Source organism: Oryctolagus cuniculus, chromosome 3 (genome assembly GCF_964237555.1).
Source record: "Oryctolagus cuniculus chromosome 3, mOryCun1.1, whole genome shotgun sequence".
NCBI classification, from domain to species: domain Eukaryota; kingdom Metazoa; phylum Chordata; class Mammalia; order Lagomorpha; family Leporidae; genus Oryctolagus; species Oryctolagus cuniculus.
In genome coordinates, this window is record NC_091434.1 from 19883315 (window position 1) to 19947813 (window position 64499).

A 64499-nucleotide genomic window follows, 5' to 3' on the forward strand; every position below is an offset into this window, starting at 1 on the left:
TTCTGAACATTCAGGTTTTTGCATTCAAGGCCAGGTCAGCTCTCGAGGACTTCCATCTTCCTTCTCTCACGTCTGCCCCGTCCTCCTGGGACGCACGCAACCCGGGGATGGGAAATGGGGGCATCTGTCTTCTGTAACCATACGGATAAAATGCAGTCATTACCATGGCCGGCATTGTTGTGCTTCGGAAGCTAATTAAGTCAATTAGCTATTAAATACCAAAAACAATTAAGCTAATTGAAATAAGCCATATGCAGTTTGCACCCTCGCGTAGACAAAAAATTACCATGAGGCTAGATGGTGGCACTTCAGACATTCGGGTGCCAAAATAAATCAGAGAATATGGGAGCCAAAGACAGAGGTTGGGTGATTGGGTGCCTGAGCACCCAATCAGTTTACCACCACACATGTTTCTCAAAAACATTTGATTTTTGGAGCTTTCATCTTTATTGGGAGGGAAAAAAAACACAGTATATTCTTGTCCAAATGTTTCTTTCAGGCTATAAAACAGCAGAATGTACTGTTGCCCTGCCTCTGACTCAACTCTGGCTAGATGTAGCACCCAAAGACACCCAGAGGAGAGCAGCAGTCTTCCGGGACCGTCTGAAGCTCTTCGTTAAGTGAACGGGATCTCCAGGTGGAAAAACCGTGGACCGTGATTTTGGGCTGTGGCTGACAGTTTTAGATCAGCTCTGTAATTTCCAAATGGAGAGGAGCCCAAGGAGAGGGAAGAGGCCCTGGAGATCAGGGGAGGAGCTATAAGGAGCAGGTGTTTACCTGGAACTTTTTCAGCTGCATGAGAAAAGAAAAAAAAAAACTCGGCTAGAATTTGCATAAGCCAAAAATAGAAGTTAGCCACGCATGGCCAGGAACTCAGGGACTCAGCCCCTAAAATGTCTCTGTCTGTCTCTATCTCATCATGGCCTAACTCTGGTCCCTCTGTGTGACAAGGACATGCACAGGACCAGTGCCCATTTGGCAGCTCTCTTAGCTGAGGAGGCACCCTCCACGTATCCTCCTTTCCATACACACCCGTATCCTCCTTTCCGTACACACCCGTCTTTGTGGTTGATCTGAATCGCGTCCACGGGCCCACCTCTTCCTGCTCCCATCTCACCTATGGCCAGATGGAGAAGCACAGGAAACAGAAGACACGCAAAGCTGACAGCACGCGAGGGCCGCGGATGAAGGAGACAATGAGAGGATCGGAATTGGATGGAGAGTAGAAAGAACGTTGCCCAGAAAAACTGAAAAGAGATCTGATTCTCAGACTCCGCTTTTCCTTGTAGTTTCACCATCCTGCCAGTTGTGTGCTGAATATTCAAGACAGGAGATCATAAACAGCCAGGATCCCGTTCCCCTCTCCTACAGAATGCGCATGGCGGTGAGGCAGCCCACGAAGAGCCCAGCGTCTTCCTACTCTCCCAACTGTTCTGAAACATTACCATGCTTTTTGGTGGATCCTTGTTATTTGGAGGGAGACAGGGGGATGGTCCAGTACCTAGACCCACCTGCTGTGTTTGGGAGATTATAAGCAGTGGCGTCCTGGCAGAGGTGTGGGAGCGGGGAGCTAACCTGCAGTGTCTGCTCATTGCCATGGTATAACTTCCGCCCTGACAGCTGATTTCAAGCTGTCAATGTGATGTCACTGAATGCAGAATCAGGAAGAGATACACAGTAGCACGTCGCTATGGGATAGCTCAAGGCAAGATACAACAAGGACAAATAATGTAGAGAGTATAGATAATAGCAAAAATAATAAGACAATTAGGAAGTGAAGAATTTTGAGTATTTAGTATCTTTGGGTTTTTTTTATAATGTATGTATCTGGGGTCCTGAGGTGGGGGCTTAGGTTAATGGTTTGCGACTTTTCCAGATTTCTAATGAGTGCAGTTAATGCTATAAATTTCCCTCTCAGCATTGCTTTGACTGTGTCCCATGTATTTCAATGTGCTATGTTTTCATTTTTCATTCAGTTCAATCCTGCGTTTTATTTCCCTTTAATTTCTTTCTTGCCTCATGGTATGTTGTTCAGTGTCCAAGTGCTTGGGGACTGTGGTCACAGAATAAACTCTGTATTGTTTTAATTCTTTTAAATATGTTGCAGTGGGGCCAGTGCTGTGGCATAGTGGGTAAAGCTGCCACTTGCAGTGCCGGCACCCCACATGGGCGCTGGTTCAAGTCACAGCTGCTCCTCTTCTGATCCAGCTCTCTGCTATGGCCTAGGAAAGCAGCAGCAGATGGGCCAAGTCCTTGGGCCCCTGCACCCAAGTGAGAGACCCAGAAGAAGCACCTGGCTCCTGGCTTCAGATCAGCACAGCTCTTGCTATTGCAGCCATCTAGGGAGTGAACCAGTGGATGGAAAACCTCTCTCTCTCTCTCTCTCTCTCTCTCTCTCTGCCTTCCTCCTCTCTCTGTGTAATTTTGACTTTCAAATAAATAAATATTTTTAAAAAACGTGTTGCAATTTGGTTTTCAGCCCAACATATGGTCCACCTTGGTTTATAAGATCTGGAAAAGGCACACTCTGCAAAAACCATGCATGAATTTCCAGTTCTTTTTCCACCGCAACAAACATCTTCATTCCATGTTCCACAGACTTTTTTTTTTTCATACGTTCCATGATCGCTCAAAAAAGAATGTTGGAACAGGCATTTAGCCTAGAAGTTAGGGTGTCCATATTCCCTAGCATAGTGCCTGGATTCAATGTCTGGCTCTGGTTCCTGACTCCAGCTTCCTGCTAATTAACGCAGACCCTGGGAGTCAGTGACGATGACTGAAGTAATGGGATTTCTACCACCCACGTGGGAGGCCTGGGTAGAATTCTTGGATCCTGGCTTCAGCCTTAGCCCAGCCCAGCAGAACTTGGAGAGTTAACCAGCGGATGAAAGTATTCTCTCTTGCTCTTTGACTCTCAAATTTAAAAAAAAAAAAAAAAAAAAAAAAAAAAAAAGGTATTCAATCTTGTTGGTTAATGATGATGTTGAGTTCTTCTATATCCTTCAAGATTTTTTTTTGCAATTTTTTTTAAACTTTCATTTTTGGAAGACAGGGAGAGACCTCTCATCTACTGGTTCATTCTCCAAATGCCTGCAACAGCAGGGCAGGCTGAAGCCAGGAAACTGAAACTGAATCCTGGAATTCCACATGGGTGGCAGGGATTCAAGCACTTGAGTCATCACCTGCTATCTCCCAGAGTGCTCTTTATCAGGAAGCTGGGCTCCACTCGGGCCCTCCGATATGGGATGCAGACATTCCAAGCAGCAGCCTAAGCCATGCACCAAGTGCCAGCCCCCATCCTTGGAGAGTTCATCTACCAATCGTTGAGAGAAGGATGTCAAAGTCACCAGCTAGAACTGTGATTTTCCTGTTTCTCTTTGCAGTTCAATCAGTGTTTGCAACACATATTTTGCAGCCCTGTAGTTTGGTTTGCACACATTTGTTCGGGTCGCTATGTCTTCTTGGTGGATGGATTCTTTGGTCACTGCAGGGTGTCCCCCTCTGTCTCTTTCTGCTGAGCGATGGTGAAAGTTGTGGCTCTTCCCCAAGCCTCCTCTGACCCAGTCCCCAGTGGGGAGAGGGAAGGGACATCATTACTGCCAGATGGGGCTGCAGTCCGGTTCCCTGCTTGGTCTTCCGTGACCCCACCAACCACGAGCATGGAGAAGCCTCTTCCATGTGTCAAGGTTGGCTCCCAATTCAGCCCTTGTTGGTCTGGCTGGGGATGAGGCTAGAGTTTCTGTGTGTGTTTGGCAATTATTGCCTTGAGAGGAGAGACTTGGAGGCTTTTGGTCGGTATTTACAGACATTTCTGGGTTGCCAGCTCTTTCATTTCCAAGTCTGGGAAAACTCAGGAAATTCAGCAATGTGTTGCTCCTGGAGACCCCTGGCTGCCCCACCTTCTTCTCTCCTCCTTCTAGGGTCTTATGCTGCTTTTATGCATAATGACCAGAGGTCTTAGTTGTATTTTGCAAGGGGAATAGGGACATCTATAATGCGCTTTTTAATACTGGCTATGGGGTTTTGTTTTGTTGTGGTTTTTTTTTTTTTGCATTTTTACTTATTTATTTTAATTTTATTTAAAATGCAGAGAGACCGAGAGACCTTCCTTCAGCTGCCTTCACTCCCCCATTCTCAGCAACAGCCAGGGAGTCAGGAGCCCAGAACTCTGTCCAAGGCTCCCACAGGGGTGGCAGGGACCCAAGTACTTGAGCCATCACCGGTTTGCATTAGCAAAAAGCTGGTTCGGAAGCAGAGGAGCCAGGACTTGACCCGTGCACTTCGATTTGAGATGCAGGTGTCCCAAGCAGCACTTGAACCACTGCTGCAAAACCAGTCGAATCTGACAATGAGCTCACACATCTGAAATGCTAATAAGTGCTTCTTGTGAGCTGGCACCAGTCCACCACTGCTGCGTCTCCCAGGGATCCGTGCCCTTGTCAAAGGGTTTGCCGGAGCCTGTTGGCCCCTTTCTGGCCCTTCCGTCACGTGAGGACAGAGCAACAAGGCACATCTTGCGAGTAGACAGCAGCCTCACCAGACACCGCATCTGCGCCTTGACCTTGTACTTCCCAGCTTCCAGAACGATGAGAAAGAGATTCCCAGTGCTCACTCCGGCAGCACGTACACTACAAAACTGGAAGGAAAGAGATTTCGGCTGTTTAGCCACTCCCTACTCCAAGGCATTTGTTAGAGCAACAAGGACGGATGAAGACAGAGCCCAACCCCCAGGTGACTTCACCTGCTTTCTTAGCCGCCAAGTGACTGCCAAGTGACTCGCTCAGCGATTCCAACCCCCCCCCCCCCCACACACACACTGAGTGTGCATGTCAGTCATTCCATTGCAGTCCCCCCTCTCCCCCGCCGGCCCCGGTCCCCGCCCTCAGGGGAGTGCTGCAGCACTGGGTGCATGACCTTGGGAGCCAGGCAATCCTGCAGCACCTGAATCTTCTTCCCCTCCTCCACGCCCTTCCTGCCCGCTGCAGAATTGCAGAATTGCAGGTTAGAGGAGAGCGCTTTACGTCCCTGAGGACAGCGCTCGTCACAGAAAAGACCGCTCTGAGGTTTACCTGGGCTTTGAAAATGAGGATTTGATTTATTAAATTTACAGGTTTACAAATTTATAGCTCCACCTTGAGCTTATAAATCAGCTTAGGAAACATTATCCTACTTATAAGTCTAGCAAATATTAACATTCACTGTGAGAGAGGTTTTGATTAATGCTTAGTCCCATTTATATACTTAGTTAATTAAACCTCTTTAACATTTTAAATAGCATTTATAAATTGAATATATTCCATTCATTGTTAAGTACTTTATCTGACTGACAAACCTGCCCAAGTATGAAAGTGTTTCGTAAAGATGTAATACATTCAGCTTTCAAAGAACAATGAATCTTGGGCTGGCGCTGTGGCACAACAGGTTAAAGCTGTGATCTGCAGCTCCGGCATGGCCACTGGTTCGAGTCCTGGCTGCTCCATTTCCCATCCAGCTCCCTGCTAATGCGCCTGGGAAAGCAGCAGAAGACAGCTCAAGTGCTTGGGCCCCTGCACCCACATGGGAGGCCTGGAAGAAGCTCCTGGCAGCTGGCTTTGGCCTGGCACAGTCCTGGCTGTTATGGCCATTTGAGGAGTGGACCAGCAGATGGAAGAGCTCAGTCTCTCTCTCTTTCTCTCTCTCTCTCTTGCTGTCTACCTTCTCTCTCTCTGTAACTCTACCTTTCAAATAAAATAAATAAATCTTAAAAAAAAATTTCCAGTAGACCGGTTCTCAAACTTTAAAAAAAAATGAACCTTAAATACTATTATACAAACTTAGAAAGATCGCCACTTAGATCACAAATCCCAATGAATGATTCAAGTACAAACATTAAAATAGTCTAACAGGCCACAGTGTCTTTTTTTAAGATTTATTTTATTTATTTGAAAGACAGAGTTACATAGCGAGGTAGACACACACACACACACACACACACAAAGTCTTCCATCTGCTGGTTCACTCCCCAAATGACTGCAATGACCAGAGCTGAGCTAATCCGAAGCCAGGAGTCAGGAGCTTCTTCCGGGTCTCCCACACGGGTGCAGGGGCCCAAGGACTTGGGCCATCTTCTACTGCTTTCCCAGGCCACAGTAGAGATCTGGATCAGAAGTGGAGCAGATGGGACTCAAAACGGTGCCCATATGGGATGCCGGCACTGCCGGCCAGGGCTTTTTAACCCGCTATGCCACAGTGCCAGCCCCCACAGTGCCTTTAAAATTGTGTACTTGTAAACTGTTACCTGTGCACAAACTCTTTCATTGGAAAATATTAAAACCATAGTCATGATTCCTTTAAACAATTGTAATTGTGTGCTTAATGCTTACTTTCCCCAGGAGTACTAAAATGCCTACCCACTAGAGAATGAGAGCTTTCATCTCAGCTAAGCTAGCTTGCTAATCAAGCAGAGATTCTGTGGGTTCTGGCTAAATCCTGGCTGGTGACTCTGAATTCACAGAATCCAATCCAACCCGACTTCCTGGCTGCCACTTGCTGACGTGAAGCTAGTAGGCCCAGTCCCGCAGGTTCCTAAGTAACGGCTAATATGCAAGCCAGAGTCCAGTTCGTAGCCCCAGGCTGCTCCTACACCTGCTTTCGTGTTTGACCCCTAAGATGAAGAACTACGCATGTGTCCATCTACTTCTAGAGACGCCTGGTCTCTCCATGTGCTGCTTCTCCTGTAGGACCCACGACTCTTGCAGACATCCAAGCTTTTCATTGACCTCTGGTTCTCTCTCACAGCTTTGTCTGAAATCCCAATACTGTAACCCAAGGTCATGGCTCAACCCCACCCCCACCCCCAATCCCACCCTCTTGTGGTCCAAGTTCCTCATTCCCCAGGGAACAGAAAAGTGGACTCCCCCAGGGACGTGTGCGCTGTGCAACCTAACAAGCTAAAGGAAAGGGTTCCTAAACCTATTATTTCATCAAGACGCTGTCTGGGGGTTCCCAGGGCCCCGCAGCCACTGCTCCCCACACCTTGCAGGCAAGCATTGCAGTGGTCAAGGTCAGTGTGAAGAACAAGCCCACGCAGGAGGCGCTGGAGCCAAATTCTTGTGTTTTGATTATTGTATTTATCTGAGAGACAGACAGAAGGGGACAGAGACAGACAGGGAGCTCCCATCTGCTGGTTCACTCCTCCAAATGCCCACAACAGCTGGGCCTGGGCCAGTTCAAAGCCAGGAGTTGGAAATTTAACCCAGATGTGACACACGCATGGCAGGGACTCAACCATGTGAGCCACTACTGCTGCCTCCCCAGGTCTGTATCAGCAGAAAGCTGGAATTGGGAGCAGAGCTGGGAGTCGAACCCAGGCATTTTGATGCGGGATGTTAAAATACCCAAACACCTGCCCCTGGAGTCAAAATCTGTATCTCCCAGGAGGATGAGGCAACCTAACCAGTCAGCAGCTAACGCCTGAGCCAAGACTAGAACCCAGGACTCCCAACTTCCAGTCCCCAGTCACAGCGCCCTCAACAACTGCACAATCAGCAGAGTGAAGAGGCACTCACAGGTCCTGGGTCAAACACTAGAATGTTCTATGCACAGCCCTTTGTGTTGCGAGGTAAACAGAACAGAAATAAGCACGGTTCCCGCCCTGGAGCTTGCTTTGCAGAATAAATATGCGCACCATGTATTTGCATTTCCAGACTACGGATCACAATAATAAAAAAAAAATAACTTCCAGCTACAGTGGGAATAGCGTGGAAATCATCCATGAAAAAGAACATTGGTTGGGACGGTGATGCTCAACTCCGACTTCTTATTCGAATCTCAGGCTTTTGACGGAGGGAGAGGACATTTTTTAAAATACCAGCCTGTGGGGCTGCGACCCAGATGTGATTGTTTTTCAAAACCCTCCAGGGGATTCCAGAATTAAGCAGCTCTGGCTGAGAACAGTGAGTTGTGAAACTTCACCCCTTTCCCTACCATTGGCAAAACTGTGCCTTCTGCACCAGCTAACTGGACGGTTATAAACTTGCTCCTTTTTCTTGAAATCAACTTACTTATTTTTAATTGATTTATCTTATTTATTTGAAAGGCAGAGAGACTCAGAGAGAGAGAGAGAAGAGAGAGAGGGCTCCCAAACACTGGTTCACCCCCCAAATGCCCAGAACAGCTGGGGCGGGGCCAGAGCAAAGCCAGGAGCCTGGAACTCAATCCAGGTCTCCCACCTCAAGGATCTGAGCCAGCACCTGCTGCCTCCCACGGTGCACGCTGACAGGAAGCTGGGATTGGCAGCAGCGCTGGGACTCGAACCCAGGCACTCCAGCATGAGATGTGGTGTCTCAACTGCTGGGCCCAATGCCCACCCCTCAGTTCCTATATGTATAAGTTACAGATCTACCTCTACCACATCCTACACAATGCCAAGCGCAGAATCACAGGGCTAACACAATCTTCCCATTGTTCTCTAACACGTGAGCGTGCCTAACCGTGGACAGGTAAGCTTCCCCCAACAACATCTAAAATCACCTCCAGTGCCACCACTGCCGTCCTCGTCCACGTGGAGGAACAGTCTGGGGACTCCCTTACCTCAGAGAAACAACCCCACCCCCACCCCATCCAGTTCTAGATTCCTCCCAGCCATTTTGGGGAGTTTCTTTGTAGTTATCAACACAACTTGCTTGTTAAAAAATGTTTGCTGCTTGAGCCACACTCATGGGACAATTCCTTCAAAAATCTGAAGCCCAGGGACCAACACTGTGGGGCAGAAGGTTAAGTCTGTGGTGCCGGCAGCCCACATGGGCATAGATTCGTGTCCCTGCTGCTCCACTTCTGATCCAGCTCCCTGCTAATGCACCTGGGAAAGCAGCGGAAGACGGCCCAAGTATATGGGCCCCTGCACCTAATGTGGGAGACCTGATGAAGCTCCTAGCTCTTGGCTTCAGCATGGCTCAGCCCTGGCCATTGTGGCCATCTGGGGAATGAACCAGCAGCTGGAAGACCTCTCTCTCTCTCTCTCTCTCTCTCTCTCTCTCTCTCTCTAACTCTGCCTTTCAAATAAATAAAACTTTAAGAAGAAGAAAGTCTGACCAGCTGCTCCAGACCTTACAATCCAAACTGGATGTCCCTGGGGAGGAACCATTTCCTGAGGGGGTGTCCTTGCCACCCCCTCCCACCGCATCCTCTGCTCCCAGGCCTCGCAAAACTACACAAGGGCTGCCGTGGGCCCTGTCATGAGCACCCTCCACAGCTCACCGATCCCAGGTCGGGAGAAAGGGGCTCCACAACTGGCCCTCTCCCTGTGCTCCCTGTGCCACTGCAGACGGGGTGGGGCTTCTAATGAGGATATAACTGAAAGGCTTCAGGAAAGCAGGGTTCCCAAAACTCCTACCAAATAACAAGCTAAGATCCATCGTGAGAGCCGGAAGCACAAAGTTCCCAAGTGGCGCGTCAAGAGTGCTCCCAGGGCCGGCGCCGCGGCTCACTAGGCTAATCCTCCGCCTTGTGGCGCCGGCACCCCGGGTTCTAGTCCCGGTCGGGGTGCCAGATTCTATCCCGGTTGCCCCTCTTCCAGGCCAGCTCTCTGCTGTGGCCTGGGAGTGCAGTGGAGGATGGCCCAAGTCCTTGGGCCCTGCACCCCATGGGAGACCAGGAAAAGCACCTGGCTCCTGCCATCAGATCAGCGCGGTGCGCTGGCCACAGCGCGCCGGCCACGGCAGCCATTGGAGGGTGAACCAATGGCAAAGGAAGACCTTTCTTTCTCTCTGTCTCTCTCTCTCACTGTCCACTCTGCCTGTCAAAAAAAAAAAAAAAAAAAAAAAAAGAGTGCTCCCAGGATGGCCAGTGTTCGGCTTATCAGGGGATATATATGGTTTTAGTAGGTTGAAATGCAGATTCCTGGGCCCTGGCCCCCAGATCTCAGGACGGAGTCCAGGGCCAGCAATTTCATCAAGTTCCTCAGGTGGCTCCAAGGTAGAAGGGCCCCAGGCCGAGCTCGGAAACTCTCCACACAGGCAGCAGCTGAGCTGGCCTCCTGCAGGCTGGAGGAGAGAAGACAGGGCAGAGGGCAGCCTCCCGGACCCCTGCCCCAGGGAGAGTCCCTGCAAGCGCCCTGCACGTGGTGGGCTCCCCAAAGAGCGGGAGGGAGGAGATGCACCGGTCCCCCCTCCCTCATCAGCGTTCTGGGGACCCGTGGGTAGAGAAGGAACCCACAGCTGAGACAGGACGTGGGGCCTTCCTGTCGGGCTGGGCCAGCCTCCAGGCCTCCCCATCATAGCTCCTGCAGCTCCCGGGGCCCAGAGTGGCACTTGGTCTCCCCCACTGCCCCTGTCCCCTACTCATCAGCCTGGCACGCAGGACGTGGGATCAGCACCATGTCTGCCTCCAGCTGTCTCCAGTTTCAGAGGATATCATTACTAATAGGCACAGAGAGGATGACAGCTGGGATGGAAACTAACACATGAGAACCAAAACGTTCTCAGAATTCTCTCGCAGGTCTACAGTGTCGGCTGGCACTGGATCCCATGCAGGGAGGATCTGTGATCTCTCAGTCTTTCCTACGCCTTCCTGCTCATGTTCATCCCCCGCCTTCCACACACCCGTGACCAGGCACCATGCAGGCTATTAGGGGCACCAAAAGGCTCCGACCAGGTCTCCTCCCATCTCATGTCCCAGAGGAGGGTGCGCTGTGGGAAGGGGGTGTGGCAGGGCCGGGTGTTGCTTCCTCCTCAGCTCTCTCTGCCCCCATCAGTCTTTCCACCAGCTCTGCCCCGCCTCCTCTCTGTCCCTGATCCCCCCACGGTCCCCTGCCCTCTCCCAGAGACCGCTGGTATTAAGGTGCTCCCTGCAATGCCTCTCTGCAAACCCAAATCCAACCGTGACTCAGCCGCCACCCAGAGACCATCCCGTCATCTGTCTGCTTAGCTAGCACCCGATCAAGTGTTGTTCAATAAAAAGAAACAGTTCTAACGAAATTAGAAATGATCCCAGCAGCAGTCTCCAGTATTAAATCTTCCTCCCAGAACATAAATCCTGCAAATAGCAGCGCCTTCCCCGCGCACGGCGGTGAGTCACGCAGCTGCCCGAATCCTCTCTCAGACAGTCGTTAGTCTACGTATCTGGAACCGAAATTCCTCACTTAGCAGTTCCCAATCTGCCTCATTGGATCCAATCCACCGCTCGGGGCTGGCCAGCACCTGTTTTATGGCTGCTTTCCTCAGTGGCTTCATCCTGGCAAATGCCCTTGAGCTCTCTCTCCCCCGTCCTGCCTCGGCCGCTCCCTGCTCCCTCCGAGAGCGCCAAGTGTCAACAGGCATGATCATTACTGGAGTCACCTGATGCGATACAAGGAGCGATGTCACAGCAGCTGCCAAAGGGGACACATTATTGCCAGCGTCCGTGCCCTGAGGGAGGGGCCCCGGGCAATCCGGGCAGATGGTCTGGGAGCTCTGACGGCCACCAGCTGTCACGAGGGCCTCAGATGTCTTGAGTGAGCAGAGGCCTCCGGAGGGAGGGAAATGACAGGCGCCCTTTGTGCCCAGAGTAGAAGAGGCAGCCAGCCCTCCCTCCTCCGGGCCTCGAGCGGATCAGGAGAGCCTGGCGCAGCTGCCCAGGTGGTAGCCATAGCCCTCTGCCCAGGCTGCTACAGGGGAGAGTAAAATGGCAATGGGCCCCAAGTCCTTATTGGGGGGCCCCTGCCACCTGCCCAGTCCCCCACCACCACCCAAGCCACTTCCAGTGTAAAGCAGTTGGTGCAAAAACACCATGGCGTCTATGCCCTTTTTGGCACCCATCCTGGTGTGTCCCACCAAGCTGTGCTCTCCAGGCCAGCCGGGGCTCCGCTCTCCTGAATGCCCCCTAAAGCTTGAACTAGGCCCAGGTCCAAGGACACCCACAACCCAGAAAAGGGAGGGTCAGAGGCCCGGGGATGTGAAAGTCGCAGGGGCTGCTTGTATGCCTGTGTCCCCTGTGGGCGCCGGTTCGAGTCCCAGCTGCTCCACTTCCCATCCAGCTCCCTGCCAGTGCCCCTGGGAAGGCAGCAGGAGATGGCTCAAGTGCTTGGGGCCCTGCCACCCACATGGGAGACCCAGGTGGAGTTCCAGGCTCCTGGCTTCAGCCTGGCCCAGCCCCCGCTGTTGGGGGGTGTTTTGGAGACTCAATCAGCAGATGAAAGATCTGTGTTTCTCTCTGTGTGTTACTCTGCCTTTTACATAAATAAAGGCTCAGGACAAAGTCTGGATCTCCCCAAAGACAGGCTCTCTTGCCGCCTGCACCCATCAGCTGCCTTTCTCTGGGTGCACACATGTCTTGTCATCCCTCGTGGCTTCCATGGCCACCCTGTTCCCCATGTCACTCCTACCCAGCAGGGGACGCAACCCTTGCCTCCCCAGGCCCAGCACAGAGGGCATGGGTGGGAATGAGGGCGGCGGCCCACACTCGGCCCTCTGATGGACGCGCTCGCTCTGGCTCGGCCCTTCCTGGGAGGTTTGTCACCTTTTGCTCTAACTTACTTTGGGGTCTGGCTTTTCCGAGGCCCACCCTGACCCACAGCCGGCCTAGCACCCATCTCCGGCTCGGTTGAGTTCTCAGCTGTTGGCCAAGCACAGATGATGATTGACATGACCTGTATCCGATGAAGAGTCGAGGCTTCCTGGCTCAGGTGGGAAGAGAGCAGGTGCCGTCCTCACAAGAGACCCTGCCCAGCTGCCTACGAGGGGCCTCACTCCCTCCGCGCCTGCAATCCGCCCTGCACACATCGCCGGGCGCGGGTGACCTTCACTTTGCTCCCTGGCAGAGTTGTTTTGAAATTCCACCTAGCCCTGGCCAAGCTAAGGGAAAGGGCTCTTGTGGGAGCGGGTCGGAGGCCAAATGCGGCGAGAGGCCGCCGCGGTGCCAGCGACCACGGCAGCTGGCGGCTCGTCGCCTTGGGGACACGGCAAACAGCCCCGCGTGTTGGCCTGAGCACTTGGAGGGGAAAATGGGCCCGCTCCGAAGGGACTGAGAGATCCCGGGTCCGAGTTGGCCGACCCTGCGCGTCTCTGGGGCAGAGGAACTGAGCGCGCGTGCCCAGGACCCCTGACCGCAGCGGATCCAGCAGGTGGCAGTGCGGCCCCTGCTCAAGGAGAATGGGGCCTGCCGTACACGGCAGCAGCCACCAGAGGGCAGCACGGGGACGGCCGGCTCGCTCACGCAGCTGGTTGCCCGGCAACTGTGACGCAACGGGCTCCCGTTTCCACCCCCGGCGAGGCCTCCCAGGTTATTTCTGGCAGAGCAAGGGAGTGTTGCACAAGGAGCGGCCTCAGGAATCCCAGAACCGCCGCTTCTAAGCCAAGAGGCTCTAAAACGGTCGCGGGGACCCCAAATCTGGCGCCACCTCGGCGTCGGAGGGATTGGGCCGCGGTTCCTTGCTCGGGTGCAGAAGACGCCGCACGTAGTCCGTTGGCCTCGGCGGCCCCACGAGCCTCACAGCCTCTGCTGTCCCTCGTGGCTGCAGCGCAGCGGCCTCCGGCCCCTCCCCCACCCTCCGGTGACCTAGGCCGCTCTGACCTTCTGTGCGCCTGCCCGCCCCTCCCCCCAAGGCCTCGGTCCCCGGCCTGGAGCCTCCCTCCGGGGCGAGATGGCCTTGAACACAGAATTCCTCCCCCAGCACCCGTTCCCAGTGGATGAGCCAGGCCGGAGAGGCCGGAGGCGGCGAAGAACGTGAGGCGGACACGAGACTAGGAGTGGAGTTATAATGAGCGTGAAGCCTTGTGCCTGTCTGGTCTGTGAGGGGCTGGCCGGGGTCGCCCCAGGGAGGAGTCAGGAAGGCCGCTCGGGCCTGGCGTGTGCAGGGCTCCAGGTCCCTCCGTGGGCGCCGAGGCGCATCCCCCGCCCCAGGCCCTGCGGCTGGGCTCTGCCCGGGGCGCCAGCGTCCATCACTACGGGGCTGGGGTCTCCAGGGCCCATCTGCATGGCTCACACGGGCATGTGCAGCTCGTTGTACTCATCCTGGCCGTCCTCGTCGAAGTTGGGCTCTGCGTCTTCCGAGTCCAGCTGCGGAGGCAGGCGAGGGAGGGGTTAGGAGAGGCTCGGAGGCAGGCCGCTCCCAGGACCAAAGCTGACCAAAATCATCACCCCACCCCCACCCCCACCCCCACCCGACACTTGGCTCCTCCTCCTCCTAACATTAACCACGGCCCACTTTCGTTCCCGAGATCCCCTGGCGCACCAGGTGTGAACACGGGCAAACTGCACGGAACGCGGCGCCACACCAGCCCTCCGCATCCCCAGGTGCCTCTGCAAGACACAGCCTGCACAGCTGTCCGGGGCTGTGCCTTCTCTTGAACCAAACCATCCTGCTAAGTACTTTACCTGGATGAGTACTTAACCCTCCCAACAGCCCTAGGAGACTGACTCCACTATTCACCCCACAGGTAATAAGAACATTCCGGGACCTTGCCTAAGGGCACACGGCCAGCAGGGGGCCCAGCAGAGCCCAGCAGGGGGTGTCTGGCTCCAGGGCCTCCTAGCCCCCATCCCTTACCGCCTGCAGTTCCCTGTCCTGGAAGAGCCGGGGCAGAAGGCATCGCCTCAGAGGCACGGTGAGCAGCAGCAGGAAGGGAAAGGCGAGTGAGGCCGCTGTGGACTTGACCACCCAGAGCAGCGCGATGCAGGCCAGCTGGATGCAGGTGAACAGGTGCATCCGCCACGTCTTCACCTGCAGAGCGGGCACCGGGCCTCACCACGCGGAAGCCCAGCCTGGCCTTCGTGTGCATCACGTCCAGCTCCGGCCCGGGCCCCCCGCCCCCCCCCCCCAGACTGCCCTCCAGGCCCGACCTTGGTCACGTAGGGCTGCTCAGGGTGGTGTTTGGCTGGCATGAGGATGAGCAACAGGCGCTGGGAGAGCTGGATGCCAGACAGCGAGGTGACGCCCATGTACAGGAAAATCCCAAAGAGCACGGCCAGCGGGATCCGGCGCAGCACAGCCCCCATGACGATGGACAGGCCTGCAGGAGTGACGCACGCGCCGCTGACCTCATGGGCAGCGCAAGATGGCGGCCGGGCCTCGTGTGCGGGCCCCGCGAGGACGGCTCGGGCCCATGGCCAGGCCAGCCGGGCCTCAGCCCGCGCCCAGGACGAAGAGAGGCGGGAAGCAGGCCCAGGGTGGAGGGAGCGCCGGTCCTGACCGCATGCGCAGGGAGGCCCGGACAGCGCAGGCGCTCTCACCCACGAGGCTGGCGATGAGCACCCCGGTGACCCGCTGCTCCCGCACTTCCTGGATCTGAGGCTTGTCGCCGGGCGCGATGGCAGTGCGCATGACCGTCAGCGCATTGACATGCGTGACGGAGCGGACAGTGGCAGCCGTGAGCCAGGGCAACCCGAAGAGCCCGCAGAGCCCGCCGAGGGAGCCTATCAGCAGCAGGTCGAGGTGGAAGCCGGAGCCCTTGAGCAGCCTCCGTGCCTTCTGGCTGACGATGAGCCTGCAGGGGCAGGAGCGCACGGAGGGGCAGCGATGGGCGGGCGGCCACTCTTCCCCAGGGCTCCGCTCCTGCTCTCAAGTCCCCCAACGGGAGTTCGCACGAGGGAGCAAAGTGGAGGCCAATCCTCACACTGCGAACATGGGAAGTGGCACGAAAACCCAGGTGCCGGATCCCACCCTGTCGCCGTGGCCGAACCACGGGGAGACACGAGCGAGCCCGCCTGGGTGACAGAACATACGGCAGCCTTCCGAGGGCTGGCAAGTGGCACCCTGCAGGCAGTGTCGGCAGCAGACACCAGGAACCATCAGCAGAAAGCAAGCCAGGGCCCAGGCACACACACACACAAGCCCCTGCTCCAGCTCCACTGCTCCCCACCGCGTCTCCACCTCTCCCACCAGCCCAACGCAGCCCCTCCCCGCTCCGGAGCGCTCTGCACCCCCACCTTAACCCTGACATCAAGCCAAAGAGCCTGCCCCCTCATCCCCCGCCCAGCAGGCCCCCAGCCCGAGCTCACGCTGTGATCTGCGTCTCCATGAATATGAGGATGAGGACCAGGAGAGCGGGGACCGCAGCAGCCACCATCATCCAGGGCGGAAAGGGCCGGGCACTGCCCAGGGGTGGGATGAACCAGGTGCGCTTGTGAGGGGAGGTCACTGACAGCCCTGTGGGCACCGTCAACTTCTGCGTGGCAGGAAGAAGCGGGGGCTCAGGGCCACGGGGCTGCCCCGGGAAGCCTCCCTCCAGGCTCTCAGCCCCCAGCATGGGAACGTGGGGGAGCTGAGGCGTGGCCAGGCCTGGGGAAAATTAGTGTTGCAGCCCCCAAAGTCACCGGTCCCAGGTGTAGTGGGAATGAAACACCCTCTCGCTGAGCTGTGATGTGGGCCCCAGCCTAATTCCTCAGGACTCAGGGCAGCCAACACAGCTGCTTTGTGCAAACCCCAGCCTCCCCTGCTCCCCCCAGCTCGGCCCCTCCGCCAGGGGAGCTGGCTTCTGGCCCTGGTCGGGATCCCTACACACTGCGGAGCCTCGAGCGCCCCGCCCTGGCCGCGGCGGACGCACCTGAGTGTAGGTGTCTGTGATGGAGTAATCCACCAAGACCATCAGCAGAATGGAGATGGGGATGCCGAAATCCCCGATGATGCGGCGCGCCTGGGAAGGGGCAGGAAGCAGAGGAGGGGAGAGTCGAAAATCCCTGCCCCCACCCTTCCCGGGGCCCCTCGGTCTGGTCTCTGACCCCTGCCATGGGTGCCAGCCCCACCCAGGAGAGCGTTTCTGTCCGGATTAAACTTTCCCTTAGGGATGAGCAGGATGCCGGAGGAGGCAGGCGGCTGAATTCTGAGGGGGCGGGGTGTGGCCCTGGGAGGGGCGTGGTCTGGGGGCGGGGCGGGGCCCTGGGGCGGGGCCTGGCCTGGCAGCCGCGGCAGGAATGAAGGAAACCTGTGGGGGCCCAGGGCCAGCAGCCACGCACCTTGCCACCCAGGAAGCGGCTGTTCCTGAACTTGCGCAGGAAGAAGGCGATGAGGAAGGTCCCAAGCATGAGGATGAGGGACAGCAGGGCCGTGTTGGGCTGGTTCCGAGGGCCCGGGGGACCCTCGGTGGGGGGCGGGGCACTCCCGTTCAGCTCCAGGCCAGCCTCCGGGGCTCCTTCCAGCGCCCCCTCCCGGGGGTAGAACGGAAGCAGGGGGTGCTCTGTGAATACCTGTGCGTGGGCAGCAAAGACATCTTACCACCCACCCGGGCAGGTAACCCTGGTTTCCTCACCAGCAGTACCCACTCCCGGACCTCACGACGAGAGTCACAGACATCTGCTACATCGCACACACACACCCCCACACACACACCCTCCTCTAAAAGGTGACCCAAGGGGCCGGTGCTGTGGCGTAGCCTGTAAAGCTGCCACCTGTGACTCCAGCATCCCATATGGGCACCAGTTCAAGTCCTGGCTGCTCCACTTCCCATCCAGCTCCCTGCTAATGCACTTAGGAAAGCAGAGGAAGATGGCCCAGTCCAGCCCCCCCCCCCCCGCCCCCGGAAGAAGCTCCTGGCTCCTGGCTTCAGACTGGCCCAGCTCTGGCTGTTGCAGCCATTTGGGGAGTGAACCACTTGATGGAAGACCTCTCTCTCTCTCTCCATCTCTCCCTCTCTCTGTAAACTCTGCCTTTCAAATAAATAAATCTTTTTTAAAAAAAAGAGACCCAAGAGCCCCTTGGCAGAGAGGCAGCATCTTCAGCCCTTCACACACCTGTGCAGGTGAATCCTCACTGCTCCGCCTCCTGCCAGTGACTGGCACCCACTGGATCTGGCTCCTTCCCCTTCAGCTCTGACCTGCCACGCCCAACAGAGCCCTCCCCCTTGTCCCGTCCCCTGCTCTCCCACCCAAAGCACTGCCCACCCCCCACCTGTGCCCACCCCAAAGCCTCTCCGCCGGCCACCTTGTAGAGCTTGTGGAAGGTCTCATAGATGAAGATGAGTGAGATGAGGAAGGCAAAGATCTCCTGGGTGAAAGGCGAGATATAGCGGACCAGGAAGCTGCCCTCCGCGGCCACCAGGGCGAGCACGAAGACCACCAGCCAGAGGCCGACCCACACCCGGCCAGTGAGGTACTCCAGGTCCTGGGCTTGGCAGAACTAGAGGGGGATGGCGGGAGGTCACGTGAAGGCGGTCTGCCCCGCTGGCTGGTGCCCCCGCGGAGTGGGCAGCGGGGAAGCTGCGAGAGCAGGCGCTGGGCAGGCCAGGCCCTCCTCACCTTGAAAAAGGCCTCTTCAAAGACGAGCAGCGGTCCCGAGAAGCCCACCACGAGCAGTGGCTGGGCCCCCAGCAGAGAGAAAAGGACGCCCAGCACAGCCGTGGACACGATCAGCTCGGACACGCCCATCAGCCCCTCCGTCTTCTCCCCTGGGGTGGGCACAGTCAGCGGGGGCCGCAGCATGGCTCCCTCTGCTGCTCCTCTTCCTCCCCCAGCTCACCCTAACCCCGGGGCCCCAACAAGGGCAGAGCAGCCACCAGCGTGGCAGACGGGGCCCCCTCGGCGCAGCCCCCCACCCCACAGCCGTCACAGGACTCCTCCCAGCACCTCTCCCATCCCTAGCTTTATACATAGCCCACTGTAAAAGTGATCAGAGACACACCCTCCCCCACCAACCCCGAAGCCCTGCAGGCGACAGGGGCCCCTGAAGGGCTCAGAGGAGCCCCTGTCCTGCCGCCCCCACCCCTCACCTAGCAGCCCCCCGAAGGTGATGGCAGGGCTGAGGGCCGCAAAGTAGATGAAGAGCACGGCGGCCACGCACTGGGAGTGCAGGGCGTCCCGCAGGTCGCTGGGGTAGTGCGGGTAGCGCCGTTTCACGTCCCGAATAAGCCCCCCGAACACCGAGCCCGTCCGCAGCAGGGGGTCATCTTCAGGGGCCGCCTCGGAGCCCCCCAACTCCAAAGCCAGCTCTGGGGGAACAAGGGCGCTACTGGCACACAGACCACACCATTCTGCCTGGAGGAGGCTTCACCCTGCCCCGCCCCCAACCAGGCTCAGCCCCGGACAGCACGGGCAGGAACAGAGGATGGGGGAACCCAGGACAGGGCTGGGCCCCACGCGCTCTGACCTTTCCCAGGGGCCAGGTAGCCGCCCCGGGTGGTCATCTCCACTTTGGTCTGTTCCCGCTCCCGCCGCTTCCGCAGCAGCTCGCGCTGGAAGGCAGCCACGGAGCGCAGCAGGTCGCGGCCCTCCACCTCGGACGGGGGGATCACGATGCTCCCGTCCAGGAACTCGCTGATGGCACTCAGGAGGTCCTGCCGGTCATCGGCCTGGTAGGCGGCCTCATGAAACAGCTGCGGAGGGGGCAGGAGGTGTCAGGCCTCCGAGCTAAGGCACGGGGGGGACACGGCCACCTACGCCAGTCCAGTCTACTGATGCATGTCCCTGCAGGCCCCCAAGGAAGCCCTGGCTCCCCCAGGACCTCCAGACGGACATGCCCACCTGCAACCATCTGGCCTAGCAGGGGTCCAGAGAGCCATTCTGATTGGATGAGGAAGCAGAGCCTGGCCCGCCCAGCACAGGAGCCTAAGAGCATCCCTCCAGTACAGGGCTCCAAAGCTTTGGGGCCCGGGCTGCTTGCCCTCTTACGGCACCACCCCAGCCATGGTTCCTTTTTCTCCTCTGGGCCAACAGCTCCCCCTAAGAGCCTCCAGAGCAGGGCCTCCACCCAGGAGGGGCCCCTAACACCCTTTCCCCCATGAAGGACACAGACAAGCAGGGTGCAGGGGGCGAGGCTCGGGGTACAGTGCCCACCTTGTCAGACATGAGGGTGGCAATGGAGCGCCCGAGCTCGTGATAGTCGGTGCTGATGTGGCTGGGCCCCAGCATCACGAACAGGAAGCGGACCGGCACAGGGACCTCCAGCACCGACTCCAGGAGCACAGCCTCACTCAGTCGCACAAAGGCTGCTGCTGGCTGCTCCAAGAAAGGCACACAGCCTGGGGGACAACAAGGCACAGGGCACTAGGCAAAGGGGAATGCTCACGGCAGGCTTCAGTGGGGACATCAGAGGTCATCATTAACAGTGGAGCAGGTTGTACACTGCGCAAAGAAACCCCTCTCTAAAGGCCCCCTAGTTTATTTCTGTGTTTACTACCATTCACAGGTGCAAATTAGGGGTACGAAAGAAGGGTTGCTTCTCTCCATTGCTCACAATGGTGCCATACAGGCTAGCGGGCATCCAGGACACTGGGCAGGGAACACAGGATTGGGGAGAAAGGGCTGAGGATGGGAAGAGTAAGGAAGAGAGGAGCCCGGGGCAGGGAAGAGGGGGCCTGGCTGCAGATGGGAGAGGCAGTTTCCAGGCCAGAGCTCAGGGTAAGCAGGCCACGGCCACTGGGGGCAGACCCCCGCCCGGGCGCCTGGCCCTCCTCACCCACGAGCACCACGGTGGCCTCGGCGTCTTCCGGGATCTTCTCAAGCAGCTTCAGGCTTTTCCCCCGGTGGCCATCTCCCCCGGGCATGTGCAGGGGCCTCTGAGGACGCAGAACTGGAATAGGGCTGGGACCCAGACCGGAGGCCGTGGCAGGCCCTCCCAGCCTGGGGTCTCCACCCTCTCTCTCCTGGAGGCCCACAGCACCTGCACCCCCTCAGCTGCATGCTGGCACTTAGAAGGCCCCCACAGCTCAGCCACATCCTCAGAGCTACACCTCCCGGGGTCCCCAGCACAGGCATCCAGCCAAACGCTCGCATGAAACTGAACACCCTCCCAGGCCCCCAGCCCAGGTCAGAGCAATGCCACTGACCTCCTTGGCATCCGGATCATGGGGCCAGAGCGGGGCTGGCTCCCCCAGATCATCCGCCATGGTGGGCACCGCACCATCGGGGCCGTGGCTGGGGGTTGCGTGATGATTGCCCAGGACTGAGTTCACACTGGAGCTCGACGGGTTTCGGGGAAAGAAGCCACTGTCCTTGTCATCGTTGGGATGGCTGGGGTGACAGTGGGGAGCACGGGGTGGGAGAGAGTCATGTTAGACGGGAAGTGGAGGGGCGGGGCTTCCCTTCTCTTCTGCCTCTGAGAGCTTCCGACAGCCGCAAGAAGAACGGGTGGCCCTGGCTTGCGGCCGTCAGGCAGGGGCTGGGGGCCGCCTGGAAAGGCGCCGAACCTGTGTTTCAGCAGCAGGGTGCGCAGCACGCTGGCCCTGTCCTCCGGCCGGATCTGGTCGGACACAATCATGGTCTCCACCACGAGGTGCGCGATGCCCGGCAGCGTGGTCTGCTCCAGGTCCAGCAGGGCAGCTCCTGGCAGTGCGGGCAGGGGAGAGGCACCGTCTCATCAGCCAGGATCCGCCGCCACCCCCACCACGCCACCTCGCCCGAGGGCAGGCTGGGTGAGCCAAGCACCCGGGCATCCAAGCACCCAGGGAGAGGGGGTGAAAGCCACCCAAGGGCGAGCCACGGCCCCTCCTCGCCAAGCAAGGGGAAGCCATTTGTTCATTTACTGTGCAGGTACTGAACACCAACTATATACAGAGCACAGGTACTGAACACCAACTGTATATGGAGCACAGGTACTGAACACCTACTGTGTGCCAAGTAGGGTACAGGCACCGCAGAGCTTACAGGCTGCTCAGGTACCAGGACTCCCTGGCCCCAAAGGGGCAGCCAGATCTCGCCTGGGCCCAGAACCCCGGCGGAGTAAACAGCAGCAGGTGGCTGGCCCACACTGAGTCCCGTGGTGAGGAAGGGGCTCACCCGAGGCCCCTACCATGGGCGATGGTCCTCCGGAGCTCCAGCAGGCTGCGGAATGACAGCGAGGCCACGTGGGGCTTCCCCCAGCGCTCCGTCTCCTCTTCCACGTCCTCCTCAAACTTGATCCAGCGCGCCGTCTCCCGCCAGTGCGGCTCCTGGCTGCGGTCCAGCATCAGCTCATTCAGCTCCACGAACACCTGGGAGGAGAGGTCAAGGACAGAGGCAGCTGGGACAGGCAGGTCAGGGCACAGAGACAGGGCAAGGCAGCGAAGGGTCCAGGCAGCAGGCGTGATGGGACCACAGCCCCACGCCTCAGGTGCCCTACCTCATGAGGCCTCCGGTCCGGCTGCTGCTTCTTCTTCTTCCTGCGCAGGGTGGGGGCCAGGCCACCACGGCTGCCCCTCCCGCCCTGCACCCGGGATGGCTTCTTCACCAAGTGCCGCCGCACGCCAGGGTTGTCCTCCAGCCGGTGGCCTGCAGGGAAGTAGGCTTGGTGGGCACGAAGGCTGAGCTCGGGGCCAGCCCCTCTGGGCCCCTGCTCTGAGCTCCCAGGCTACTGGGTGGGTACACAGCCATGAGGGACCACAGTACTGGGACCATACCCTCCAAGGCCAAGGGCATTGCACGCATCAGGTGCGACTCAGGAAGGGAGAAGGACCAGCCAAGTGGCAATACAGGGCAGATCCTAACTCTACCCCAGCTGGTCCACAGCCCTGGGTGGAGGTCCACAGCCCTGGGTAGACCCTGAGCCTCTGCCACAGTCAACACCCCTCCCCTTGGTCCCCCAGGAACCAAGCCCCCAGCACTTCCCATGTGCCCTCCTCGGCACCTGATCCCCCCTCGGAACCTGTGCCCCGCCCAGTTACTCACAAGCGGGGTCCCCTGCCGTGGGGCTGGGCTGGGCCCCAGGCTCCCACAGGCCATAGTCCTCAAAGTCCAGTACAAACATTTCTAGGTCCTCCGAAGCCAGCGAGTCGCCAGGGCTGGGGGTGGGATCCCTGCCGGGGCTCCGGGCCTCGGCATCTCTGGCCCCAGGGCTCAGCGCCCCATTGGGCTCTGTGATCTCCTCCAGCAGACTCGTCATTGCCCCCGCAGCGGCCAAGGTCTCAGCCCCTGCTTCTCCCCAGGGCCCTGGCTGTCCTCAGGTGGCAGTCGAGGCCAGAGCGGTCTTCGTCCAACCACAGCGGCAGGTGCCGAGCCCTCCCGACCCAGACTGACACCCTGTGTCCCCAAGCCTGCTCCCTGCCACTGCCAGCTCCCCCTGGATCTGTAAACAGGCCCTCCCCCTGACCCCCCCCATCCTGCTGCCACCGCCACCACTGCCACTGCTGCCATCGGATTGTCCCTGTCCCTGTCCCCAGGCCCTGGCAACTTTCCATGACGTACTGAGCTCAGAGCCCTACCCTCCCCCCAATCTCACCCACAGCTTGAGGAGGAGGAGGGCGGGAGGGCGGGATCAGTGATGCCCCCAGCCTGGGCACCGAGCCCCAGGCGTGATGACAGGTGGCACAGAGGCCCGGGCACTGATAAGATGGAAGGAATGTGCCGAGATCACAGCCAGGCCTGGCCGGGAAGGGGGGCAGTGTGAGGGGGTCTTACCACAGGGAGGAGCAGAGGCCTGGCTGAGTGGCCAGCCTCAGCAGCTGCTTCCCAGGGGAGTGAGAGCCAGGGGATGCAGGCGGTTTGCCCTCAGAGGGAGTAGAGGTGACAGGGAAGGGGGCTGCCTTATTCCAGGGGTGACTCAGAGGACAGAACCAGGGCTGCAGGGAAGAGGTGTCACCCAAGCAAACCTCAGCTCTGGCAACCAGAGACGTGGCTGGGGAAGGCAGTGAGCTCTCCGTCACCGACTGCATTCCAGCAGACAGGGACACTCGGGGGGAGAGCAGAGACTCCTGGAGGTCCCTGGCAGGCCGGGAGCCCAGAGTGGGTCAGGGAGGCGCCACGGGGCCACTCACTCTTCATGTCATCCAGGTCCGCAGAACCCAGCATCTGGGCCTCCGCCTCGTCCGTGGGCACCTGCTGCTCCGGGCCCCCCGGGTTGCCCAGGGCACTGCCTGGGCACAGCCGCTCCCGCAGGTCATAACTAGCAGAGGGGCTCCACGGCCGGCTCCTCTCCCCGGCCACTCGGGGCGCCCGGGCTCGTGGGCTGGAGGAGCTGCAGGGGCAACACGGCAACCTTGGACTTGACTGCCACTGGGTTCCTTTGCCTTCCCCCAGCATGGGAGGCCCTCAGTGGACCCCTAGACAAGGCCCTCCAGCCTCCGCCCCCACCCCTCGGGCCCTTCCTTCCTGTCACCCCTCCTCTGCCTCCATCCCCATCCTCCTCCTCACTCCCACAGCTCCACGTCTCCTGGAGACTTCTGGACCTCATGGCTCTGCTCTTTGCCCTTGCGGTCCCCTCTCGTCCTCTCCTCTTCGGAAACCCGGTGGACAGAAACAATGCCCCTCTCCTCTCCTCCTCTCTGGCCTCAGGCAGCAGGTGACCTTGGGCCCTGCCCAGTGCGGGGCAGGTACCTGACAGAGCGCTGGGGGCTCTTGTCGGAGCGTGGGCCCACCAAGGGCAGGGGCTTGGTGAAGGCAGCCCTCCCTGGGAGGCCGGGGCTGTCATCCTCATCACTGCCGATGGAGAACTGCGGACAAACAGGTGTGCCGGGGCCCTGCCTCAACTTACCACGCAGCCCCCAGCCCCACACGGCCCCCCAACTACTGTCCTCGCCCTGCTCCTCCACACTTGTCTCTGATAGCCACCTCCCCCCTTCAAGGGGCAGACCCTACCTTTGCTTTCTGGGGGGACCCTGAGGGTGGGGGCTCCACAGCTTCCGTCTCAGACTCCCCTTCCTCCTCTTCCTCCTCCTCCTCTTCCCCTTCGTCGGCTCCAGCTCCCCCCTCCTCCTGGATGGGAGGGGTCCCCTCCGAGGGGGGGGCAGAGGTTTTTTCCTTCTTTCTCTTCCTCCTGGTGTGCCGGGCAGAGGTGGGGGGCAGCCGCCGCAGCTTGTGAGGTGGAGGCAGGCGCGCCGAGAGCGGGTGGTGGGTGTGGTGGGATGTGTGCCGGTGAACTGGGGGTGCAGGAGACCCGGTTGAGCCCCCTGACATAGAAGGGGGCCCCTCCCCACCCAGGGGGCACAGACCTTATCCTAGCTCAAGGCTCAAACAAGGACACCCAGTGCTTCCCCCAGCTGCACGTCCCCCTCCCCCCAACAGAGGTGCCCAGGGTCCTGTCACTGAGGAGGCCTGGTTAGCATCGGGGAGAAGAGTGATGGAAAGGGACGGTCTAGAAATGGGGGTGGGGGGAAGAGCATGAGACAGCAGGAAGGGGAGAAGGAGCTGGGGGAGGGGAGGGCCAAAGGCAGGGATGAAGGTCAACGAGGGAGACCCAGGCCCATCTCCCTACATCCGCCCTGCTCTGGGGCCCCGGCTCCCGGGGCAGGTGGTCAGCCGATGGGTGAGGGAGGCGGGATGACTTAACATGGCATGGTGGCCCAGCACAGTCCAGCACAGTGTCCGGCCCAGGACGGCCCTGGGTGGCCAAGCCAGTGGTGAGCACAGTGATGGTGGCGCGATGAAGGTGATGGTGGTGAGGGCAGCCGTACCAGGGGGCCCCAGGCTACCCACACGCAAAGTCCCGCTCGCTGAAGCTGCGGCTGGGCTTCTCGGGGTCCCAGGCTGGGGGCTTGCTGATGAGGTCCCCAAACCTGCTCACAGCCAAGGTCTTGCCCAGATCATCGTCCTCCTCCTCCGTGTCGGGACTCAGAGGGGGCTCCTCCAAGGGCACCCGGACCTGTGGGCCCAGACGGCCTCACCTGAGGACCCCCTAACTCCAAACCCGAGCTGGGGGTGGGGAGGCCGGCAGGCTCCGTCTTCCACAGCCCCCTTCCCCTGAGCCCCAGGCCTGGGTCAACACCCCAGCAACCACCCTCACCCTCTCCGTGCTCCTGGAAAATACCAAGCTCCTGCACCATGCCTGGATCTGGGCTGCCAGGGTCGGCCAGAGGACGCCCCGTCCCTCCTAAGATTCCCTCCCTCTCCTCGGACCCCCCACCCCACCCCCCCACCCCGGAGCATCAGTCACCTGGGGTAGCGGGGAGGCGCCCCCGGGCGGCGGGACCAGTCCGTTGGCCATGGTCGGGGACGCGGCTTGGGAAGCTCTCGCTCACGAAGGCAACCGAAACCCAGGTGAGAAGAAGGGGGCTTTGCGAGGGCCTAGTGGGGAGCCCTGGGGAATCAGGGCGGGGTTAGGATCTTTGCGCTGGTGCTCCCCCACCCCCGATCCCAGAGCCGGATCCCCGCACCCGGCCCGAGCGCGCACCCGCGGCTCAGCCCCTCTTGGGGCAGCCCGGAGGCCCCCGCCCCGCGCCGCGCCCCGCCCCGCGGTACCTCGGGGCTCCGCAGCCTGCAGGGCCCCGGCGGGTCACCGCGCCCCATGTCCCTCCCCGCTCGCTCCGGGGCGCGGCCGCCGGGCTCCCGTCTGGCCTCTCGCCGCGCACAGCCGGGCGGGCCTGGCGGACGCAGGCGCCGGAGCCCGCAGCCCGGGGCTCCACCTCCTCGCGCTCGGCCCCGCAGCTCCGCCGCCGCCGCCGCCGCCACCGCCGGGCCGCACAATAGGAGCGAGCGAGCCGTGACTCACCCCGCCCGGGCCGGCGCAGGACCCCAAATGCCCACACGCCCCTGCTCCAGGCACCCCAACGCGTTGCTGGGGGCGGGGGCACGGCCCAACGTTCCCACAATCCCCCAAGTTCGCTCTCCTTCCCGCGCAGCGTGCTTGGAAAGCCCCCTCCCCTAAAGAGCTCTGGAGGCGACCCCCTCCGGAGCCACAAGCCCCTGGACCTGAGGTCACCTGGAAGCACCCACCACTCCCCCTTAGCCCCAACGCCTCCAGCTGTCCTGAAGGCCTGGTACCCAGCATTTGACCTTGGCCCCGTACCTCCTGTCCCTGGGCCTCAGCTTCCCCAGTCTATAGCCAGACAGGCTTGCCCTGGGGGTTCTGAAGTTATGCCCAACTCTAAGAGCCTTTGATTCCTCCCTCTCCCCCAAAAGCCCAAGGTCACCTCTCATTTTCAAGGGCAGAGTTCTTTGCAAGGAGCCACTGGACCCCAGTCTGATCCTCCCTAGGTCTCACTGAAACAGGGCCCCCAGCACAAACCAGCTCCCTAACAGCCCCAACAGCTGGGCATAGACAGGCGTGCAGAGTGGGCCCCAACACGCTGATGTGACGTCTGCCTGCTGGGGAAGACTGTCCCCTGAAATCCCAATCTTAAAGTACCTCAGAGGCTGCCTTATTTGAAAATGATGTTGTAACACACACACACACACAAAGGCCACACATACCTAGAGTGGGCTTCTGGTCCCACCTGCCACTATGTCCTTGTCCAAAGCAACACTTAGGACACACACACACACTGCCAGAACCGCAGGGCAGGTGACCCACTGGCTGCCACTCTCCAAGGGAGAAGCCAGCTCCTTCCCTGGCACTTCAGAGGGGGCCGGCCTTGATCTTGAACTTCAGCCTCCAGAGCCATGGGATAATAAATTTCCATTCTTCCAGGCACTCAGTTTGGGGTACTGTGTTCCAGCAACCCTAGCAAACCGGCGTACTCTCCCTTCACCCTACCTGCAAGCCAGGTCACTTGGTTCCAGGATGTACTCTCCCTTCACCCTACCTGCAAGCCAGGTCACTTGGCTCCAGGCCTCTGAGTGTTGCTTTAGTGAGGCCTTCACTTCCGCCAGGACTCCCCAAGAGCTCTGGAGCCTCTCGCAGCAGTGCACCGGGCAGGGGTGGGGGAGAGGGCTCCAGGGTCTTTAATCTGCCCTGGACACCATGGCCCTAGCCTCTCCTCTAGCCCTGGGGTCAGACAGCAGCTAGAGCCAAGGAGGGTCTTGCCGACCTGAGACCCTATACATCCTGCACACTGGGAGACCCAAGGGTATCACATGACTTGTCCCTCTGAGACCCCACCCCACCCCAGAGAGGGTACAGAGCATGGGCCCTCGCTTCCCAGGAGCCTCCAATCCCCCCACCCCAGAGTCGGCAGCATTAGTCTCTGCCTTGCACCGCCTTCCTCTGCCCCTTAACCCGTCTGGGGTGACGGAGGAGTGAAATCGCCCCTCAGAGGGCCTGCAGAAACCCATGTCCACCTCTCCTTCTGGGGCTGGAAGGAGATGCTGACCCCCACCGGTGGTTTCCTACGGACTCAACCTGTCAGATAAAAGTGTGCCTGCTCAGATCCCCAGGCAGCCTGTCTGTAGCACACCTGTAACTGTCAGTCCCCTACGGTGTGTTCCTGATGGGGTCTTCACTCCTGTGACCGAAAAAGTGCCCTGTGCATGCACAAAGGACGGCCACTGTCAGTGTGTCAGCTCCTAGCTCAGCGCCTGCAGACACTCGAAAGGTGACAGGAGAGGTGGCAGCCAAAGCAGCAGCTAGTGACAGGCAAGTTGGGACTCCCGCCCTCCTTCCCCCGCCCCAGACCCCACTCTGCACACTGACACCCCAGGGTGCTTGCTTGGCACATGTGACACCCGGATCTGGAGAAACAAAACACATCCTTGTCTGTGTTCCCCCCAAATGGGCCAGGAGCCCGCTGGGGTGGGCTCCTCTCATGGCCGTTCCCCAGAATCAGTGTCTCACATTGCAAACTAGACCAGGGTGGCAGACGAGTGTCATCTGCACCACCCGAATCCCTGCAAGCCCTCTTATACTCTGGTCATTTCCCACCTGCTAAGTCCTCTCTCACCAAGGGAGAAGACAGAAATCGTCTATGCCCCGACTCCCTTGCAGCTAGGGTTCTGATGTGGGGTCTCCCCACTCTGACTCGACTACACCACACCTGAATTCGGAAGTGAGCAAGGGCCAGGGAGAGAGACCGGACTGACTCTCTGTGCAGCCAAGAGGCTCTTAGGGGACAGCAGTGGCAGAGGTTTTTGTGCCCAGCGACCGTGCTTCTGCTAGGGAAGCAGGCCATCGTGCCGAGTGCCGAGTGCTAGACTCCTCCCCCAAATACTGCTGATGTTCAGTTTCCTTTGACAATGTCCTTTCCAGCTTAAAGTAGCTGTTGTTGGCAGCTAGGCATCCTGCCTGACAGAATCAAGGAAACGGACTTGGGAATGCAGTCATGGGTTGAGCAAGCACCAGGCATTCGCAGTGCGAATTGCGAATGCCAGGAGCCAGCAGAGAGACTGAGACAGTTCAGCTTTCTTGTTCACAGTCTGGGTAGCTTCTATGTCATTTCTCTCTCTTTTTTTTAACTGGTTCTTTTTATTTTATTTATTTTTTTACAGGCAGAGTGGACAGTAAGAGAGAGAGAGAGACAGGGAGAAAGGTCTTCCTTTGCCGTTGGTTCACCCTCCAATGGCAGCTGCAGCCAGCGGACCGCGCTGATCCGATGGCAGGAGCCAGGTGCTTCTCCTGGTCTCCCATGGGGTGCAGGGCCCAAGCACTTGGGCCATCCTCCACTGCACTCCCTGGCCACAGCAGAGAGCTGGCCTGGAAGAGGGGCAACCAGGACAGAATCCGGCGCCCCAACCGGGACTAGAACCTGGTGTGCCGGCGCCGCAGGCAGAGGATTAGCCTATTGAGCCGTGGCACCGGCCTATGTCATTTCTCATCATTCCGTTCTTTACGCTTTTTTTTTTTTTTAATATGAAAGGCAGAGTTAGAGAGAAGGAGAGACACACAGAGAGATCCTCCATCCGCAGGTTCGCTTCCCAAATGGCTGCAATGACCGGAGGCCAGGACAAAGGCAGGAGCCAGGAGCTTCTTCTGGGTCTCCCACGCGGCTGCAGGGGCCCAAGGACTTGGGCCATCTTCCTCTGCTTTCCCAGTCCTTTAGCAGAGAGCTGGACAGGAAGTAGAGCGGCTGGGACTTGAACCAGTGCCCATATCGTATGCTGGCACTGCAGGCGGCGGCTTTACTTGCTATGCCACAGCGCCGGCCCCCATGCTTTACTCGTAATGAGAACAACAATGACAAGTTCATTACCTAAAATTTAGATCCGGCTTAGGATGTACATGTTCTCATTGATCACTCACAACAATTGGGAAGTTGTGGCATCAGAACTCTCACGTGGCAGGTGACAGAAACAAGGCTCCGGAGCTGCCCTGTGGTGCAGCGGGTTAAGCCACTGCTTGGGAGGTCCACATTGGAGTGCCCAGAATTGAGTCCCACCTCCACCTCCACTTCCAATATGGCTTCCTGGTAATGCACCCACCCTGGGAGGCAGCAGGTGATGGCTCAAGTATTCGGGTCCCTGCCACCCATGTGGGAGACCCATATGGAGCTCCCAGGTCCTGGCGTCAGCCTGGCCCAGCCCTGGTTGTTGTGGGCATTTGGGGGCATGAATCAGCAGATGGAAGATCGCTGTCTCTCCCTCCCCCTCTGTTGCTCTGCCTTCCCAGTAAATAAAAATAAACATTTTTCAAAATAATGCCCAGAAAGCCCTTTTGTTTTGGCTACTCTAAAGAAACTCCTGAGCTAGCCAGAGAACGGATGTATTCAGTTCATAGTTTTAGAGGTTGAAATTCAGTTTTGGGGCCGGTGCTGTGGCGTAGCGGGTAAAGCCACTGCCTGCGGGGCCAGCATTCCATGTGGGTGCTAGTTCAAGTCTCGGCTGCTCCACTTCAGAGCCAGCTCTCTGCTGGGGCCTGGGAAAGCAGTGGAAGATGGCCCAAGTCCTTGGGCCCCTGCACCCATGTAGGAGATTCAGAAGAAGCTCCTGGCTCCTGGCTGCACACTGGCGCAGCTCTGGCCATTGCAGCCATCTGGGGAGTGAACCAGCGGATGGAAGACCTCTCTCTCTGTCTCTGCCTCCCTGTAACTCTGTCTTTCACGTAAATAAATAAATCTTTTTAATGGGGCCATCAAAGAAGGAGGTACCTTTCTCTGAAGGGAGGAGAGAACTTCCACTTTGACTATGACCCTGTCAGAATAAGATCGAAGTTGGCGAACTCAAAAGGCTTCCGTAGCCTTGGCAACTCATGACTAGAGCCTAGGGAGATTACTGACGCCATAAACAAGAGTGTCAAATTGTTAAGTCAAAAACAGGAGTCACTGTGTACTTACTCCTCATGTGGGATCTGTCCTTAGTGTGTTGTCCAATGTGTAGTAATGCTATAACTAGTACTGAAACAGTATTTTACAGTTTGTGTTTATGTTTGGGTGCAAACTGATGAAATATTTACTTAATATATACTAAATCGATCTTCTGTATATAAAGATAATTGAAAATGAATCTTGATGTGAATGGAATGGGAGAGGGAGCAGGAGATGGGAGGGGTGCGAGTGGGAGGGAAGTTATGGGTGGGGGGAAGCCATTGTAATCCATAAACTGTACTTTGGAAATTTATATTTACTAAATAAAAGTTAAAAAAATAAATCTTTTTTAAAAAATCCAGTATCAAGCAACCCTATTGGTTCTGCTGTATATTAACGGCATCACAGCAGGAGGCATAGCAACACAGTGAACACACTGCAAGACAGGACACCCAAGAGAAACTGGGGGGCCGTGATCCCTTCTGAGGGCATGTCCCCAACTGGCCCGAGGCCTCAGCTCCTGAAGGCTCCACACTACCTCCCAATACCAACACAGGAGCCCTCAGAGGACAAACTCAACCATGCTCAGCGGAATGTTCCAGTGGTCGGCCTGATGGCCAAGCCTGGAGGCAGCACGGCCAAGAAACGAAGCCCAGGGCTTTGACTTACGTCCAGTATGTGTCCCCGCGCTCCCACCCCTAACCGCGTCTTGACACCCTGCACACTGTGCGCAACGAGACACACCACTGACCCACGAGGGGGTTTTTTCAGAGCAGCTTCGTATTCGTTACAGGAATACGCACAGGCGCGCCGCTGACCGCGAGACCGCTAGAACCAGCAGCCTCAGTTCTCAGCCCAGCTGGGTAGCTGACACTTTCTGGGGTTCAGGCTCCCCCTGTGCAAGATGGCAATAATCAAAGGGTTGTTGAGGGAATGAGTCCACCCGTGTAAGCACTCAGAATGGTGACCGGTACACAGCAAGTGCTCAGTAAAGCCGGCTCCTCTCAACACTGCTAAAATCTGCCAGACAGAAGTCTCCCAAGGTCCTCAGGTGACGCACAATGTGAAGAATGACAAGCACACACGCGACAGAAGTGGGCGTTAGCGGGCACCTGCAAGAGCTATACGTTTTAGAACGAAAATAAAGATGCCGACCCCACAAAACCCAAAGGCAGGGGGGAGACCCCTGAATGGCCTTTACGCCCTCTAGGGTAGATTTCAGCCCTCCACAGCCAATGGACCACTCTTGCAACCTCAAGTTCCCGGTAGACGGTAAGGGCTAGGTTTCAGCTGGCCCCAGGCTATCACGCAGAGTCTTGCCAATGTGTCTCCCAGCTCCCCAGAGCAGGGCACCCAGGGCCACCTGCTGTCGACTGGCCTCACAGTGAGGAAGGCTTCCCTTTACGAGAGACAGCATGGCATTTACAAAGAGCCCAGGTTCCGGAGTTGGAGCTGCCATATATGAAACACTTGTCTGGAGGCCGGCGCTGTGGTGTAGAGAGTAAAGCCTCTGCCTGCAGTGCAGCATCCCATATGGGTGCCAGTTCGAGTCCCGGCTGCTCCACTTCTGATCCAGCTCCTTCCTAATGGCCTAGGAAAGCAGGAGAAGATGGCTCAACTCCTGGGCCGCTGCACCCACATGGGAGACCTGGAGGAAGCTCCTGGCTTTGGATCGGCACAGCTCTGGCCGTTGCGGCCACTTGGGGTGTGAACCAGTAGATGGAAGACCTCTCTCTCTCTGCCTCTCCTTCTCTCTCTGTGTAACTCTGACTTTCAAATAAACAAATAAATCTTAAAAAAAAAAAAAAAAGACTAGTTCAATGTTTGGCACAGAATAGGTGCTCATTAAATGTCTTTGTGTTAGTACCTATTGTTGCTCTCCTGCGTATTATCCCATCGAAGCCTCATGCCCCACGAGCAATCTGGACTCAGCCTGGAACCAAACACAACCTCAGGACAGCCCCACTGTCCCTGGAGCTCCCCTCAGCCTGCACGACCCACCTTCCAGCTCTGGCCATTCTGGGAGGTGAATCTGTATCCTTTCCTGCTCCTGCCCAGCCCCACCCGAGCAGGCAGGCTGCCCTCACTTTTGTTTGGGAGCAATGGGCAAGAGAGCAGAAGTTGCCCAAAGGCCTTCCTGCCTTTTTGTTCACCAGGGCCAACGTGTTAGGAGACGGAGGCAGGCTGGTGAGGGTAGGGAAGGAAGGGCTTAGCAAGAGGGAAGAGGCTGGGGAGCACTGCCAAGTACAAGACCAGGAGCATCCCAGAGCGTAGGGGGGAGGGATGCTGCCGGCCCCATGGGAGGGGCCTTGCATAAAAGGGGGACAGTTTTGCAAATGTTGCTAAGATTTCACAAAGAGCCAAGGACACTCAGGTGGCAGGGTTAGGGCTGTCCTCAGGTCCTCAGCAAGGAGGAGGTGACAATGAAGCCCTGGCCTGAAGCCTCCAGGAGCCCCAGGCATGCAGTGAAGGGGGAGAGGGGAGATGAGGGGAGGGGAGGGGAGGGCTGGGGAGGGGAGGGGGGAGGCAAGGCTATCTGGGACGGAAGGAAGGTAAGAGTGGGTCAGCACCAAGCTCTGGGTGGCCGGGATGGCTCTCTAGTAGGATGTTCTCCCTCAGAGTTAGTGCCACAGGGGCCAGATGTTATAAAAGACTGGTGGGCAAACCAGGGTGAGTGTCCTGGAAGGCCTAGGAGGCAACACAGTTTATGGGGAAAAGCAGGAGTTCTGCAGACCAGGGTTGAGATGCAGCAGCCCCTTGTCGGGGAATCCCCTTACTCAACCTGAGCCTTGGCTTTCTCGCCTGTAAAATGGCAACCACACTTGCCCTTCAGGCTGGCTGTGGCCTTGGTGACAGAGATAATAGCAAAGAAATGATTGGTAGAGAAACTGCCAACAAAGCAGGTGCTTGAGACGGGCCATCTGATATCATCCCCCTGGAACCTTCTCCACCCTCCCCAGCCAGCTCCAAGAAGCAGCCCGAAAGCACCAGCCTTGCCTCCCACTTGCCTTCTCACAGAGCCGGGCCCCACGAGAGCTTAGCCACTGTCCGTGGAGCTGAAGACCAGAGCACGGGTAATCCTAGTCACTCATAAACCGCAGAGCATTTCTCGTGGAGGACGGCGAAGTCACCGGGCCTAAAGCGGTCAAATGACAAGGGATGGTCCGAGAAACACCACGCCCTGGCTCGCGTGCACCCCCTCAAGAGCATGCCGGGGAAATGGCCGCTCGTGGACAAATGGCACTAACACGCGCTTTCCCACGAATGCCCACCAGGAGCATTCCAAGGCCACAATGCAGCGTGTGCTATCAGACAGTGGTTTTTATTATTATTATTATTATTATTATTATTATTTTTACAGGCAGAGTGGACAGTGAGAGAGAGAGACAGAGAGAAAGGTCTTCCTTTGCCATTGGTTCACCCTCCAATGGCCTACGCGGCCGGCACACTGCGGCTGGCGCACCGCGCTGATCCGAAGGCAGGAGCCAGGTACTTATCCTGGTCTCCCATGCAGGTGCAGGGCCCAAGCACTTGGGCCATCCTCCACTGCACTCCTGGGCCACAGCAGAGAGCTGGCCTGGAAGAGGGGCAACCGGGACAGAATCTGGCGCCCCGACCAGAACTAGAACTCGGTGTGCCGGCGCCGCAAGGCAGAGGATTAGCCTAGTGAGCCACGGCGCTGGCCATTATTATTTTTTTTTAACCAGCTCCTATTTAATGTTTTTTGGTTCACCCTCGATGACCTTACAAAGCTAGGTAAGTTATGGAGGAGTTTCATCCTGACGCTGTAGGTGTGGAAGCAAGGGTGTTATTTGCCTGTGATTAAATAGCCATGAAGCTACAGCACAATCCTGGCTCACTCAGCTCCAAACTCCCTGTGGTGTTTTCTTACACTTCAACTGCACCACACCAGCCCCTCAGTCAACAGATGCAAAATACTGCAAAGCCCGACACAGAACCGTGGCTGAGTTCCCAACCGCAGCTAAGTGGTGTGGGCAGGGTCTTCCAGAAACTTCCACAGCATCTTGGTGAGGGAGGGGTGGGTGGATGTCACCCCTGCCCCCAGCTCCAGCTGAATCGACCCCTCAGCAAGAATGGACCCTGCCCCACTGAGAGAGAGACAGCTCTGTCCAGCCCGCCTGCTCGCCTTCCCAGGTCTCAGGAATCGATGTTTGTACCACTGATGGGCCACCGGGCTCCACAGGGCCTCACAGGAACGGTTAAATATACATTTTGAGTCTGTAATAGAGCTTAAAAATGTTAATAAAAGTTAAAAAAAATAAAATCCCTCAATACCCTCTTGCCTGCTTCTGCCCCTTTCTCGCTGTTCCTCCCTCTAGGATCCGCAGACACAAACATGAGCGAACGAACGGGATCCGTTCTATCCCCTCCCACCTCCTTCCTACAGAAAACAGCACTGGGGCCTGAGGGCAGTTTTGAGTCCTCCTTCCAGGAGCTGGGCAGTCTCTGCTGTGTGCCCTTCGTGCCAGCCAGCCTGAGGCCAGACACAGACCCGGCTATCGATACAAGCCTGCGGGAGGGCGAGGCCAGACTGAGCGGACAGTCCACCTCTGGGGACAGTCCAGGGGCAAGTGGGAGGCAAGTGTCTCCTGACACCGTGCCCAGTGTCGCCACCGCAGCAGTCACTCTGCAGCGTGCCGAGGCCGGCAGGCTCTGAGCGGCACCTGCTGCTGGTGAGGCGCGAAGCCAGAGTCCAGGGCCTCCAGTGGCGGTCACGGTCACGGCCTCTCCCCACCGCTCACTCAGTTGGCAACAGCAGCACCTCTGTCTCCTGGATCATCAGAGGAGCAATTTGCACAGTGGCTGCGGAGAACCTCATGACATTGTTCAGAAAAACAGCACGTGCAGCGACCTGAGGCACAAACGGACGGAGCTCCTCTCCCAACTGCCCAGGCCGCACCCGGGCCTGCAAGTCACCCTGTGACCAGGGTATTGCCCCACCTTGCCTGGCCCGCAACCCGCCCCAGCTTCCAGGCCAGGAGGCCTCTCAGACGGGCACTGCTCATAGACGGTGCAAAAGCAGACAGGGAAGGGGGTGTGCACATCCCCGGGAAAGTGGACTAGTATTTTGGGAAGTTTTAATTTGCTTCAATTAAAAATTCAGGGCAGCTCTGAGCGGAACAGAAGTAGGTGAGTTTATTTCCCAAGCCTCTGCACAGGGTGTTCTGGCCCCCAACTCCTCCACCCAGGGCCCAGGGCCCCCTACCCTGACCAGTACCTCCCAACTGGCCAGCTCCACGGGTCAGTTTCCTCCTCCAGGCCCTGCTGGGGACATCCGTCTTAGAAGCCTGTGGATTCTTACAGAGCTCGCTGGGTTTAATTACCCTTTTCTGAGCAAACTGCATACACGTGCAGGTACATGTACATTGAAACTTCTAGACAGATGCACAAAAATGGGTAACAATGCTTGAGCCTGGAGGGGGAGGTCAGGGGTCAGGGACACAAGAGCAGCTCTTTTTTTATTTATTTATTTGAAAGTCAGAATCACACAGAGAGAGAAGAAGAGGCAGAGAGAGGTCTTCCATCTGCTGGTTCACTCCCCAGTTGGCCGCAACGGCTGGAGCTGCGCTGATCCAAAGCCAGGAGCCAGGAGCTTCCTCTGGGTCTCCCACATGGGTGCAGAAAAGGCCCAACGACTTGGGCCATCTTCTGCTGCTTTCCCAGGCCAGAGTAGAGAGCTGGATCGGAAGTGGAGCAGCCAGGACCAGAACTGGCACCCATATGGGATGCCAAACTGCAGGCAGTGGCTTTACCCACTACACCACAGCGCCTGCCCCGAGCAGCTCATGTTTTACTGTCTGTCCTTGAGTATAGCATATTTTCCCAATGTATGTTCATTACTTTTCAAATAAATTTTACTAAAAACTTTTTCAATGGCCCCCAAATTAACTCCACATAGAGACAGCAGGCTGGTCAGGATGCTGCCATACCCTTTCGCAGCCCTGCTGTGTGTCCCTCCAGGCAGGCTGTCCACACACTAGCCAAGTCCGTGGCCTGGCACGGAAAGTGGGTCGGACTCATCACAGAGCCTCAGGAACAGGAAGCAGAGCCCAGGGTCACTCTACATGCATCAGGGGGCATCAGTGCCCCCGCTGTGCTCATCCCCATTCAGCCAGACTCAAGTTGGGAGTGGGAGGTTGTTTAGCTAAGACCCTCAGGGTTCATACTTGGCTCAAATTAGGGAAAGCCAAAAAAAGGGGAGGGGGGGTTGTTTCCTTTAACTTGCATATGTAAAATTGCAAGGGGTCCGCCTTCAGGCACAGCTGGGTCCAGGCGCTCCAAAGACACCCCAGGAGTTGCTCCTGTTCCCTCTTCATGGGCGGGATCCTCTGCAAGGCTCTACTTTCAGGAAAGCTCTCCCCTTGTGGCCAGCAGCTCCAGGCTGTTCCACAGCAATCCACCAGGAGGACACTCGCCTCTGTCTGGACGGCTCCAGTCAAAGGCCAGGGCTAGGCCAAACCAGGCCACCCGAGCGGTCCTGAGCCAATCACCACAGCACACACACAGAGCCAGGGGTGCAGGAGTCGGGGCAGCCCACCCATGCCACTAGGATGAGTGAGGTGGCGCTGAGAAGGCAAGCACAGAAAGTTCTAGATGCTGACCTCTCCCTCCACGGCCCAGCAACCCTCTCCCCAGCCACCCTCCTCAATGGCCCGAGATCCTCACTAGTTCCCATCTGAAACCCCAGAGTGTGAATCCAACCCGCCCCGCTCTGTGGCAGCAAGCTTACGCCAGGTACAAAATGGGCCACTGCAGCTTGCTGGCCAGGTGCCCACATAAGCTGGGGCCATGCGGAGTGTGCCTGGAGATGGGGTGTTGCAGCACCAACACGGCTGCTTGGGGGTCCCCACTGGGGAAGAGTTACACGCAGAGCAGTTTGTTGAAAAGGTTAGGGACGTGGCTGGCCCATGAGTGACGTACCTAAGTACCACCACCCACAACACCTGCAATGGAAACAACTTTATTGATACCTGAGAAAAAGTGCAGGAGAAACATGCCTACCAACCACTTGGCCTGACTCCTTGGGCCAGCCGTGCCAGAGGCCAGACCATTTCTCTAGCCCTTCCCTTAACCACGGGTCACTTGGTGTCTCACTGGCCAGCGCCCAGAGGCTGCAGAAGTCTCCAGCCAGAGTCCGGATGCCAGATGCAGAGTTCAGGAGAAGTATCTGTGGCTTGGCTCACGCTCTAGGTCATAACCAGAGAGGCAGTGTCAACGGTCAAGGTCCAGGGCCTCTTGGGTCACCGTCCGTAGTCCAATGGAAAACAACTCCTCCCAGGGCTCCCGGATCCAGGCCAGCAGGGCTGTCAGCTGCTCCCGACACACAACACGCAGTGCCCAAAAGCTCTCCAGCCGCGACACCTGGCAGGCCAAGCAGTTAGCTGGGTGAGAGACAGGGAGAACTCCCAGGCGGGGATGGGGAGGCCAGGGAGGACTCACCACCCCTCCTTGGCTCATCTCCTTCCCAAGCCTGTATCAGTTCCCATAAAGGACCCCTGACTCTGAACTTTGTGAACTGAACCCAGTCAACAGTTACAGGAAGCCCCCAGAGGGCCTCCAGGTTTATCAACTCATCTCCTTCCCCTTCCCGATGTAGCGGAAGTTCTACAGTCAGTTCCAAGGAATCGCACGGGCTCAATTCCTGCTAATGTCCGCAAGCCTATTTCCTCATCTGTGAAATGGAACTAGAGACAGTCCTTCCTCCTCCTGTGGCCGTGGAGCTCACAGCCGTGCGCAGCAGGCCCAGCTGGCACAGGGCAAGCAGCCGGGGCCTCAGGAAAGGCCTCCCACAACCAAGTGGCTCAAGTCCTGGGTGTCCACACTGCCAGCTGCCCCGCGCTCCCCCTGCTGCTCACCCGCACCTGGGGCGATCCCAGGTCCCCATTCTGGCTCCGCGTCCCCTTCACCAACTGTCCAGCCCTCAGTTCCATCCTGGCTCCGATCCCCAGCTTCCCCAGACCCATTTCCCCACCCTGTCCTCAGAGCCCATGCCCTCTGCCGTCCCGCCCACACACACACACCTCATCGTAGAAGACCAGGCGCAGCGCCTCCGGGGCTGTGCGGTAGAGCAGCACGGAGCTCAGGCTGCTCAGGGGCTGCTGCCCCCGGACGTGCAGGGAAGGGCCCAGCCCCGATGCGGGGGCCTTCTCAGAGGCTTCACCCGAAGCTGCTGGAAGAGGGGGCTCTGCCGCATCCTCGTCTAACAGGTACAGGGTGGACAGAGTCAGCAACAGGGACACGGGGCACACAGAGGGGCCTGGAGGGAGAGAGGCAGGGTAAGATCCAGAGCAGAAGGCCATCGAGGGCCCAAGTCCCCGTGCGGCTCGGGAGGAACCGTTCACAGGGCTGGACGAAGAACAGCCTGTGCCCCAGGGGCAAGACCCTCCCCTTCCGAACGCCAGGGATCTGCAGTCTCCAGACCTCTGAGGCTCCACATAGGGGAGCCTGTGCCGGCCCCCACCCAGCTCCAACAAGGGTCCCTCCCCGGCCCCAGCTTCTCCGACAGGACAAGGCAGAGCAGACTCATGATCTGCCCGACGTCAGGGACAGCCAGGACCCCAAAGCACAGGTCTCTGAGGACACAGGCGCCTTCCAGGCCCCCCCGAGAAGCGGGACCACCAGGGCCACCACTGGAGTCCAGCCAGGGGTCCAAGGAAGGCCAGGATCCACCAAGTGCCAGTTGTTACGGGGGCACCGCAGAGGCTGATGGGTACAGAGACTGGGGGCCCAGCTGCCGCACACAGCCCTGACCTTCCACCAGGAACGCCCGGAGGTAGAAGAACTGGGGGGCCTCCGACGAAGCGTCTTTTCCTAGCAGTGGCCTAGGAGGAACGTGGCAGACGTGGGCAGGTCAGCTGGTGGCGGCGGAAGGGTGCGAGGGGCAGCGGGAAGGAAGCATGGTGGCTGGGTCAGGAGGAACCCATGGGGCGGTGTGGGCATGAGGACAGGTGGCAGGACCATGTCCAGGGAGAGAGGGCCTGGGCACCAAACCCACCAGAGCCGGTGCTGTGGGGTCACCTCCTCCTCCCTGGCGCTGATGCAGTTCCTCCGGGTAGGGGGCAGAGACCCCAGGACATCTGCACAGAGCCAGCCAGAAGCCTCAGCAGGCTCTGCTCTGCTGTAGCCCAGCCCTCCACCTCTTAGTACCTTCCCATTCTCCGTAGTCCTTGACTTCAGAAACTTGTACAAGCTCCACTGTCACTGTCACCATCACAGGGTGCCAGACCCGGGCAGCGCAGCCCCACCCCCGGCCCCTCCCCTGTCTCACCCATGAGCTCCTCTAGGAAGACCCGGCAACGCCTGGCATCTCGGGGCAGCAGCACACAGCCTCCCGCCCCAGCCGCCCACTCCAGCCGCAGGCTCTGTCCTGCCAGGCCCAGCTCTATGTCACTCAGATCCTGCAGCGGAATGGCCAGGGTCGGCTGCAGCCAGCCAGCCGGAGGCCCGCTGTGGAGAGAGACGGGGCAGGTGTCAGAGAGTGAGGACAGAGATGGGGAGGGAGGCCCCGGCCATGCCCCCAGCTAACTCACCGGATCTCCCCCGTCACCTTCAACAGGTAAAGCCTGTGATCAGACACGACCACGAGGCACGGGAATTCCGTGTGGCCGGCCAGCACCACGGGCACCTAAGGGAAGAGGAAGTCATTAGTGCAGGAGAAGGGGACTGAAAGCTGGCCCGCTCTCCCTGCTGCGATGCCACCGTGAGCCCCTGCCCGGCTCAGACCCTAGTGCTTCCCCTCTGTCACCTCACCGCCCCCAGCCCACCCGCCACACTCTGCCAGCCAGTTCCAAAGCACAAAGCCGTCAGGTCCTCCAGTGCTCCCAGCAGTCCTCAGCACCAAGGCCAAATCTCTAGCAGCCACACTGGCGCCTCTCCCCAGGCCACCCGCCCTGCTCCCTGGCCCTCCCGCCTCCCTTCCTCCTTCACCTGCGACATCCTTGTCCTCCCTACTTTGAAGATTTATTTTATTCATTTGAAAGGCAGAGAGAGAGAGCGATCTTCCATCCACTGGTTCACTCCCCAAATGGGATCAAAGCCAGGAGCCAGGAGCTTCCTCCAGGTCTCCCACAGGGGTGCAGGGGACCAAGGACTTGGGCCATCCTCCGCTGCTTTCCCAAGTGCATTAGCAGGGAGCTGGGAACCAGTGCCTAGATGGGATGCTGGCACTATAGATGGCGGCTTTACCTGCTACGCCACAACACCAGCCCCTCCTGCCACCCTACTTCTAACTCATGCTTCAACACTGAGCTTAGGCAGCACCTCCAAGGCAGGCTCCTGAACTCACGGAGCACCAGATGCCCCTTCTAGCCCTTGGCCGAACCACAGCACTTTCACGTTGCACAATCGTCATCCGCTCCTTACCCCGGACTCTAAGATCAAGGGCAAGACAGGCTTAGCCTCCTTAATGTCTTTCACATATCAGGTGCTCAACAAACAGGCCTAACGCACTGTGTATTTGTGAGGGTACAGGAGGCCCCACGTCCTGAGCACCAGGGGCTGCACCGAGCAGCTTACGGACATCGGCTCTCGTGCTGCCACTCTGCGAGGCAAGTGTGGTCCCGTGGAGAAAGGTGGCCACTGAGACTCAAATACAGCCACGTGTGCCCACAGCCAAGGAAGGGAGGCTGGAGTTGAAACCAGGAGCTGGATCTGATCCCTCCAGAGCCCCCGACCCGGCTCGACTTGCCGTGGTGGAAGCAGTGCACACCAGGGCCAGTCAGAGGCACGGGCAGTGTCAGGTGTCACAGACCTTGACGCAGCATTGGAACTCCTCCTGGGCATCGCCGAACACCTCGACATCCAGGAAGAGCCGGAGCCGGTGGTCCACGGAGCGCAGGCCACAGCGCTCAAGGGCTGGGGGCAACCAGTGGACCATCAGCTGCCTCTGGCAGTCCAGGGCTCCATCTCCACTTCCAACCCACTCTTGGCTGTCACCTGTACTCACGGGGGCTGAGGCTCCAGCTGCTGCGGGTGTGGGTGATCGGTGGCTGGGGTGGGACGCCGTCAGCCCCATCAAGGTGGTCGCCGTGGCCAGAGGGGTCACAGACAGGGCTCAAGGACTGACAGGGAACCGGCGACAGCTCTCCCTGCTCCTGCTCCCAGGTAGGGGTTGTCCCAGACAGAGCCAGAAGAACCACATGGTCACTACCACAGTGTGGACACACAGCAGGAGATTCTGCGGGGAAGGGCGGACCCAGGCCCTGTGAGCCTCCCGCACACAGCACAGCAGCCCGCACCACTCCACGGCACTCCCCGCCCACCTCAGGCCTCCCAGTGTGGCATCTCCAGCCTCAGAACTGCACCATAACCCGAGCCCTGCAACTCCTTCCCCCGGCACAGGTGCTGACTCAGCAGGCCCCGTCCCCACGAGGCACACGCTAACCCACAGCCTCCTCAAATACACCCCACCTTCTTTTTTTTTTTTTTTTTTTTTTTTTTTTTGACAGGCAGAGTGGACAGTGAGAGAGAGAGAGACAGAGAGAAAGGTCTTCCTTTTGCCGTTGGTTCACCCTCCAATGGCCGCTGCAGCTGGTGCACTGCGGCCGGCGCACTGCGCTGATCCGATGGCAGGAGCCAGGTACTTATCCTGGTCTCCCATGGGGTGCAGGGCCCAAGTACTTGGGCCATCCTCCACTGCACTCCCTGGCCACAGCAGAGAGCTGGCCTGGAAGAGGGGCAACCGGGACAGAATCTGGCGCCCCGACCGGGACTAGAACCCGGTGTGCCGGCGCCGCTAGGCGGAGGATTAGCCTAGTGAGCCACAGCGCCGGCCTACACCCCACCTTCTCATCACAAATTGGCCCCAACTCAACCGAACCCTGCTCTAGTCCCATCCCCAGCCTTGGGCTGACCAAGTACCTCTGTGCTACCAGCCATGTCTGAACACCAAAATCAACAGCTGAAGGACTCTAGTGACAGCTTTGGGCCCGATCCCTGACCCTATGAATGGCGCTGCAGCCAAAGCCAGGTCACAGGGACTCACTGAGCCTGGCTCCTCATCTGCAGAACGGGGATGCCAGGGCAGGGGGGACGGCTGCAGGGAAGGGCACAGAGGCCAGGACACCGCGCAGCAGTGAGGAGAAAACACCGAGCAGCTGCACGGTGTTGGGCATGCACTAGAGTGCAGGCCAGTGTCAAACTCCCTCTCTCCCATCTTGCAAACAAACAGAGGAAAGACTAAACAATTTACACCTGCTGTCCAAGGCCACCTGGCTGCAGGAGATGACAGCCACGGCCAAGTCAGGGAGACCTGCCTCATGCCAGGTGTTGTGCCTGGTGCCTTCGTGTGGCCTCCAAATCCCCTAGGAGCGTCCCGGTGCGGGGCACTTTGTTCAGAGGAGGTAACTGATGCTCACATAAAAGGAGTCCCTGGCACAGAGAGTGATCGCTAATAATGCCACCACAGAAGGAACCCGAGGCCACAGGGCCCCAAGGAGCGGCACCAGGGCGCAGGAGGGCTGGGACTATTTCAGTCGTCCACACTGTGCTGTGGGGCCTGCAGCCGACTGGACCGGCTGAGGCTGGGGAACAGAGCACGGCTCCACTTTCTGAACAAAATGTAAACCCCTGCTTCAGCTGCTGCTGGAAAGGAGGGGGGCTAATAAAAATCAGGCACCCCGACAAAGCTGTGCTCAAGACTACTTTCTTCTTCAAAGACACCGCCTTTTGAGCGGCCTACAGTGGAAAAAACCTGCTGCAAATAACAGACTAGAAGAGCCACAAGGCACTATTTGGTATCAAGCGGCTTCCAAAGTCAGCCAGGGAGGACACACCAGCAGCCAAACTCGCTCTGGGGGCAGCACCAGAACCCAATCCTGCGGGGAGGGCTCCTCGGGGTTCACGTCGTTTCTGAAGCGCAGCCCGAGGAGCCAGAAAGCCTTCAGGTCATGAAGAAATAATGTTGCAGCAGCTACAGAGGCGACACTTCCTGACTAGAGGGGAAAAACAGTTTCTCCTTTTCTTGTTCATTTTCTTTCTTGAAAAGGTTAGCAGCAGGTTTTAGTTCCCCTTCCAACAGAACAGTCGCTCCCCGCCCCCTCGCGCCCTTCCTCCCTGGGGCTCTCCCACCCCCTCCCAGCCCCACCCACAGCCACCTTCCCTGCAGCGGGGAGGGCTGTGGGCAGCGAGGTCAAGGGCAGGCCTGGTACCTGTCATTCGGAACAGAGGCCTCCAGCCTTCCTCACTGTGGGGCTTGAACTCACGGCCACAACGCAGACACTGGAATCTGCCCCCCCGCAGGTCCCTGGCTTCCCCCAGCTGCTGCTGAGCTCTGCCAGCGACTGGGCTCAGCACGGCAAGCAGCTCCTGCCAGAGGGGGTTAGGGGGCAGCTGGGGGCAGGAACTCCCATGCCCCAAAGCCTCCCAGGCCTGCTCCAGCCCCTCACCTGGGCAGCCACGTGAGCATCGGGCTCCAGCACCGCATAGCGACGCAAGCGCCGGTCAGGGCAAATGTAGGAGAAGTGCAGCACGAGGACGGGGGCCCCAGGGGGCAGGCCTGAGCCCTGCGCAGGAAGAGGGGGTCAGGTGAAAGCCGTGGTGGAGTGGGGGTGTCAGGGTGGGACCAGTGTTGCCCTGAGAGCTCGGAGGGAAACAGGCTCTCGGGACCCCGTCCAAGGGCCCGTGCTGACATCCAAGCTGCAGCGTGGATCTCCACTCCTCAGCCCAGCCCCTAAGCCACCCTCACACAGGCTTCGTCCCCCAAGCATCCCGCTCGGCTCCGAGTGCCCTGAGGGAGTACGGTCCAGGGCCCGGCACGCACTGACAGCCACGCTGAGGACGCCCCCTCACCTCGGGCTCTGGCTCTTGCTGGCTTGGCGTCTCGGGCTCTACCTCAGCGGCCTCCAGACACTGGAGCTCCAGCCGTTCCAGGGTTCGAGCCGCCTGGAGTTCCACCTCAAACAGGTGGGCAGCAGTGACCCGGAGAAAGCACTCCCGGCCCCGCACGCCCTCGGGCCCCTGCAGGGGACACACCAGCATGGGGCGGCAGAGCTCCACTGTGGAGAGACCAGGAGAGGCCTGGAGGGAGGGACAGCACCCCCGAGGCTCTGCCCTCCCACCAGTCTGCCCTGTCCCCACTCCCCGACATGCGCATCACTTAGCCAGCTTCCCCACGGCCACGCGGTGCCCACCTGCTACTTCCTTCTGGGCCTGCTCCTCTTCCTCCTTTGCTTCCTCCTCTTCCTCCTGTTCCGCCCCCTCCTCGTCCTCCTGCGGCTCTGCCCCCAACCTGCCCTCCTCTGACATTTCTGGGGGTGACTCCTCGGGGCTTGTGGCTCCCTTCTCTGCGGGCAGAAGGCTGGGCAGGGTGCTGGACAGCGTCTCTGGATCCGGGGAGTCCAGAGGAGGTGTGCTGAGGGCGGCGGTCCTGGAGGCAGCAGGAACGGGGCTCCCAGAGGTCTCCAGGTGGCTCCGGTACTGCAGCCAGTCACAGCCAAAGCGCTCCCGGAAGCTGTTCAGGAGCTCCAGCTCCCGGTGCTGCTGCACAAACCATTCTGGGGGGGTGGGGGGGCAGAGCTGAGTAAGCCCAGCCTCTTCTCCTGGGCGCGCCTCTGCGAGCAGCACCCGGCTGTGCACGGGGCAGCAGCGTTCCCTCAGCGGCGCGTCCCCGGGCGCGCTCTGGAACGCTGCTCGAGATTCGCAGGACACAGTCCTGCATCTAAGCTCCTGAGACGGCCTTCAGGGAAGAAGCGTGGATGCTCAGCCTAGCGTTTCCCAAACTCATCTGGCCACGAGATCCATTTCCTACACGGCTGCGACCCATCTCAACGTTAATGATCCCTGAAACCCTCCGGCAAACGCTGCCCAGGACATTCACTTCTTTCCTTAACCCAGGAGAGAGGAGGGAAGACCCGAGACCCTCTACAGTGTTCCGACCCACCTGAAAACAGCTTCTCCGACCAGGCCCTCACCTGACTCGGAGGGCAGAGAGAGCTGGGCGGGGCGGGAGGGGCGAGGGGCCGACTTACCGGCAGGGGAGGGCTCCAGAGTCCGCGGCTCCGGGTCTGTGTCGCTGGGCTCAGAGATGCTGGCCCGCCTCACGCGCACTCGGCTCTGAGGGCAGGCAGAGGGACTGAGCTCTACAAAAGCCAGGGCTGCCAGGTCCACCACCTGTGGCCACCCCCCACTGACAGCCACTGGCAAGGTAAGGCCTCCCTACTACTACTCCCTGACCACAGAGAAGCCAGGGACACAGGGACAGACCCAACCCCAGACACAAGGCGATCAAAAACGCCACTGACCTTAACCTTCCGAAGTGGGGGCTGGGTCACAATGCCCCCTGAGGAGAGGCTGTCACTCAGCTCAGGGCCACCTGAGGTTTCGGTCACACTCCCTGCTACCCAGGGCACAGGTGGGGCAGACGGGCCAAGCCCCAAAGAAGCAGGGGTCTGGCATGTGACATGGAAGAAGAGACAGTTTGGGGCCATGGAGCACCCATGCCCCACCCACGCCAACCAAGGATGTCCAGGAAGACGCCCTGCCACCCCAGCTCCCCATCGGCACCCTCCCTTCACAGCATTCCTTGTCACCCGGCTCCCCTGCCCCACCGCACTGACCTGGAAGTCCCTCGGTGACAAGACCCGGCCATCAAGAAGGAACTGAACAGAGACAAAGAGGAGACGGAGAGCTGGGGTGGGTCAGCTAGCTACTGAACAAAGAGTAAACATGGGGTTCAGTCCCAGGCCCCTCCCCAGGGACAGCAAGAGTGGGCGGGGGAGGCGGGACTAGGCAGGAAAGGGAAAGCAGAGGGACACCGGGCAGTCACTCACACCAGGAGCAGCATCCCTGGCCCGCGGTGACAGGTACTGGACAGTGGTGGCTCGGTGCTCGGGGTGGAACCACAGAGGATTCCCCTCCAGGTAGAGCTGAGAGGCAGGATGAGAGGATGACGGGTGCCTGGGACCTGCCCCGTGGGAGGAAGGCACCAGCCTCCCGTCCAGGGGCAGAGGGCCCAGCCACAACTCACCTTGCGGAGCTCAGTCAGCAGCCACAGCGGCGACAGCTCCCTGTGTCCTTCCAGCAGGTTGTACGCCACATCCAGGTGCCGCAGGTTCCTCAGCTGCTCCAGGCCTGGGGCGGGGGCGAGAAGGGAGGAAGGGCGTGGGGGTGCGAGGATAGGGGGGTGCTGAGAGACACACCCTCACGGCTCAGGCCCACTCCGAACCCTCAGGAGGCTCAGAGGCACGTGGTCCCCAGGCCACCTGCAGGACCACTGCCCCCTCCACCGCACCCCCGCCGCACTCGCACTCCCCTCCCCATTGGCCCCTGTGCCCCAGGCTCACCACGCAGGCTCTGAAGCTCATTGCCTCGCAGGATCAAGATCCCCAGAGCAGCCCCGGAGGGTCCCATTCTCGGCACCAAATGCAGGCGGTTATAGGAGATGTCCAGATGGCAGAGCTCAGACAAATCCTGGCAGGGCCAGGGAAACAAAGACTCCCCTTGACCAAAAGCTAGTCAGACACCTCGGAGCAGACTTCTCTCGGCCTCAACCTCCCCTAAAAAACTGTCGTCTCTGGCACAAACCGTTTCCTCCCCCACCACGCCCACCCGCCCCGCGGAAAGACTTGAACAGACACTAGCGCGGTTCCCAACAGCTCAAGGCCACAGCCCCAGCATGGCCCCAGCAGCCCACTTAAGTTCCTGCCTAGGAAACTGAGGCTGCCAAAGATTTTATTTGTTCCAGCCAACGTCTGAGCACGGGACCCCTGTCTCCTGGTCTCTGTGGGAGGTCTGGGCCTAGTTTGGATAAGGGCCAGTCAATCAGCAAACCTAATGGGTTTTACCAGACCAACGTTCCCTTCCTGCTCTTTGCAAATCACTGCCCTGGCTCTGCTCAGGCCCCACCGCACCCCTTTCTCACTCTCCCTCTAAGATGCTGTGGCCAGGGCTGGTGAGGTGGCATAGCAGGTTAAACTTCTGCCTGAGGCGCTGGCATCCCACATGGGTGCCGGTTTCACTTCCGGCTGCTCCACTTCCAAACCAGCTCCCTGCTGACGGCCTGGGAGAGCAGTGGAAGATGGCTCAACCGGGACAGAATCCGGCACCCCAACCGGGACTAGAACCCGGTGTGCCGGCGCCGCAAGGTGGAGGATTAGCCTATTGAGCCACGGCGCCGGCTCAAGTGCTTGGGCACCCTTCGTGGGAGACCTAGGAGAAGTTCCTGGCTCCTGTTTTTGAATCACCTCAGATCTGGCCATTGCAGCCATTTGGGAAGTGAACCAGCAAATAGAAGTCCTCTCTGTAACTCTGCCTCTCAAATAAATAAACGAATCTTTAAAATTAATTTTAAAAAAAGATGCTGTGACTGTGCATAGAGGTGGAAGGTGGACTTCAGCCCACCCCCGACCCTCTTCCCTCTACAACACAGTAGCTGACTACTGATGAACACCCGTCTTCACCCACACCCAGCTGTGACGGCCACCTGGCAGCAAGACTCAGATGGGAGGAGAGCCGTCACTGGGCCCCGGGCCTCTCCCCCAGGACCCAGGGTGCACCTTTGAAGGCTCTGCTTCACTCCTGCCTGATGAGTGGCAGACCCACTGCTGAGCAGACTCCTCACCCAGCGCCTGGGACGAAGGGCCACCAGGCAGTGAGACGGACTCTGCCTCGAGGTGAGAGTCCCAGCTGTGTCTCAAAGTCCCTCCTGGGCTGGAAGTTCTCCCTCACTCTGCTTCCAGGGACAATCCACTCACTCCCCGATTCCTGTTCTTGCTTCTTGAACCTGCTCCTCCCAGGAGCTCCCTGGTTGCCAGAGACGCCTGTCGACTACATGCTTCCCCACTCCTGCTGGCCTGACTTTACTGAGGAGATTCTGGAACTTCCACGGTTTCTTCAGGAACCAAGATCTTCCAAACTGCATCTGTAAAACCTCTCCCTTAGGGGCCAGCATGGTGTCATATCGGGTGAAGCCACTGCCTGCAACGCTGGCCTCCCATATGGGTGCCAGTTCAAGCCCCAGCTATTCCACTTCCAATCCAGCTCCTTGCTAATGCGCCTGGGAAAGCAGTAGAAGATGGTTCAAGTCCTTGGGCCCCTGCACCCAAGTGGGAGACCCAGAAGAAGCTCCTGGCTCCTGGCTTTGGATCGGTGCAGCTCTGGCCATTGTGGCTAATTGGAGAATGAATCAGCAGATGGAAGACTTCTCTCTCTGCATCTCCTCTCTCTGTGTAACTCTGACTTTCAAATAAATAAATAAACCTTTAAAAAAAAAAAAGCTCTCTTTTATTAAAAAAAATATGTTCCACCAAAGCAAACTTAAAAAGCCTGTGTAGTTGGGCCGGTGCCATGGCTCAACAGGCTAATCCTCTGCCTTGCGGCGCCGGCACACCGGGTTCTAGTCCCGGTATGGGCGCCGGATTCTGTCCAGGTTGCCCCTCTTCCAGGCCAGCTCTCTGCTGTGGCCCAGGAGTGCAGTGGAGGATGGCCCAAGTCCTTGGGCCCTGCACCCCATGGGAGACCAGGAGAAGTACCTGGCTCCTGGCTTTGGATCAGCATGATGTGCTGGCCGCAGCGCGCCAGCCATGGCGGCCACTGGAGGGTGAACCAACGGCAAAAAGGAAGACCTTTCTCTCTGTCTCTCTCTCTCACTATCCACTCTGCCTGTCCAAAAAAAAAAAAAAAAAAAAAAAGCCTATGTAGTTAATTACAATTCTCACCGCACCTATGCAACTAAGCAGGTCCAATCTAATGAGACCAGGCTGATTTTGTAAATCATCTTACTGTCTCATCAAGGGGGAAAGTGGCGACTACAGAGAAAACTTGCATGCCTCAACTAAACAGAGTATTTACATACCCTTACGGGTTACTAGATTCTAGTCCTGTTTGTTTTTTCTTTTTTCTTCTTTGAGATTTGTTTATTTTAAAGGTAGAGTTGCAGAGACAGAGACACAGAGAAATGTTCCATCCACCAGGTCACTGCCCAAATGGCCACAACAGCCAAGGCTGGGCCAGGCCAAAGCCAGGAACTCAGAGCTCCACCTGAGTGGCAGGAACCCAAGCCACCTTCTGCTGCCTTCTCCATTGCATTGGCAGGGAGCTGGACTGGAAGCCGGGAGCCAGGACTTGAAATGGTGCTCCGATATGGTATCTTGGCATATGGTTTAACCCACTGGGCCACAGGCCTCCTAGTACTGTTCATTCTCTTTGAGGTTTGATTATCTACTACTAATAAAAGTGGACTGGGTCCTGGTTTACACATTCTGTCAGCCCTTACCAAGTTCTCAATTCTTCCAATTTGCTTCAGTATTTGGCTACAATTCTCCAAACTAACATTTCTGGTCTTTGTCCCTCCCTCTTGAATTGGCTACACTGAAAATGAAAACCTGACTACACTGTAGCTCTGGGCTATCTTGTAGACTGTCTTCCCCCCAGAAGCTGAAAAAAGCCCCATTGAGCTGAAACTGGACTACTGATAGAAACTTGAAAGGACAGCTCATGTATGAACCACTGCATGAGACAGTCCGCGGGAATCCCTGCATCTTCCACGCTCAGATCCAGGAAAGGACCGTGAGTGTGCCACCGACGTCTGAGTCAGTGCCAGAGCACCCACACCACAGCCCAGGAAATCCATCAGACTGCCACTGCCACCCTCACGCCGCCTCCCAAGAAGCTCAGAGCTCAACATCTAGAAATCTTCTCAGCTGGCTGCCTTTTGGACTCAGAAAATGGATTTATGGTCTGCTCCAACCACTGATCTTTCCTTTTCATTTCCATAGAAATGTCCTCCATTAAATGCTCACGCCATCCGGCAAATACCCTCTATTACCAGGTCTCAATATATACTTCAGTTGCTCCTTAATGAACAAAAGCTGATCAGGCAAGAAATGGATTTATGTTGTTCAGAGGAAAGACAAGTGTCTCTTCTTTCCTTGAAGAAGAAGGACTGACAAAAGATTCTCACCTTGACCAACTCTGGTGAAGGCCTTCGGACACCTCTTTCTAACTAGGCCTCGACCTTGGCCTATTAGAAACGGAAGACTGTTCAGCACAAGCTCAACAAAATTCAGAATAATTTTTTTTTCCAGGACTGGCATTATGGCACAGTGAGCTATGAGCACTGGTCAAGTCCTGGCTGCTCTACTTCTGATCAGCTCGCTGCTAATGTACTTGGGGAAGCAGAAGACGGCCCAACTACTTGGGCCCCTGCCACCCACGTAGGAGACCCAGATGGAGTTCCACGCACCTGGCTTTGAACTGGTCCAGTCATGGCTGTTGCAGCCATTTAGGGAATGAACCAGGCAATGAAAGATCATTCTCTCTCTCCCTCTCTCAACTCTTTCAAATATATAAAGTAAATCCTTTCCTTAAAAAAAAAAAAAAAAATTCCATTCTTTCCATTTCTACATTAAAGATCTTGTGAGTGTTGCAGTGTAGCAGGTTGAGTGCCACTCGGATGCCCACAGCCCATATCAGAGAGCCTAGGTTCAGGTCCCACCTCCACTGATGATCCAGCTTCCTGCTAATGCACACCCTAGGAGACGCAGGGATAACTCAATTGCTTGGGTCCCTGCCATCTACATGGCAGACCTAGACTGAGTTCCAAGTTCCAGGCTTCAGTCTGTCATAGTCCCGGAACTGAAGCAGTGAAACAGCAAACGGAAAATACATCTATCTCAATCTCTGGCACTCTGTCTTTCAAATCAATTAAAAACAAAAAACACTTCAAGAGGGAGCAGGCGCATCCAGCCTAGTGGTTAAGACGCCCACATCCCACATCAGAGTATCTGGGTTTCATTCACAGCTCCAGCGCCTGACTCCAGCTTCCTGTTAACGCAGACCTTGAGGGGGGCAGTGACGGTGGCTCAAGTAACTGGGTTCCCACCTACCATGTGGGAGACATGGACTGCATACCCAGCTCCCAGCTTGGGCCTGGCCCAGTCCCAGTTGTTGCAGGCAATTGGGGAGTGAACCAGACGATGAAAGCTCTCCGTATCTCTCTCTCTCTCCTCTCAAATAAAAAAAAGAAAAACCTTGCACAAACACTAATGTGGTTCCTAACAGCTCGGGCCCACATCTAGGAAGGCCACTTCAGTGCCCTTAAATTCCTGCCTGGGGAAACTCAAGGCCGCCAAAGAATTTACTATTCATTGCAGCCAATACCTGAAGACAGAGCCGCTTCTCTCAGTCTCTGTGGGAGGTGGGGGCCTAGCATGGACGAAGTCCAGTCAGCAAACCCAGATGGGTTTCCCATGGAACAATGTCCCCTTGCTGCTTTTTGTAAATTCCCACTTCCCCGGCTCTGCTCAGGCCTTGCTATTCTCCCATCCCACCCTCCCTTCAAAACACCCGGTCTCTTCCGCACTGACTGAGGTGGAATTTAGTTCCTGTTGCATCCTCTTCCCTAGCGTCACAGTTAATACTGAGTAACATCTGTCCATACTTCTTTAACTAGCATCCAGCTTTGTCCACCCTTGGCAGGGGGGCGGGAGAACCCAGAAGACAGGTTGTTCAGCAGCGGCTCTGCGTGTACGCACCGGGCTAAGTAACATCCAGCGCTCCTGGTAACCTCCAGCTACTCCTACGAGTTCTGCTTAACAGGTGAAGAAACCTGTCGCTCCCCCTCTTCATGGAGGAACGACACAGGACCCTGCGCTGTTCTTTCGTCTGCTCGGCCCTCCCCGGGTTTGCTGCTGGTTCTTCCCGGGTTGGCTACTATCCCTTCCACCTCCGTGGAAGGGCAGTTCCCCCTGGCCACATTCCCCACTTCCGCAGGGGAGCGGCACACCGCCGGCCAGCTCTCTCGGGGGCTGCACAGGTGTTCCTTCAGATGTTCCCCTTAGATGTTCCTAGTGCATGCCGTCTCTCTCCTCCTTTATAGTCCTCCTCCGCCAATCCTAACTCGGCTGCCCACACGCCAAGTACGCTGCTCTCCTCCAATCAGGAGCAAGTCCTACAGTTCATTGGCTGAACTGGAGGCAGCTGGGTAGAAGCTGTTTTCTTCTCTCCCAGCGCCATATTGTGGGAGAGCAGATGCATAGAATAAGTCTTAATTCCAGTAACTTAGTCTAGTCCGAATTGCTCCCCACAGATCCCCCTTTCTTTTTATTTTTTGGCGTTGATACGCGCCTGTCTTCAGTGTCCCGCGGCACACACTCTGCTCTACTTGCTAGAGTTGCCACAGGTTCTTACAAGTCCTATCAATCAGGCAAACCGAATCCGGGTCCTCTCTTCGCCATGTTGTGAGGAAGTTTTTAGGCGCTGATGCGTGCCTGTGTTCGGTGACCTGCGGCTCATACTCTGGTCGAGCCGCCTGCTGGTGCTTACCGCCTTAATCAGGCAGACCGAATCCAAGCCTTCTCATTGCAGTATTGTGGGGAGGCCTTTTTGATGTTAATTCGTGCCTGTCTTCGGTGACCTGCGGCGCATAAGCTGCTAGCCGCCCGCAGGTGCTCATCGCCTCACTAATCAGGCAGACCGAATCCAAGCCTTCTCATTGCCATGTTGAGGGGAGGCCTTTCTATTTCTCTATTTCTCTATCTCCGGGCATTCCTATTTCTCCCATTTTACTTCTATCTTCCAGCATTCCTATTTCTCTCATTTTACTTCTAAACTTCTGTTTCTCTTATCCCCGCGGCTTCCCGGCGCCCGCCCCGAGGCTGTTTCTCAGCGGCTTTCCGGCTGAGCCGCTTCAGCCCGCGTCTCTCTCATCTGCGCGGCTCGGCTTTGCGCGCACACTCCGCGGTCTCGCACTTAGCCCAGCGTTCCCTATCTACTTGTGCCCCGCACGCTCTCTCTGCGCGCGGCAGCCTCCACGAGTCACACAGCGTAGCTCACGTCTCCGCCACTAGCATTCAATCCAAGTTCCCCGGGCTAGCCTGGCGAATTCAACCCAGCTCACGTCTCCGCCCCATGATTTGGCTTCCCGTCCTTTGCTCCCCGGGCTAATCAGACGGATCCCAATCTGGCTTACGTTTCTGCTTCTGGTTTCAACTTTTCGCCCCCTATTCCCGGGCTAACTTGAGAATCCCAAAGTGGCTTTCGTCTCCGCCTCGGCCTGCCCCCCGTGGCTTCAATTTCCCTAATATTCTTCTCTACCCGGTATGTTTCCCCAAGCTTTCCTCCAACAATACTCCTCCCTCATTTCTCCTGGCCTCTCCCCACAGTCCGTATCCGAGTCTGTTTGTTCTAGCTTTCACTTTCGCTTTCGACCTTAGAGATTTCTCCCAGCTTCCCCCCGTAGTCCGTATCTGAGTCTATGCCTAGGCTTTCAATAGTTTCTTCCGGCACCTTTTTCGTCCGGCTTTTCCCTAGGCTGTTTGCTAGTCTCTCTTTCCGGTATTTTCCCATTTCTTCCCGTTTCTTCCCTCCTAAGTTTCCTATCCGTCCTAGGTTTCCTATCCGAGTCACGGCACCATTATGTCGCTCCCCCTCTTCGTGGAGGAACGACACAGGACCCTGCGCTGTTCTTTCGTCTGCTCGGCCCTCCCCAGGTTTGCTGCTGGTTCTTCCCGGGTTGGCTACTATCCCTTCCACCTCCGTGGAAGGGCAGTTCCCCCTGGCCACATTCCCCACTTCCGCAGGGGAGCGGCACACCGCCGGCCGGCTCTCTCGGGGGCTGCACAGGTGTTCCTTCAGATGTTCCCCTTAGATGTTCCTAGTGCATGCCGTCTCTCTCCTCCTTTATAGTCCTCCTCCGCCAATCCTAACTCGGCTGCCCACACGCCAAGTACGCTGCTCTCCTCCAATCAGGAGCAAGTCCTACAGTTCATTGGCTGAACTGGAGGCAGCTGGGTAGAAGCTGTTTTCTTCTCTCCCAGCGCCATATTGTGGGAGAGCAGATGCATAGAATAAGTCTTAATTCCAGTAACTTAGTCTAGTCCGAATTGCTCCCCACAAAACCAAGAAGTCACCTGGTTTGGCCCAAGTGACACCGGTCATCCGAAGTGGAGATCTGAACTCTGCTTTGTCTGATGCTAGCGCCTGAGCCCCCAAACCACATCCGCCTGGTGGTGGATGTGACCACGCCCGGGGCGAGAGCAAGTCAGAGCGCAAGGGTCCAGTTGGGAGGGTGAGGGCGCCGCCGGCGCCAGGCTGCTCACACTCACCATGAGGAAGCCCTTGCAGTCCTGGACTTGATTGTGGCTCAGGTTCAAGAAGCGCAGGGCTGACAGGAGGCGCTGGGGGATGGGAGAGGAAGCAGAGAACTGAGCCTCACTACAAGGACGCCCCACAGCCCACTGGCCCTGCTGCTAGAACCCCGTCCCTGTCCCTCCCCGAGGCACTCACCAAGGAGCTGTCTAAGGCAGTCAGTGCATTGTAGCTGAAGTCCGCGGAAAGCAGAGCCAGCCAGGGCAGGGCAGAGCAGAGGTCACCTCCACAGGCCGAGAGCAGCTCCTGAGCGGGCACACGGCAGCTCCTTACTCCACCCCACCCTCCTCTCCACACCAAGGCCATGCCCTACCATCCCGTCATTCGTGCCCCATACACTGGGCTCCATCCGCGGATGCCTGCTTAAACAGAGCCCAGGGCTTGGGCCAGCGCTGTGGTGTAGTGGGTGAAGCCGTCACCTACAGCACCGGTATCCCATATGGGCACTGGTTTGAGCCCGGGCTGCTCCACTTCTGATCCAGCTCCCTGCTAATGTGCCTGGGAAAGCAGCAGAAGATGGCCCAAGCCCTTGGGCCCCTGCCCCTGCATGGGAGACCTGAGCCAGCTCCTGGCTCCTGGCTTTGGATTGGCCCAGCTCTGGCCATTGTGGCCATTTGGGGAGTGAACCAGTGGATGGAAGATCTCTGTACCTCCCTCTCTGCCTCACAAATAAATAAATTAATTAATTAAAAAAAAAAAAACGGGATGGTGTTCTGATGTAGTAGGCTAAGCCTCCACTTGCAGTGCCCACATCCCATAAGGACACTGGTTCGAGTCCCTGCTCTTTCTCTGCCAATCCAGCTCTCTGATTAGAGTCTGGGAAAGCAGAAGACGGCCCAAGTGCTGGGGCCCTTGCACCCATGTGGGAGACTGGAAGAGGCTCCTGGTTTCTGGCTTCAGATTGGCCCAGCTCCAGCCATCGCGGCCATTTGGGGAGTGAACCAGCAGATGGAAGACCTTTTTCTCTGTCTCTTTCTCTGTCTGTAACTCTACCTCTCAAATAAATAAATAAAATCTTAAAAAAAAAAAAAAAAAGAAAGAAAGAAAGAAAAAGAAAAGCTCTCTCTGTCTTCAAGGAGTTCCCTGCAGGGAGAGGAGGAGGGCAGACACTAGGAGATTTAAGCCGGTGCTATTGGTGTAACTGTGAACGTGTGACAGGGACACGGAGCTGCGGGATGGGACAGCGAGCAAGGACACGGGAGGGAGGCAGGGGCTGGGGAAGGCTGGAGAGGACACACAGCTCGGTCTTCCGAGTCTCGCGGGACAAGGAATCAGGGCGCACTCCCCCCGCTTACCTCCAAAGCCTGGATGCTCCTGCTGCAAATCAGGGTCTCCAGCTGCGAGTAGATGGCACGGAGTCCATACAGGCAGTGGAGGGGGACACCTCGGAGCTGCGCAGGGGAGGGGCGAGGGAGGGGGCGGAGCCTCAGAGAAGACAGGCAGTGGAGGGGGACACCTCGGAGCTGCGCAGGGGAGGGGCGAGGGAGGGGCGGAGCCTCAGAGAAGACAGGCAGTGGAGGGGGACACCTCGGAGCTGCGCAGGGGAGAGGCGAGGGAGGGCAGACCCTCAGAGAAGACAGGCAGTGGAGGGGGACACCTCGGAGCTGTGCAGGGGAGAGGCGAGGGAGGGCAGACCCTCAGAGAAGACAGGCAGTGGAGGGGGACACCTCGGAGCTGTGCAGGGGAGAGGCGAGGGAGGGCAGACCCTCAGAGAAGACAGGCAGTGGAGGGGGACACCTCGGAGCTGCGCAGGGGAGGGGCGAGGGAGGGGGCAGGACCTCAGAGAAGACAGGCAGTGGAGGGGGACACCTCGGAGCTGCGCAGGGGAGAGGCGAGGGAGGGGGCAGGACCTCAGAGAAGACAGGCAGTGGAGGGGGACACCTCGGAGCTGCGCAGGGGAGAGGCGAGGGAGGGGGCAGGACCTCAGAGAAGACAGGCAGTGGAGGGGGACACCTCGGAGCTGCGCAGGGGAGGGGCGAGGGAGGGGGCAGGACCTCAGAGAAGACAAAGGCCTCATCCCCACTTCCCCTCCGGGAGCGGGAAGAAAATGACAAAGCCCCACAAAGGGTAAGGGAAGCAATAAGTGGAAAAGAGAGCGGGTACCACATACTGCACATGGTACACTTGGGCCTGGCCTCCCCACAAAAAGACGCCACCTCTTTATCTCCTAGAGGCTGCCCCAAGCTGGGTCTCATGCACCACGTGCCCCAACGCCCCTGTACCTCCAGCTGCCGAAGAGACTTGAAGGGAAAAATCTTGATGGGTCCTGGGAGGCCAGGACCAGGAACATAGACCAGCTAAAAGGAAAATACCACAGCCACTAAGGCACAGCAGGTCTCCCTCCCGGAGCCCAAGTACCTGCATCTGACAGCCACTTCTCGGCCCTGCAGATTTCTCGCCCCCTTACCCACTCCAGCCTCATCACTCTCCTGGGTGCATCCTGCCCCATCCCACCCCCCTCCGCCCCCAGCACCTTGAGGGAAAGCGTTTTCTGCAGCACATCGAAGAGGAACTGCAGCTGGAGGATGATGGGAGAGTCGGCAGGGTGGGAGGGCAGAGCCACGAAGCCTGTCTGGCCAGGGCCCCATGGCCCCAGGTACAGCTCAAATATGCGGTTCAGCTGCTGCAGCGTGCCAGTGAGCAGGCTCAGTGTGCTACAGCCAGACAGGATGGCGTCCCCTGCAGGGAGAGGGCAGACAGGAGGGAGGATGCAGTGAAAAGATCCTTCCCTTCCTTCTAAGACTTTGTCACCCCAAAGACACCTCCCCGACCCATGTCACCGATCTTCCGCTCTCGGATCAAACTTTGAACCTCCTCCCAGGCTCAGAAGTGTTCAGTGGCTCCCCCCATCTTCAACAGAGTCCTAGCTATTCAGCCTGACACATGAGATTGCTGTGCTACACAACTCTAACCCCTATTTGCACATTCTTTCACCTTCTGCTCAGATAGGCCTGGTCTGCTCGCGGCGCTGGAAATACAGCCCGCTCATTGTCGGACGCATCCCCTTCCACTGCCCCGCTCGAGACCAACCTCCTCCTTTCTTTTTTTTTTTTTATTTTTTTTTATTTTTTATTTTTGATAGGCAGCGTGGACAGTGAGAGAGAGACAGAGAGAGAAAGGTCTTCCTTTGCCGTTGGTTCACCCTCCAATGGCCGCCGCTGCAGCCGGCGCACCGCACTGATCCGATGGCAGGAGCCAGGATCCAGGTGCTTTTCCTGGTCTCCCATGGGGTGCAGGGCCCAAGCACCTGGGCCATCCTCCACTGCACTCCCAGGCCATAGCAGAGAGCTGGCCTGGAAGAGGGGCAACCGGGACAGAATCTGGCGCCCCGACCGGGACTAGAACCCGGTGTGCTGGCGCCGCAAGGTGGAGGATTAGCCTATTGAGCCACGGCGCCGGCTCAACCTCCTCCTTTCTCAATAAATCACCCTGCTGCACATTCACACGACACGCTTCTACATAAGAGGTGTTGGAAGGTTTTCTCTTGATTTCTTTTTCTGACTGGGATCGTAATATGCACATGTCAGAAACTTTCAAATAATACTACATACAGTACATTTTCTGCTGCTTTTCCAGGCACATTAGTAGGGAGCAGAATCAGAAGTGGAGCAGCCAGGAAAAGAACCAGTGCCCATAAGGCATGCTGGCACTGCATGTGGCAGCTTAACCCTCCACACCACAGTGCTGGCCCCAAGATTTACTAAATTTCAAGTCCCACCTGCAGCTGCCTTGGCAAGGCCAGACTAACGATTTCAGGGCTTTAAATGGCCCAGTCATCCTTGAAGGCATATTTGGGTCACCTTCGTATTCACCACTGCGCTGAAGGAACCCAACCATAGACTGGGCATGAAGAATTTGTTCTAACTTTAAAATAAAGTGACAGATGGCCGGCGCTGCGGCTCAATAGGTTAATCCTCCGCCTGCGGCACTGGCACCCTAGGTTCTAGTCCCGGTCGGGGTGCCGGATTCTGTCCCGGTTGCCCCTCTTCCAGGCCAGCTCTCTGCTGTGGCCAGGGAGTGCAGTGGAGGATGGCCCAGGTGTTTGGGCCCTGCATCCCATGGGAGTCCAGGAGAAGCACCTGGCTCCTGCTTCGGATCAGCGCAGTGCGCTGGCCACAGCGTGCCGGCCGCAGCGGCCATTGCGAGGGTGAACCAACGGCAAAAGGAAGACCTTTCTCCCTGTCTCTCTCTCTCTCACTGTCCACTCCGCCTGTCAAAAAATAAATAAATAAATAAATAATAAAGTGACAGAAGGAAGGGATGCTGTAGAAATACTCAGAGGCCCCACCTATTAACCCAGTTTCCCCCAATGACTGCATCGGAGGCAGCACATCAGACCACTGTACAATGTGCAGACATAGTTCTGTGTCATGTGCATAGATTCCTGCAAGCACCAGCACAAAGATCTCCCTCCCCAACCTCCTCGGAGTCACATGCTCACACATCCCAGCCGCCCGAGCCCGCAGGGCCCTATCAAACTTCTGTGAAATGAACCCATCCTACAACCCTGCACGAGGCAGCTCTGCACACTCGACACGGGGATAGCGCTGATGTGGTTCCAGGACCCTTCCCACCCTCAAAGAGCCTCCTGCTCCAGAGGAGGAAGTACAACAGGTGCACAGCACCCTGTAGCTGTAATATCATTAGCACGGTCACTGTATCATTAGTCACACAAGCCAGGAGAGAGAGATTCCCCAAAACCACCAATCTGAGTGGCAAGCAGGGAGGAGCAGCAGCTGACCTTAACTGGCAACAAGTGCCAGATGACTCTGTGGCCCTATTTACATCTCCCGAAGTGCCCAAAGAGAAGCCCCACTGACTCTGTCCTACAGGCAGGAAAACAGAGCCTCCAAGAAGTTAAGCATCTCCACTGAGGCCACATAGCTGGTGGGAAGTTGCTACTTCTGTCTAAGAGCTTGTTCTGCCAAAACTAATGCTAACCCTGCATGCGAAGGGCTCCACTGCCCGGGCAGAGGGAAGCCATCCTAATAACCACAGCTGCCGATTCTGACACTTAAAAAGAATCTACATGAGCAAGACTCTCTATGAATAGAGAAGCTGTATGAGTAATACTTCACATGAGCTAAAACGAATCATGATGTCATTCTGCGGGCGAGAAAACGTGAGGCTCAGAAAACCCTCTCGGGCCAACTCTGAAACTCCAAGCCAGGAGAGTCTGACTCCCCGGCTTCTGCCTACAATACACTTGGCGCCGTGCTGTACACGACGACGCTCAGTCCCCGGCAGAGTGACCACTTCCACTTCCCTCTGAGTATCAGAGACCGCGCGGAGAAAGCAGGATGGCCAGGCTTTAGACCGTCCACGATAACAAGGACACTGAAGGCAACGGCGGTGCAAACCAAGCCGGGGGACAAGTGACAGCTGGCGACCCCAGCCATCGCACCTTCGCGGCTCTCAAGGCACAGGGCACGCCCACCTCGCCCGAAGCCCAGCTCAACCGGAAGTCCACTCACCGGACTCCCGCAGCAGTCCCGCAAGTTTCCACACCACTGAGTCCCGCGGGGCGGTCGTCATGGTCACGAGACGCCGGGGGCGGAGCCTGAAAGAGGAAGTGGCAGAGTCTCCGCTGGGTGGTGGCGCCGACACCGCCCGGCGTCCGGGGCGTGGCGTGCAGGAAAATGCAAGAGAGACAAGCGAGGAAAAGTGCTCTCCGGAGTGCCCGCTCAAAGGACCAGGAGACCCTCCCGTCGGATCCTCCTTACCAGCTCCACAGCCCAGCATCTATGATGCACAGGAAGTCCCGCCCCGGAAGGAAAGGGAGCCGAGGGACTCTCCCGGAAAGCGCGTCCCGTCGCCGGAAGCCACGCCCCGAGTCGTGCGGACGTGTCAGGAGGAGGCGGGGCCGGCCGGGTTGGGCGGGGCGTCGCTCTGTGGGCGGGGTGCTGCCGGGGGTTTGGCCGCGTCCCTGGTGGACCAGTGAGGAAAAGCTGACTTCGTTTGCAGCCTGGACAAGGAAACGGTGTTTGGAGGAATGGAATTTCCTGCTAGTGAGGGAAAGCCTCATTCAAAGCGAACGCTGCTTTTCGAGTTGAAGGCGAGCGCGGCTGCCGTGGAAGTTTTTCGGTATTCGCGTGGGGCTTGCGTGGTGCCCCCACCGTGGCCCCTTTGCCGCCTTTCCCTTCCTGTCCCTGTAAACTCGTTTTTTTCCCCTGCCGCACCCTCCTGCTATTGTCCGTTGGTCAACCAACGCCCCACGTGGCCCTGTGCTTGGTTTTTCCCGCGTTTCTTCATGTTACACACGAATCATGTTGGCCAGGGTGAAAACAGCTGCGCAGAGCCGGGTTATTTGTGAAGGTCGTTCAATTAGTAACCGATCGCCCAGACTGCCAAGTTCCCCGTGTAGCTTTCCACAGGTACCTGCTCAAATGCTGATGTCAGCGCCTGAGCGACATTCAGCAAAGAAAAATGTCTTTTAGCTGATTTCTGGTTTCCAAGGAGAGTTTATGAAGTGTCCGTTTTCTACAAGGAAAATCAAAATGAGTCATAAGCCAGTTGAGAGTAGGGTCGTAGTCATCCTTATCCCAAGTTGCCAAATTTGAAAGATGTTTTGAAAAAAAAAAAAAAGATATATTTATTTGAAAGGCAGAGTTACAGCGAGAGAGAGCTTCATCTGCTCTTGGCTGCAACAGCTGAGGCTGGGCCAGGCTGAAATCAGGAGCCAGGAGTTTCTTCCTGGTCCCCCACTGGGTGCAAGGGCCCAAGACCTTGAGTCATCTAGTGGTCGCAGCACACAGCAGGGAGCTGGATGGGAAATGGAGTAGCCGGGACTCAAACTGGCACCCATATGGGATGCTGGGGTTGCAGAATGGGGCTTAACCCTAACTGCGCAGTCCGGATCTTACTTTCAGAAGACAAAATGGCGCAGCTATAAGATGCCCACTTGGGAAGCCCACATCCTGTATCACGGAGTGCCTGGGCCTGCATCCTGCCTCTGCTCCTGATTCCAGCTTCCTGCTGCTGCACACCCTGGGAAGCGATGGCTCACATAGTTAGGTCTCTGCCACCCATGAGCAAGACCCAGATTGAGTTGGAGACTCCTGGCTTCACCCAACTCCAGCCCTGGCTGTTGTGGGTCTTTGGGGAATGAGCCAGCAGATGACAGATCTCTTTGTCTGCCTGGGTCTCCCTGCTTTTCAAATAAACAGATAATGATTCAAAAAGACAAGCTGAAAAAGCATGTATGCCCATAAAGCATTCAATGGCATACTTTGTGTTCTGAGCCCAAAGCCCAGCCATTTAAAAGGCAATTAAGTGAATTATGTGGAAGTACATTGTGAACACAGAGGCTCTGTCTAGTGTAATTGAATTATTAACCCCATAGCCTGGGGATTGTCATTCCCTGTTTATCAGTTACCTGAAAGCTAGGAGAACAGGTTCTCTCGTGGTGTAACTGCTGTGTTGTAACGACTCCCACTCTGGGGCAAGAAACAGACGGGAAGGTTCTGGCACCAGAGGTTCAGCAGGGCCTCCTGGCCCACAGTTACGTCTGAGACTCACTCCGTTCCTACACGTAGCCCCTGTAACAGGTGTGTCCTATGTCCCCTTGCCTCCCAGACGTGTGAAAGTGGGACAAAAGCAGGAGCAAAGTCAGCGAAGCGCAGAGGGAGGGGAGCAGAGTGGGGCGTGTGTGCGTGGCAGCAGCAGACCCAGAAGCTCTGGCTTCCCTCCCCGGTGTGGGGCCCACTGCGCTTCCTGCCCTTGGCCTTGGCCGCCTTCCAAAGAATTCTCACTCGCCTTTTTTCTTTTCTTTTCTTTTCTTTTTTTTTTTTTTTTTTTTTTTTTGGCCTAAGTTCCTTTCTGTAAATTGCTGCATAAGAACCTTGACTAAGACAAAACCATTTTTTAAAAAATTAAAACCTAAAGTGTAAAAAAAAAAAAAGGCTCATTTACTATAGTGGCCAAAAATAAATATATTCTGAACGTATACTTAGAACCTTTTAAGAAACATACCAGATCTGTATGAAAGTGAGAGACCCTTATGGACGTTAAAAATGACCTAAATAATTTTTAAAAAGGCCGAGGTCCTGCTGGGAGGATTCAATATGACAGTGATGTCAGTGTAATGCAATTCCAATCCAAATCCCTATGGGAAGATTCTGAAACTTGACAAGTTGATTCTGGAATTCATGTGGAAGACTAAACACATCAACACAGCCAAGAAATGTTAAGGGAGGGCGGTGGGGGTGAACAAGAGACATGAATAGGGACCTTGCCCTGCCAGATAGCAGAGAGCCTCTAAAGTCACAGTAACCAAAGCAGGATGATACCGACGAAGAGGCAGAAAAACAATGATACAGCGTGCAACAACCACGATTACTGGGAATTTTTTTTACTATCTGTGATAAAATTGTCTTTAAAATAATGCGGTAAACAATGAGTTACTGAACAATTCTCAGACAACCAGCTGTCTGTGTGTGGAAGGCCAAGTTCCTCCCCTTACATTCTGCATAGTAGATTCCAAAAGGATTAAAGAACTATTTTTTTTTTAAATCAAATCTAAGCACTCTTTAAAGTTTGAAGCTCAAATTCACTTCTTAAAGAATTAGTGTCTGTATTCAAAAGGCATGCAGTGTCATTTTAAAACAACTGGTGTCAGAAAGTGGCCCAATATTTATGAGCTACTATTGCATAATTTCATATTGCCATGAATAAAACTGTGTTTCTCAAAGAAGTATTATGATGTCATGGTCTTAACTTGTAAACATTCTTCTGAGTTTTAGTTCCCAAGAGTAACACTCCACCTAAAATCAGCAATGTGCAGCTGTTCCTTCCAAACACGTGACCAAGACCTCCCAACACAGCAATGGATCTGGTTCTGGAGAGAACAGCTCACTCGCCTCGGGCACCACCCCCACCGCCAGGAGAGGAGAGCTGCCACTCTTAAACTGTCTGAAGTAGCTTCTACAAAATGCTTATGATAAAAAAACAAGGCAGGGAAAAGTGTGCCCGTTACTAACGTAAGCTTCAGGGATGAAAAGAAGTGAGAAAAGAGAATTTTTATACAGCAGTGGCAAAGTCAGCTACAGGAGCACACAGGCTTCAGATAGAGCCTGCTTGCTTTTGTTTTTCTAATTTATTTATTTAAGCGCAAGTGGCAGAGAGAGGGTTCTTCCATCTGCTGGTGTGCTTCCCAGTTGGCCACAACAGCCGGATATTGGGCCGTGCCAAAGCCAGGAGCCAGGAACTCCACCCTGATCTCCTACATGGGTGACAGGGGCCCCAGTACTTGGGCCATCATCTACTGCCTTCCCAGGAGCTTTAGCAGGGAGCTGGATCAGAAGTGGAGCAGTCAGGAACTGCTGGGATACTAGTGTTTCGTCTGTGTCTTAATCCACAGTGCTGGCCCCCTGCCTGCCTGTTGTTGGTTGATACCTTGGCGCATGCAAGCCCTAAGCCTGCCATAGTTCATCTTTAGGATATGAACCATCGCCCTGGGCCTGGACCTCCCTGCTCTGCCGCCACAGCCTCCAGCAGCACATCAGAGAATTTGAACCTGAGGATTCCTCCAAAATGAAGCTGCCACACTTGGGTTGGGGCAACACTGGATGGTTTCCTTGTTTTATACCTTGGTATCTCTGTGGAGTGAGAAAGGGAAACAGAAGACAATGAAGAGGTGTGAATATTAGGTCCAAAGATAGCTTTTGTAATGAACTGAATGAAAGAAGTCCTCATGCCTACCAGCACAGCCCC

The 64499-nt window shown here is 57.3% G+C and overlaps 2 protein-coding genes and 2 long non-coding RNA genes across 6 annotated transcripts; all 4 read right to left on the reverse strand.

Annotated features, from left to right (window-relative positions):
• Positions 1-5896: 5896 nt before the first annotated feature.
• Positions 5897-11449, reverse strand: LOC138849155 (uncharacterized). Its single transcript, XR_011387564.1, has 2 exons — positions 11178-11449; positions 5897-6136 (listed from the first exon to the last, which is right to left on the reverse strand). It is a non-coding gene; the product is annotated as an uncharacterized lncRNA (long non-coding RNA).
• Positions 11450-13935: 2486 nt separating this feature from the next.
• SLC4A3 (solute carrier family 4 member 3) lies at positions 13936-25779 on the reverse strand (the record flags this gene model as incomplete). Its single annotated transcript, NM_001082030.1, is given in 24 exon segments — positions 13936-14013; positions 14504-14677; positions 14797-14966; positions 15187-15440; positions 15955-16121; positions 16500-16589; positions 16909-17139; positions 17873-18067; positions 18187-18335; positions 18657-18875; positions 19034-19259; positions 19720-19904; positions 20342-20441; positions 20712-20857; positions 20860-20867; positions 20869-20895; positions 21072-21207; positions 21674-21854; positions 21983-22131; positions 23613-23812; positions 24172-24287; positions 24433-24713; positions 25270-25435; positions 25727-25779. Coding segments are annotated over 24 exon segments (3699 nt in total). The 5' UTR covers positions 25778-25779.
• Positions 25780-37649: 11870 nt separating this feature from the next.
• On the reverse strand, positions 37650-60635 carry STK11IP (serine/threonine kinase 11 interacting protein). 3 transcript variants are annotated; one of them, XM_051848117.2, is made up of 25 exons: positions 60512-60634; positions 60263-60348; positions 57262-57467; positions 57011-57085; positions 56084-56179; positions 54927-55034; positions 54746-54817; positions 46985-47111; positions 46669-46772; positions 46472-46567; positions 46259-46300; positions 45944-46090; positions 45671-45755; positions 44834-45196; positions 44493-44698; positions 44090-44206; positions 43853-44009; positions 41650-41880; positions 41455-41558; positions 40235-40329; positions 39973-40151; positions 39700-39781; positions 39456-39526; positions 38726-38961; positions 37650-38066 (listed from the first exon to the last, which is right to left on the reverse strand). In XM_051848117.2, the coding sequence occupies exons 2-25, from the start codon at positions 60321-60323 to the stop codon at positions 37917-37919; spliced, it is 3210 nt and encodes a 1069-aa protein (XP_051704077.2). In that variant the 5' UTR covers positions 60324-60348; positions 60512-60634; the 3' UTR covers positions 37650-37916. The 3 variants fall into 3 exon arrangements, 2 of the variants coding, with proteins under 2 accessions (XP_051704077.2, XP_051704078.2); XM_051848118.2 differs by lacking the exons at positions 54746-54817; positions 54927-55034; XR_007920276.2 differs by lacking the exons at positions 37650-38066; positions 39700-39781 and having other exon boundaries at positions 38884-38961; positions 60512-60635.
• On the reverse strand, positions 47112-54739 carry LOC138849156 (uncharacterized). Its single transcript, XR_011387565.1, has 2 exons — positions 54540-54739; positions 47112-52248 (listed from the first exon to the last, which is right to left on the reverse strand). It is a non-coding gene; the product is annotated as an uncharacterized lncRNA (long non-coding RNA).
• Positions 60636-64499: the final 3864 nt, after the last annotated feature.

Excerpts from the sequence above, each read along its gene's own strand:
- STK11IP (XM_051848117.2), bottom strand. The coding sequence starts at position 60,323 with ATGACGACCGCCCCGCGGGACTCAGTGGTGTGGAAACTTGCGGGACTG. Across the intron at positions 46,568-46,668 it reads TGCTGACTGAGCTCCGCAAG|CTCTACCTGGAGGGGAATCC; the intron begins GTGAGTTGTGGC and ends CCTGCCTCTCAG. Across the intron at positions 46,091-46,258 it reads TGTCACCGAGGGACTTCCAG|ACCCCTGCTTCTTTGGGGCT; the intron begins GTCAGTGCGGTG and ends GTCACATGCCAG.